Here is a 60,948-nt window from a genome sequence, read left to right as displayed (position 1 = left end):
ACATCACGTCTTTGGCGCCCGGGGTACAGCGGGCTAACTGCCTTGCTCAGAGGCAGAACGACAGATTTTTACCTTGTTAGTTCAGGGATTCGACTCTCTAACCACTAGGCTACCTGCCGCCACGTTTGGTCGACCAATAGAAATGCAGGAAAGAAGCAATAGATGCCCCCAAAAATGTAGGGAGGACCCACAGAAAACACTGCCAGATTATGTCCCCACCACACTTCTAAAACCAAAGTTGACTCAAATGATGTCAATTAGCCTATCAGAAGCTTCTGAAGCCATGACATCATTTTCTGGAATTTTCCAAGCTGTTTAAAGGCACAGTCAACTTAGTGTATGTAAACTTCTGACCCACTGGAATTGTGATGCAGTGAATTATAAGTGAAATAATCTGTCTGTAAACAATTGTTGGAAAAATTACTTGTGTCATGCACAAAGTAGATGTTCTAACCGACATGCCAAAACTATAGTTTGTTAACAAGACATTTGTGGCGTGGTTGAAAAACGAGATTGATTGACTCCAACCTAAGTGTACGTAAACTTCCGACTTCAACTGTATATGTGGAAGATGTGCAGTATCATATCTGCATTGTATAATCAGAAATAAACAGCCCAAAAAAGAAGTACAGCAAAGAGGCTGTATGTGGGGTACAATTGTAAAGTGTTACAAAAGTATCTATATCCACAGTAAAACGAGTTCTATATCGACATAACCTGAAAGGCAGCTCAGCAAGGAAGAAGCCACTGCTCCAAAACCACCATAGAAAAGCCAGACTACGGTTTGAAACTGCACATGTGGACAAAGATCGTAATTTTTGGAGAAATTTCCTCTAGTCTGATGAAACAAAATAGAACTGTATTTTCACTATATATTTCACCTCTTGGAGATGTCATTCGAAAACATAATGTTAACTTTCACTGCTATGCGGATGACACACAGCTGTACATTTCAATGAAACATGGTGAAGCCCCAAAATTGCCCTCGCTAGAAGCCTGTGTTTCAGACATATGGAAGTGGATGGCTGAAAACTTTCTACTTTTAAACAAAACAGAGATGCTTGTTCTAGGTCCCAAGAAACAAAGAGATCTTCTGTTAAATCTGACAATTAATCTTGATGGTTGTGAAGTCGTCTCAAATAAAACTGTGAAGGACCTCGGCGTTACTCTGGACCCTGATCTCTCTTTTTACGAACATATCAAGACTGTTTCAAGGGCAGCTTTTTTCCATCTACGTAACATTGCAAAAATCAGAAACTTTCTGTCCAAAAATGATGCAGAAAAATTAATCCATGCTTTTGTTACTTCTAGGTTAGACTACTGCAATTCTCTACTTTCCGGCTACCCGGATAAAGCACTAAATAAACTTCAGTTAGTGCTAAATACGGCTGCTAGAATCCTGACTAGAACCCAAAAATTTGATCATATTACTCCAGTGCTAGCCTTCCTACACTGGCTTCCTGTTAAGGCAAGGGCTGATTTCAAGGTTTTACTGTTAACCTACAAAGCGTTACATGGGCTTGCTCCTACCTATCTTTCCGAGTTGGTCCTGCCGTACATACCTACACGTACGCTACGGTCACAAGACACAGGCCTCCTAATTGTCCCTCGAATTTCTAAGCAAACAGCTGGAGGCAGGGCTTTCTCCTATAGATCTCCATTTTTATGGAATGGTCTGCCTACCCATGTGAGAGACGCAGACTCGGTCTCAACCTTTAAGTCTTTACTGAAGACTTATCTCTTCAGTAGGTCATATGATTGAGTGTAGTCTGGCCCAGGAGTGTGAAGGTGAACGGAAAGGCTCTGGAGCAACGAACCGCCCTTGATGTCTCTGGCTGGCCAGTTCCCCTCTCTCCACTGGGATTCTCTACCTCTAACCCTATTACAGGGGCTGAGTCACTGGCTTACTGGTGCTCTTTCTTGCCGTCCCTAGGAGGGGTGCGTCACTTGAGTGGGTTGAGTCACTGATGTGATCTTCCTGTCTGGGTTGGCGCCCCCTCTTGGGTTGTGCCGTGGCGGAGATCTTTGTGGGTTATACTCGACCTTGTCTCAGGATGGTAAGTTGGTGGTTGAAGGTATCCCTCGAGTGGTGTGGGGGCTGTGCTTTGGCAAAGTCGGTGGGGTTATATCCTTCCTGTTTGGCCCTGTCCGGGGGTATCATTGGATGGGGCCACAGTGTCTCCTGACCCCTCCTGTCTCAGCCTCCAGTATTTATGCTGCATTAGTTTATGTGTCGGGGGGCTAGGGTCAGTTTGTTATATCTGGAGTACTTCTGTCTATTCCGGTGTCCTGTGTGAATTTAAGTATGCTCTCTCTAATTCTCTCTTTTTCTCTTTCTTTCTCTCTGAGGACCTGAGCCCTAGGACCATGCCTCAGGACGACCTGACATGATGACTCCTTGCTGTCCCCAGTCCACCTGGCCGTGCTGCTGCTCCAGTTTCAACTGTTCTGCCTGCGGCTATGGAACCCTGACCTGTTCACCGGACGTGCTACCTGTCCCAGACCTGCTGTTTTCAACTCTCTAGAGACCGTAGGAGCGGTAGAGATACTCTTACAGTTTTTTTGGATTGCTTACACACTAAAATTAAAAGTAGTACACTATTAGCAAAACCTTACACTCAAGAAGCAAAACATCAGCCCATATTTGCACAACTATAAGCACATTGTCAACCTCACACTTGTTGCAAAACTCTACACACAGTGATTTGCAAAACACTAAACACACTTAACATACATTACACACAAAAATCTATCATGAAGTCACGTCCTTGCAATACCAAAGCACTGACTGTCAAATTACCACACCGTCCAACCAATTGGTTCAACACAGTCATCAGGTGTGCAAACACTCGTTTGCTTAATTGTAGACACACCAATCAGGTGTATAAGCACTATAAAAAGCAGCAGGTGAGTTCATCGGTCTTCAAGCACAATGGAAAGAGTCAGAGAAAGAGTAAGACGAGGAGGAGGAGGAGGACGAGGAGGAGGACGACGAGGAGAACGAGGAGGACGAGGAGAACGAGGAGGACGAGGAGAACGAGGAGGACGAGGAGGAGGACGAGGAGGAGAACGAGGAGGACGAGGAGAACGAGGAGGAGGAAGAGGAAGACAAGAATGTGCTCAAAGAGGACCGAATCTGACAAATGAGATCCGCGCAACACTGGTTGACCATGTTGTCAACCACGGCCTGACGCTGAGGGAGGCTGGACTGCGAGTACAGCCAAATCTAAGCCGATATACAGTGGCAAGTGTGATGAGAACATTTCGACTGGAAAATAGGTATTGTAAAAATATCATATCAAAAACATCTGCACGGTTTCAGTAACTGCTTACAGTACTGTATTCTATGCACTATCAGCACTTCTGTTACCTTTTCCTGTGAAATTACTGTACTATTGTATACTCTTTTTTTTTCTACATAGGATTGAGGGTCAGGGACGACAAGGGGGAAGGCCTCCTATGTTCACAGAACAGCAAGAGAGGGAGATAGTAAACATGGTTTTGGCCAACAATGCTATAACACTCAAGCAGCTCCAAGTTAACATTGTCAATAACCACGTCATTTTCAACGATATCCATCAGGTCTCAACATCAACACTGGCACGCATTCTAAAAAAAAAACATATTCAAATGAAGCAAATTTATTGAGTGCCTTTCGAGCGCAATTCCGAAAGGGTGAAACAACTGCGGCATGATTATGCAGAGGTATGTATTCACTTTAGCAGTGTGATCTTGCATACTGTCTCATAATCTTATACTGCACTGTAATATGTATACTAGATCTACACTGAACTACACAATTTTGCCTGACACTGTTTTTCAGAGAGTTTTACGAATGGATGGAGAGGAGATCCAGCATGAGTTCATTTACGTAGATGAGGCTGGGTTCAACCTGATGAGAACACGAAGGAGGGGAAGAAACATCATTGGCCACAGGGCTATAGTCAATGTCCCAGGGCAACGTGGGGGTAATATAACACTCTGTGCAGCCATTACACAGAATGGGGTCCTCCACCGCCATGCCCATATGGGCCCTTACAACACAGCACTCATACTTACATTCTTGGACCAATTGCACAACATAACAGCAGCAAATCAAATCGATCATATGCAATACATTGTTGTCTGGGACAATGTGTCTTTCCACCGCTCTGCTCTGGTTCAGAACTGGTTTCAGCAACATCCACATTTCACCGTCCTATATCTTCCACCATACTCTCCATTCCTCAACCCCATAGAAGAGTTTTTCTCAGCATGGAGGTGGAATGTATATGATCTCCGTCTCCAGGCTGAGGCACCCCTCATCCAAGCCATGGAGGAGGCCTGTGACCAGATGGAGGTAGCAGCAATGCAAGGATGGATTCGTCATTCAAGACGTTTCTTTCCAAGGTGTCTTGCTAATGACAACATTGCCTGCGTGGTTTGATGAAATTCTCTGGCCAGATCCAACTAGGCGAAGAGACAATGTCTAGTTATTTTTATTTTTATTTTTTTGAACTTACAATACGTAAAGTGACGTTTGGTTACAGTATTATGAATCTCCATGTCAACATTTTGGGCGTGTTGAGAAATAAATGAGTTTCTTCAGTCTGCAACATTGGTCTTGTGTAGTGTTTGGTGAATTGACATTATATTTGTACTTTGTTGATAGTAGCCTATTCTAATCATAGGGAAGTAGAAGTGCTAAAAGTGTTTTAGGTTTATCACAGCAGAGTGTAACTCGTGCAAACAGAGTATAGTAATGTGAAACGTGTGTGTTTCATATGGTAACAAAGTGTGGTTTTTAAAAAGAAGTGTATAGTTTTTACAAGAGTGTTTAATTTTGCAAAGGATCTGTAGTGTTTTGCTAATTGGGTGTGTGGTTGTGCTAATTGTGTGTAGTGTTTTGAAAACACGGGCCCTGTTCTGAAAATCGTGCTTAAGCAATCAAAAAAAACTGTAATGATCGGCTATGAAAAGCCAACTGACATTTACTCCTGAGGTGCTGCACCCTCGACAACTACTGTGATTATTATTATTTGACCATGCTGGTCATTTATGAACATTTGAACATTTTGGCCATGTTCTGTTATAATCTCCACCCGGCACAGCCAGAAGAGGACTGGCCACCCCTCATAGCCTTGTTCCTTTCTAGGTTTCTTCCTAGGTTTTGGCCTTTCTAGGGAGTTTGTCCTAGCCACCGTGCTTCTACACCTGCATTGCTTGCTGTTTGGGGTTTTAGGCTGGGTTTCTGTACAGCACTTTGAGATATCAGCTGATCTACGAAGGGCTATATAAATAAATTAGATTTTATTTTATTTGTATGGCTATAAGGGGAGGCTTGCAAGCCGAAGAACACCATCCCAACCGTGAAACAAGGAGGTGGCAGCATCATGTTGTGGGGGTGATTTGCTGCAGGAGGGACTGGTGCACTTCTCAAAACAGATGGCATCACGAGGGAGGAAAATGATGTAGACATATTGAAGCAATATCTCAAGACATCAGTGAGGAAGTTAAAGCTTGGTCGCAAATGGGTCTTCCAAATGGACAATGACCCCAAGCATACTTCCAAAGTTGTGGTAAAATGGCTTAAGGACAACAACGTCAAGGTATTGGAGTGGACATCACAAAGCACTGACCTCAATCCTATAGAAAATTTGTGGGCAGAACTGAAAAAGCATGTGCGAGCAAGGAGGCCTACAAACCTGACTCAATTACACCAGCTCTGTCAGGAGGAATGGGCCAAAATTCACCCAACTTATTGTGGGAAGCTTGTGGAAGGCTACCCCAAAATGTTTGACCCAAGTTGAACAATTTAAAGGCAATGCTACCAAATACTAATTGAGTGTATGTAAACTTCTGACCTACTTGGAATGTGATGAAAGAAATAAAAGCTGAAATAAATAATTCTCTCTTCCATTATTCTGACATTTCACATTCTTAAAATAAAGTGGTGATCCTAACTGACCTAAGACAGGGAATTTTAGGATTAAATGTCAGGAATTGTGAAAAACTGAGTTTAAATGTATTTGGCTAAGGTGTATGTAAACTTCCGACCTCAACTGTATGTGTGGGGACCCTCTAGCCTGGTAATTTACACTGTAGAAGAAGTATGTGACATCACCAATGTGCTGGGCTGGCAAAGCTATCATATCTATCATTAACTCTTTAGCAGGAGTTTGTGTGCTATGTATTGTGCACCATGTACAAGAAAGAAATGGTTCAGTGAAACCAATCCAAATCCTCTGACAAAGGAACGGTTTCCCAGACCATATAACCTAACCAGGGAAAACAAAGAATAACTCAGGACCCTAAGTCATAGATACAGTGGGGAGAACAAGTATTTGATACACTGCCGATTTTGCAGATTTTCCTACTTAAAAAGCATGTAGAGGTCTGTAATTTTTATCATAGGTACACTTCAACTGTGAGAGACGGAATCTAAAACTAAAATCCCGAAAATCACATTGTATGATTTTTAAGTAATTAATTAGCATTTTATTGCATGACATAAGTATTTGATACATCAGAAAAGCAGAACTTAATATTTGGTACAGAATCGTTTGTTTGCAATTACAGAGATCATACGTTTCCTGTAGTTCTTGACCAGGTTTGCACACACTGCAGCAGGGATTTTGGCCCACTCCTCCATACAGACCTTCTCCAGATCCTTCAGGTTTCGGGGCTGTCGCTGGGCAATACGGACTTTCAGCTCCCTCCAAAGATTTTCTATTGGGTTCAGGTCTGGAGACTGGCTAGGCCACTCCAGGACCTTGAGATACTTCTTACGGAGCCACTCCTTAGTTGCCCTGGCTGTGTGTTTCGGGTCGTTGTCATACTGGAAGACCCAGCCACGACCCATCATCAATGCTCTTACTGAGGGAAGGAGGTTGTTGGCTAAGATCTCGCAATACATGGCCCCATCCATCCTCCCCTCAATACGGTGCAGTCGTCCTGTCCCCTTTGCAGAAAAGCATCCCCAAAGAATGATGTTTCCACCTCCATGCTTCACGGTTGGGATGGTGTTCTTGGGGTTGTACTCATCCTTCTTCTTCCTCCAAACACGGCGAGTGGAGTTTAGACCAAAAAGCTCTATTTTTGAATCATCAGACCACATGACCTTCTCCCATTCCTCCTCTGGATCATCCAGATGGTCATTGGCAAACTTCAGATGGGCCTGGACATGCGCCTGCTTGAGCAGGGGGACCTTGTATGCGCTGCAGGATTTTAATCCATGACGGCGTAGTGTGTTACTAATGGTTTTCTTTGAGACTGTGGTCCCAGCTCTCTTCAGGTCATTGACCAGGTCCTGCCGTGTAGTTCTGGGCTGATCCCTCACCTTCCTCATGATCATTGATGCCCCACGAGGTGAGATCTTGCATGGAGCCCCAGACCGAGGGTGATTGACCATCATCTTGAACTTCTTCTATTTTCTTCTATTTTCTAATAATTGCGCCAACAGTTGTTGCCTTCTCACCAAGCTGCTTGCCTATTGTCCTGTAGCCCATCCCAGCCTTGTGCAGGTCTACAATTTTATCCCTGATGTCCTTACACAGCTCTCTGGTCTTGGCCATTGTGGAGAGGTTGGAGTCTGTTTGATTGAGTGTGTGGACAGGTGTCTTTTATACAGGTAACGAGTTCAAACAGGTGCAGTTAATACAGGTAATGAGTGGAGAACAGGAGGGCTTCTTAAAGAAAAACTAACAGGTCTGTGAGAGCCGGAATTCTTACTGGTTGGTAGGTGATCAAATACTTATGTCATGCAATAAAATGCAAATGAATTACTTAAAAATCATACAATGTGATTTTCTGGATTTTTGTTTTAGATTCCGTCTCTCACAGTTGAAGTGTACCTATGATAAAAATTACAGACCTCTACATGCTTTGTAAGTAGGAAAACCTGCAAAATCGGCAGTGTATCAAATACTTGTTCTCCCCACTGTATATATTAAAACCTAGGCCCAGAGCTATTCCTGCTCAGGTAAAAGTGAAGACCCTTATTGTCACTCTTGGATATCCTAGACCTTCAGTACACTTTCAGGGTCTACACTCCCAGAGACGATGACAGAAGGTGTGTGTCACAAATGGCACTCTATTCCCTATATAGTGCACCACTTTTGACCAGAGGGCTCTGGTCAACATAGGGAATAGGGTACATGTTGGTATGCAATCAAGACAAGCCGTGCCTCTCCTTCAGCCCCTTAGGTCTCTACAGGTAATTAGGTGCATTAATTGGGTCCCAGGGAACGATGTGATAGAGGGGACTAATGACCACGTACCTAATGACTCAAATAAACATGTTTTTTATGCTCTTGTTATTGGCTTATTTTTTCGAGTACATGACCAATATGTGTTATACATACAATACATCATCATTAACCTTACTGTATTATTTTATTCAGTGGGTCAAACATATCTGCACAGTGACCTTAAAAAAACAAGATTGGTGTGTGGTTGTCCCACCTAGCTATTTTAAGATGAATGCACTAACTGTATGTCGCTCTGGATATGAGCGTCTGCTAAATTACTAAAATGTAAATGGGTATCTGGTCCGCCGATTTCTCAATTAAAACCAAATAAAGTATATGCAGTATATTTGTTAGTATCTGGAATTTGTTAGGACAGAATAAGCTATCCATATTTGACAACAGGTTTCTCTTGTGTCCCAGGTAGTTGCCTTTCTGGTATGACTTGACATTTCTGAGGAATACCAAAACTAGTCATCTGTCAGATAGCTGGCACACAGATATCATGTTACATACAGTAGATCAACTGGCCCTCAGAAAATTTCAGACAAAATATTGTTTTTTTTCATGCTACATTATTTCTCTAGATTTCTCTCTCAAAATGTGAAATAATCGCCAAGCTTGTACTGTATATACCATACAGGGCCTATTTTCCATTAGGGATGGACGAAATGGTACCAGGTGGGCTACAAGGTGGGCTTACTTTTTATACATTTACATCCAGTGTATCAATCCAGACAACTTTGCATTTCTAGATTTGTTACTTACTTAGACTGAACTCCTGCCTGTCCTGACCTCGAGCCTGCCTATCGGGACCTCGAGCCTGCCTATCGCCTGGTACTGTTTGGACTCTGACCTGGTTTATGAACTCTCGCCTGTCCCCGACCTGGTTTTTGCTTACCCTTTTGTTATAATAAATATCGGAGCCTCCTGTGTCTGCCTCGGAGCCTCCCATCTGCCTCCTTTGTCTGCAATTGGGTCTCGCCTTGTGCCCTTGTAGTACAAACTGGCCATGACAGACCCAGCAGACTTGGACCAGCTTCGTCACGTTGTCTCCCTGGAGGGAGTCACCATTGGGAGGCATGAGGAGCAACTTCAGGACCTCTTGGAAGGGCTTTGTTCCCTTACGGAACGCCACGACCAAGGGTTCAAGGCCATATCGGAGCAAATCTGTGAATTAGCTAATAGGCAGCATGCCACATTTGAGACCTCCCAACCACCGCGTAACCTTTCTACTACTCGTGGATTTGTTCAACCTTCCCCGGATCCCAAAAAACCCAGCTTACCTCCTCCGGAGCGTTATGCAGGTGATCCTGGTACCTGCCGGCGTTGCTTTCCCTGAGTTCCCTCATTTTCAAACTCCAGCTCTCTTCATTCCCGTCGGCGACACAGCCGTCTTTGAGACATCCCCCTAAGCAAAGCCTCGGATGTCTCTGCCGTTCCCACTGAGTACGATGACCTCCTGGAGGTCTTCAGTAAGGCACGTGCTACTTCTCTTCTCCCGCACCATCCTTATGATTGTGCCATTGATCTCCTCCCAGGCACCACAACACCTCGTGGTCGGCTATATTCTCTATCTGGCCCGGAGACCAAGGCCATGGAGGAGTACATAGAGGAATCTCTGACAACTGGAGGCATCCGTCCGTCTGCATCTCCTGCCGGCGCAGAGTTGTTCTTTGTGGAGAAGATGGACAAGGCCCTGCGTCTGTTCATTGATTACCGGGGTCTGAATGATATAACGATCAAGAATTACCCCTTACCACTCCTCTCCTCGGCTTTCGAACATCTCCAGGGGGCACCATTTTTTCCAAGCTGGACCTTCGGAATGCCTACCACCTGGTTTTGATACGGGAAGGAGATGAGTGGAAGACAGCATTTAACACAGCCAGTGGACATTATGAGTACCAGGTCATGCCATTTGGACTCGCCAACTGTCTTCCAGGCTCTGTTTTTTCCCCGGTTTGCCCAAGAACACGTTCTTCATGTCAGACAAGTCCTTAAGCGCCTCATGAAGAACCAATTGTTTGTGAAAGCTGAGAAGTGTGAAATCCACCGCTCTAGCCAGTGGAGGCACTGGCTGGAAGGAGCAGAGCAGCCATTCTTGGTTTGGACCGACCAAAAAATGTGGAATATCTCCGTACAGCCAAGTGCCTTATCTCCAGGCAGGCCCGGTGGGCTTTATTGTTTACAGGATTCAACTTCACCATTTCCTACTGCCCAGGGTCCAAAAATGAGAAGCCTGACACCCTCTCCGCCTATACAGTTCCTCTGCCACACACTCGGTCTCCAAAACCATTCTCCCTACCTCATGCCTTGCGGCTTCAGTGGGTTGGGGTATTGAAACCTTGGTCCGCATGGCACAACGTTACCAGCCTAAACTTGAAGGGGGCACGGCTAACCGGTTATTTTTCCCTAACTCTGTCTGGTCCCGTGTCCTGGAATGAGCTCATTCCTCCAGGCTGACCTGTCATCCAGGTTCCCGTCGTATGCTAGCCTTCCTCCGACAACGTTTCTGGTGGCCCACAATGGTTCCTGATGTATCTGCCTTCGTCGCCACGTACACTGTGTGTGCTCAGAACAAGACTCCACGGCAAGCTCCTTCTGGCCTCCTTCAGCCGCTACCTGTCCCTCATCACCTCTGGTCCCATATCTCTCTGGACTTTGTCACTGGGCTCCCTCCGTCTGATGGCAACACTGTCATTCTGACGGTAGTGGATCGGTTCTCCAAGGCCGCCCATTTCATCCCTCTCCCCAAACTGCCCTCTGTCAAGGAGACGGCCCAGCTTATGGTGCAGCACATCTTCCGGATCCATGGACTCCCGGTGGCCACGGTCTCCAACCAGGGTCCTCAGTTCTCGTCTCTGTTCTGGAAGGCATTCTGCACCCTTATTGGGTCGTTAGCCAGCCTGTCCTCTGGATTCCATCCCCAATCAACGGCCAGTCGGAGCGAGCTAACCAGGACCTGGAAACCACCCTAAGATGCCTGGTCTCAACCAATCCTAATACCTGGAGCCGACAACTGTTCTGGGTGGAGTATGCCCGGAACACCCTTCCCTATTCAGCCACGGGACTCTCCCCTTTTGAGTGTTCAATGGAGTATCAGCCTCCGCTCTTCCCAGAACAAGAGCAGGAGGTCAACGTACCCTCGGCCCAGATGTTTGTCCTCCGCTGTCGACGTACCTGGAGAAGAGCTCGGGCGGCAAACATCTGCCTCCTGTATCTGCATTTGGGTCTCGACTTGTGCCCTTATAGTACGATAAAGCAGTTTTTGGCAAAACTGTAAATGTAAGTAAGGAATTCAAAGTAATGAACTTCTGTTTTTTATTATATATATTATAATAATCATTTATTACATTTGTAAAGTGCTTTTCATTATAAAATAATAATCTCAAAGTGCATAAAAAGATAAACAAATCATGAAAGCAACAATCAAAGTCTAGAAAGAAGGGACGACTCATAGAGATGAGTCTTAAGGCCTACTTTAAAGGTAGTCAATAGAGATCAGCAAGTGAATAAAAGGTAAATGACAATTTTATACAAATCAGCAAATGTTATACAAGTCTGATTTTTAACATCCTCACCTCCATTCATTATTGCACCTACTGTATAAGTCTCTCTAATTCTCTCCTTCTCTCTTTCTTTCTCTCTCTCGGAGGACCTGAGCCCTAGGACCATACGTCAGGACTACCGGGCATGATGACTCCTTGCTGTCCCCAGTCCACCTGGCCTTGCTGCTATTCCAGTTTCAACTGTTCTGCCTGCGGTTATGGAACCGCCACCTGTCCCAGACCTGCTATTTTCAACTCTTAATGATCGGCTATGAAAAGCCAACTGAAAATTATTCATGATTATTATTTGACCATGCTTGTCACTTATGAACATTTTGAACATCTTGGCATAGTTCTGTTATAATCTCCACCCGGCACAGCCAGAAGAGGACTGGCCACCCCTCATTTTTATTTATTTATTTATTTAACCTTTATTTAACCAGGTAGGCAAATTGAGAACACGTTCTCATTTACAATTGCGACCTGGCCAAGATAAAGCAAAGCAGTTCGACACATACAACAACACATAGTTACACATGGAGTAAAACAAACATATAGTCAATAATACAGTGAAAAAATAAGTCTATATACAATGTGAGCAAGTGAGGTGAGATAAGGGAGGTGAAGGCAAACAAATATATGTATAAATAAATAAAAATATAAAAAGGCCATGGAGGCGAAGTGAATACAACACAGCAAGTAAAATAAAAACTAAAAACACTGGAATGGTTGGTTTGCAGTGGAAGAAAGCGCAAAGTAGAGACAGAAATAATGGGGTGCAAAGGAGCAAAATAAAAAAATAAAAAAATACAGTAGGTAAAGAGGTAGTTGTTTGGGCTAAATTATAGATGGGCTATGTACAGGTGCAGTAATCTATGAGCTGCTCTGACAGCTGGTGCTTAAAGCTAGTGAGGGAGATAAGTGTTTCCAGTTTCAGAGATTTTTGTAGTTCGTTCCAGTCATTGGCAGCAGAGAACTGGAAGGAGAGGCGTCCAAAGGAAGAATTGGTTTTGGGGGTGACTAGAGAGATATACCTGCTGGAGCGCGTGCTACAGGTAGGTGCTGCTATGGTGACCAGCGAGCTGAGATAAGGGGGGACTTTACCTAACAGGGTCTTGTAGATGACCTGGAACCAGTGGGTTTGGCGACGAGTATGAAGCGAGGGCCAGCCAACGAGAGTGTACAGGTCGCAGTGGTGGGTAGTATATGGGGCTTTGGTGACAAAACGGATGCCACTGTGATAGACTGCATCCAATTTATTGAGTAGGGTTTTGGAGGCTATTTTGTAAATGACATCACCGAAGTCGAGGATTGGTAGGATGGTCAGTTTTACAAGGGTATGTTTGGCAGCATGAGTAAAGGATGCTTTGTTGCGGAATAGGAAGCCAATTCTAGATTTGACTTTAGATTGGAGATGTTTGATGTGAGTCTGGAAGGAGAGTTTACAGTCTAACCAGACACCTAGGTATTTGTAGTTGTCCACATATTCTAAGTCAGAGCCGTCCAGAGTAGTGATGTTGGACAGGCGGGCAGGTGCAGGCAGCGATCGGTTGAAGAGCATGCATTTAGTTTTACTTGTATTTAAGAGCAATTGGAGGCCACGGAAGGAGAGTTGTATGGCATTGAAGCTCGCCTGGAGGGTTGTTAACACAGTGTCAAAAGAAGGGCCAGAAGTATACAGAATAGTGTCGTCTGCGTAGAGGTGGATCAGAGAATCACCAGCAGCAAGAGCGACATCATTGATGTATACAGAGAAGAGAGTCGGTCCAAGAATTGAACCCTGTGGCACCCCCATAGAGACTGCCAGAGGCCCGGACAACAGACCCTCTGATTTGACACACTGAACTCGATCAGAGAAGTAGTTGGTGAACCAGGCGAGGCAATCATTAGAGAAACCAAGGCTGTCGAGTCTGCCGATGAGGATGTGGTGATTGACAGAGTCAAAAGCCTTGGCCAGGTCAATGAATACGGCTGCACAGTATTGTTTCCTATCGATGGCGGTTAAGATATCGTTTATGACCTTGAGCGTGGCTGAGGTGCACCCATGACCAGCTCTGAAACCAGATTGCATAGCGGAGAAGGTATGGTGGGATTCGAAATGGTCGGTAATCTGTTTGTTGACTTGGCTTTCGAAGACCTTAGAAAGGCAGGGTAGGATAGATATAGGTCTGTAGCTGTTAGGGTCAAGAGTGTCCCCCCCTTTGAAGAGGGGGATAACCGCAGCTGCTTTCCAATCTTTGGGAATCTCAGACGACACGAAAGAGAGGTTGAAGAGGCTAGTAATAGGGGTGGCCACAATTTCAGCAGATAGTTTTAGAAAGAAAGGGTCCAGATTATCTAGCCCGGCTGATTTGTAAGGGTCCAGATTTTGCAGCTCTTTTAGAACATCAGCTGACTGTATTTGGGAGAAAGAGAAATGGGGAAGGCTTGGGCGAGTAGCAGAGGGGAGGGCAGTGCTGTTGTCCGGGGTAGGGGTAGCCAGGTGGAAAGCATGGCCAGCCGTAGAAAAATGCTTATTGAAATTCTCAATTATAGTGGATTTGTCGGTGGTGACAGTGTTTCCTATCTTCAGAGCGGTTGGAAGCTGGGAGGAGGTGTTCTTATTCTCCATGGACTTTACGGTGTCCCAGAACTTTTTGAATTTGTGTTGCAGGAAGCAAATTTCTGCTTGAAAAAGCTAGCCGTGGCTGTTCTAACTGCCTGTGTATATTGGTTTCTGGCTTCCCTGAAAAGTTGCATATCACGGGGGCTGTTCGATGCTAATGCAGAACGCCATAGGATGTTTTTCTGTTGGTTAAGGGCAGTCAGGTCAGGAGAGAACCAAGGGCTATATCTGTTCCTGGTTCTAAATTTCTTGAATGGGGCATGCTTATTCAAGATGGTGAGGAAGGCATTTTTAAAAAATGTCCAGGCATCCTCTACTGACGGGATGAGATCAATATCCTTCCAGGATACCCCGGCCAGGTCGATTAGAAAGGCCTGCTCGCTGAAGTGTTTCAGGGAGCGTTTGACAGTGATGAGTGGAGGTCGTTTGACCGCTGACCCATTACGGATGCAGGCAATGAGGCAGTGATCGCTGAGATCTTGGTTGAAAACAGCAGAGGTGTATTTGGAGGGCAAGTTTGTTAGGATGATATCTATGAGGGTACCCGTGTTTACGGAATTGGGGTGGTACCTGGTAGGTTCATTGATAATTTGTGTGAGATTGAGGGCATCAAGCTTAGATTGTAGGGTGGCTGGGGTGTTGAGCATGTTCAAATTTAGGTCGCCTAGCAGCACGAGCTCTGAAGATAGATGGGGGGCAATCAGTTCACATATAGTGTCCAGAGCACAGCTGGGGGCAGAGGGTGGTCTATAGCAGGCGGCAACGGTGAGAGACTTGTTTTTAGAGAGGTGGATTTTTAAAAGTAGAAGTTCAAATTGTTTGGGAACAGACCTGGATAGTAAAACAGAACTCTGCAGGCAATCTTTGCAGTAGATTGCAACACCGCCCCCTTTGGCCGTTCTATCTTGTCTGAAAATCTTGTAATTGGGGATGAAAATGTCTGAATTTTTGGTGGTCTTTCTTAGCCAGGATTCAGACACGGCTAAAACATCCGGGTTGGCAGAGTGTGCTAAAGCAGTGAACAAAACAAACTTAGGGAGGAGGCTTCTCATAGCCTGGTTCCTCTCTAGGTTTCTTCCTAGGTTTTGGCCTTTCTAGGGAGTTTTTCCTAGCCACCGTGCTACACCTGCATTGCTTGCTGTTTGGGGTTTTAGGCTGGGTTTCTGTACAGCACTTCGAGATATTAGCTGATGTACGAAGGGCTATATAAAATAAACTTGATTTGATTTGATTTCATTCTTCAAAGTAGCCACCTTTTTCCTTGATGACAGTTTTACACATGTTTGGCATTCTCTCAACCAGCTTCACCTGGAATGCTTTTCCAACAGTCTTGAAGGAGTTCCCATATGCTGAGCACATGTTGGCTGCTTTTCCTTCAATCTGTGGTCCAACTCATCCCAAACCATCTCAACTGGGTTGAGGCCAGGTCATCTGATGCAGCACTCCATCACTCTCCTTCTTGGTCAAATAGCTCTTACACAGCCTGGAGGTGTGTTGGGTCACTGTCCTGTTGAAAAACAAATGATAGGAAAAGGGGGATACCTAGTCAGTTGTCCAACTGAATGTATTCAACTGAAATGTGTCTTCTGCATTTTACCCAACCCCTCTGAATCAAAGAGTTGCGGGGGGCTGCCTTAATCGACATACACGTCTTTGGCGCCCGGGCTACAGTGGGTTAACTGCCTTGCTCAGGGGCAGAACGACAGATTTTTACCTTGTTAGCTCAGGGATTCGACGCTCTAACCACTAGGCTACCTGCCGCCCCACTAAGAGCAAACCAGATGGGATGGCGTAACGCTGCAGAATGCTGTGATAGCCATGCTGGTTAAGTGTGCCTTGAATTCTAAATAAATCACAACAGTGTCACCAGCAAAGCACCCCCGCACCCTCACACTTCCTCCTCCATGCTTTACGGTGGGAACCACACATGCGGAGATCATCCGTTCACCAATTCTGCGTATCACAAAAACACGGCGGTTGGAACCAAAAATCTCACATTTGGACTCATCAGACCAAAGGACATATTTCCACTGGTCTAATGTCCATTGCTTGTGTTTCTTTGCCCAAGCAAGTCTTTTTATTATTGGTGTCCATTAGTAATGGTTACTTTGCAGCAATTTGACCATGAAGATCTGATTCATGCTGTCTCCTCTGAACAGTATATGTTGAGATGTGTCTGTTAAAAATTGTAAAGTTGCCTTTACATTTGATCATTTTCATTTATATTAAGAATGTAGAATGTAGATCAACCACCAACAATGATTTTGAGATTCAAAGACTATTATAAATGAAATGAAACTCTGACCACGAAAATGTGCATATGAATATCATAACTGATTGGTAGAAATTGGTAGAAATGGTTTATAAAAAAAAAAGGTAAATATAAATGGTAAATGGTATATAAATTGGCACATAGGGTGTGTCTATATATGGAAATATACATGTAAAAAAATTGACAAATTGATTTGGTCGACCAATAGAAATGCAGGAAAGTAGCAATAGATGCCCGAAAAAATGTAGGGAAGACCCCCAGAAAACCCTGCCAGATTATGTCTCCACCACACATCTAAAACCAAAGTTGCGCCCCTTGATATAGGTATCAAGAAATGAGGCACCATTTAACCTTGCAACAGTTTTGGCAGATTTTACCTTTGTTTTTGTTGACTTCTGACATCAGGAAATCTCCCTGTTGTGTAAAATCATGTAACTAACGTTTCATATCAATGATTTTATGTGCATTACACTTTCTAAAAACTGCCCTTCGAATTTTCTGGAGGTTAAGTCCATATATGAGAGGGTTTAAGACAGGTGGTATAACAAGGAATTGTACAGCCATTGCATTGCGCATATTTAGTGTAATATTTAAATTACTATTCCATCCTTGCAAAGTGTCAAACAGGGTCACTGTGATGAAAATAAACATTGTTATTAAATGTGGCACACATGTCTGTGTAAACTTAATCCTTCCCTTAGCTGACTTTACACAAGTACTTACAATCTGACAGTAAGAAAATACAATGAATAGTATCTGTAAAACATGAACCACTATTACAAATTTGTTCAACATTTGATTGATTGTAATGGGTAAACATGCATGTTTCAGTATAGATGGAATGTCACAGAAGATCTTATCAATGCGAGATCCACACAAAGGAATTCTGACGGCTAAACTAAGTGCTATGAGTGCTATAAATAAAGGATAACCCCAAGAAAATAAGAGTAACTTTCTAACAGTTAAAGATGTCACAATGGTATGGTATAGTAGTGGTCTGCATATTGCCACATACCTGTCGTAAGACATCACTGTTAGAGTAGAAAGTTCACACATGACAGATGTGTATATTACATAGGCTTGAGTGAAACATCCACCATAAGATATCACCTGAACATCTGACTGAAGGTCCAGTAACAACTTGGGGTAGAAACCAGCAGTTCCATACAATCCATTGACACATAGACTACACAGAAAGATATACATGGGCTCATGGAGGCCTTTCTCCTGAATGATTCTTATGATCAGAGTCAGATTCACAGTGATGATGAGAAGGTATGTGATAAGAGACAAGGTAAAATAGACCAATTTGTTGATAAATGTCTCTTGTAAGCCAAAGAGATAAAAGAGCTTGACTTGGGTTGAGTTCTCCATAGCTTTTGTTAATTTTCTTCCTCTGGTCAATGCAGCAATTCTTAGTCCTTACAAGGATTGAGTGTGTATGGATGGGAATGAATTCAAGTGTGAATCATTTGATTCTGTTCAGGCTCAGAAACTTGTGTCCATGAAATGTCTTCTTGCTTGAGAGAGGGATACTGCTTCAGAGAGAGGGATACTGAGGGATACTGCTTCCTGGTAGCCTTTAAATATATCATAGTGTATGATCACATGGGATTGTAGTTTCAGTGTCAACATGTAACCACTCCATAGAGATGGATCTGTATTGAGTTTATGACGAGCAACTAATTGGATTCTATTTACTCTATTTTTGCATTAACCCAGCAAACAGGGGATGTCCTAAGGACATTGGGCAATGTCCCCAGTAGGTCCATTTCAGGCAATGTTTACCAAACTCTGTCCTGGGGACCCCAAGGGGTGCACAAGCATCTTTTTGCCCTAGCACTACATAGCTGATTCAAATAATCAAAGCTTGATGATTAGTTGATTATTTGAATCAGCTGTGTAGTTCTAGGGCAAAAACCAAAACGTGCACCCCTTGTGGTCCACAGGTCAACGTTTGGGAAATGCTGCTTTAAGGGTTTCAGCGAGACGTCCCACTGATGTTCTGAGAACATTAAAGGAATATTAAAGCATGACATTAACCTCGGGACCATAAGAGGGCGTTCAGTACAGATACCGGGTTGGTCACAGTATAACGTTATGATAAGGTATACCGAACAAAAATGTAAACGTAACATGCATCAATTTAAAATATTTTACCTGGTTACATGAAATACATGAATTAGGCCCTAATCTATGTATTTCACATGACTGGGAATACAGATATGCATCTGTTGGTCACAAATATAGTACCTTAAAAAAAGGTAGGGGTGTGGATCAGAAAATATTCAGTATTTGGTGTGACTTCTATTTGCCTCATACAGCGTGACACATCTCCTTCGCATAGAGTTGGCCAGGCTGTTGATTGTGGAATGTGGAATATTTTCCCACTCTTCTTCAATGACTGTGCAAAGTTGCTGGATATTGGCGGGAAGTGGAACACGCTGTCGTACCTGTCGATCCAGATTATCCCAGACATATCTGGTGAGTATGCAGACCATGGAAGAACTGGGACATTTTCAGCTTCCAGAAACAGTGTACAGATCCTTGCAACATGATCCTTGCAACGTTGCCGAATGTGATCATACACTACGATATATTTATTATGCTCAAACATGAGGTGATGGCAGCAGATGAATGGCACGACAATGGACCTCAGGATCTCGTTACAGCATCTCTGTGCATTCAAATTGCCATCAATAAAATGCAATTGTGTTCATCCATAGCTTATGACTGCCCATACCATAACCCCACCACCACCGTGTTCACAACGTTGACATCAGCAAACTGCTCTTCCACACGATGCCATACACGTGGTCTGCAGATGTGAGGTCGGATAGACCTACACTACCGTTCAAATGTTTGGGGTCACTTAGAAATGTCCTTGTTTTTGAAAGAAAAGCACACTCTGGGATGCTGGCCTTCAAGGCAGAGTTGCAAAGAAAAAGCCATATCTCAGACTGGCCGATAAAAAGAAAAGGTTAAGATGGGCAAAAGTACACAGACACTGGACAGAGGAACTCTGCCTAGAAGGCCAGCATCCTGGAGTCGCCTCTTCACTGTTGACGTTGAGACTGGTGTTTGGCGGGTACTATTTAATGAAGCTGTCAGTTGAGGACTTGTGAGTTGTCTGTTTCTCAAACTAGACACTCTAATGTACTTGTCCTCTTGCTCAGTTGTGCACCGGGGCCTCCCACTCCTCTTTCTATTCTGGTAAGAGCCAGTTTGCACTGTTCTGTAAAGAGAGTAGTACACAGCGTTGTACGAGATCTTCAGTTTCTTGGTAATTTCTCGCACGGAATAGCCTTCATTTCTCAGAGCAAAAATAGACTTACGAGTTTCAGAAGAAAGTTCTTTGTTTCTGGCCATTTTGAGCCTGTAATCGAACCCACAAATGCTGATGCTCCAGATACTCAACTAGTCTAAAGAAGGCCAGTTTTATTGATTCTTTAATCAGAGCAACAGTTTTCAGCTGTGCTAACATAATTGCAAAAGGGTTTTGTAATGAATAATTAGCCTTTTAAAATTATAAACTTGGATTAGCTAACACAGCGTGCCATTGGAACACAGGAATGATAAGGGGCGTCTGTACGGCTATGTAGATATTACATTTAAAAAGTCAACCGTTTCCAGCTACAATAGTCATTTACAACATTAACAATGTCTACACTGTATTCATAATCAATTTTATTTTATTTTAATGGACAAAAAAATTGCTTTTGTTTCAAAAACAAGGACATTTCTAAGTGACCCCAAAGTTTTACATGATAGGATTGAAAAGTGGTGGACATTACTAGAAAATAAATTAATAAAAAGTACAGTTGAAGTCGGAAGTTTACATACACCTTAGCCAAATACATTAAAACTCAGTTTTTCACAATTCCTGACATTTAATCCGAGTTAAAATTCCCTGTTTTAGGTCAGTTAGGATCACCACTTGATTATAAGAATGTGAAATTTCAGAATAATAGTAGAGAGAATGATTTATTTCAGCTTTTATTTCTTTCCACATTCCCAGTGAGTCAGAAGTTGACATACACTCAATTAGTATGTGGTTGCATTGCCTTTAATTTTTTAAAACTTGGGTCAAACGTTTCGGATAGCCTTTCACAAGCTTCCCACAATAAGTTGGGTGAATTTTGGCCCATTTCTCCTTACAGAGCTGGTGTAACTGAATCAGGTTTGTAGGCCTCCGTGCTCGCACACGCTTTTTCAGTTCTGCCCACACATTTTCTGTAGGATTGTGGTCAGGGCTTTGTGATGGCCACTCCAATACCTTCTCTTTGTTGTCCTTAAGCCATTTTGCCACAACTTTGGAAGTATGCTTGGGGTCATTGTTCATTTGGAAGACCCATTTGCGACCAAGCTTTAACTTCCTGACTGATGTCTTGAGATATTGTTCCAATATATCCACATCATTTTCCAAACTAATGATGTCATCTATTTTGTGAAGTTCACTAGTTCCTCCTGCAGCAAAGCACCCCCACAACATGATGCTGCCACACCCGTCCCTCAAAGTTGGGATGGTGATCCTCGGCTTGCAAGCCTCCCCCTTTTTCCTCCAAACATAACGATGGTCATTATGGCCAAACAGTTCTATTTTTGTTAGATTTTTGTTTGATTCTGCTGTGGGGAGACCAATCATAGTCTCTCTGGGTGCTCATTGACTCTGGGGCTGATTAATGTTTTATGGATGCTACCATGGTTTCTGAATTAGGTATTCACACTCAACTTCTCTGTCTGCATGGATGCAAGGGCACTCGACTGCCGCCCTATTGGAAGAGTCACCCATAGCACAGTGCCCATTCATATACGGGCATCAGGAAAACACAGTGAGACCATACAGTTCCTCCTCATCGATTCCCCCGGGCGGAACTGTAGCGGAGAGGAAAACAGCGTCAGACAAGGAAAACAGGCACACCAGGATAACAGGATCTAACAGTACAAACGTCTAGAAGCGTAAACTGACTGAGTAGAGATTACAATCTGGCAGCGTGGAAGTGGCAGGGCTGAGTATTTGTAGAGGTCTTGATTATGGAACAGGTTGTAGCTGGTGGGGATCTGCTCTGACTCCAGCACGCCTGTCTCCACCCACACGAGCACACACAGAGAGAGGGAGAGGGAGAGGGAGAGAGTACTGGGGGAGTGGCGGCAGGTCAAGGAGACACAGGATGAGCAGTAGAGGGCGTTGCAGGAGCAGAAGTGACTTTATTGTCCAGAGACTGAACATTAGCGAGTAATACACTCTGAAGCGGTTGATGGTGTGCCCGCCTCCTGGGTCGGACTAGAAGTCCACTCTGAATACCTCTTATATGGCGGCGGCATCTTGGGGCAGTCTCTGAGATAAGTTCAATTGCCCTGGGAGGTACGAACAAAGAATCTAATTCAGGAAAGTTATTCCTGGTTGTAATGCTGGTGAGTTACCCCCGCTCTGATATCCAAAAGTTATTTACACCATAAATACACCATAATGTAAGAAATAACACACAAAAACATACTGCAAAGTTGCTTAGGCGCTAGAAGCAGAGCTACCATGTCTGTCAGCGCCATCTTTATACTATACTATACTTCACAATAACTTTGTGGTTGAACTTATTTTCTCAAAACCGCACTGCCCCATCAAAATAAAGTTACACTTTCAAACTTGTTGAACTTGCATGGCAGGTGAGCATTTTACATTTAGAATGAAGTCTTTGTTAGAGGGTCTATCCACTCAAGGCTATATCCCCCAAGGGTGGCTGAATACAGGTGAATTACAACAAAATATGTCATTTTAACTAGAAACCCAATGCAGAGAACAGGCAAAATGTTTAATTTTACTTGCACTTGTGTGTGCTACTCTATTGTTGCAAAACAAACATTGTTGCAAAACAAACATAGCTACCCCTGCCACTGAAATAAAATAGTTAAAAACTAGTTTGAGGTGTCTGTTATTGAACTTTGTACTTCCATTGAACCCAATACTGCAATAATGTAGCTCTGCAATAATGTAGGCTAATCCGTAATGTTTATCCTTTTAAGCTGGTAGAAAAAATCATAATACTACCACTACTACAGAGAGGGAAGGGCCAACAAAGCTACAATCAATGGTTGGCTGGTCAATATGTCAATCCAACTCAAGATGCAAGGTTTGTCCAATGACAAGTCTAAATCATTTGATTTACTGCCTGGAGCTATACATAGCCTAATTTGTGCCATTGCTCTAACCATAATTCATACCACCATAAAACGATAAAAATACATAATTTTCAACTGTCAGAATATGAATAAATAATATATGTTAAACTTGGATTTAAAAAAATGTAGTGATTAAATTAAATAGAAATTCACAATGTGGTATTTCTTTTCAGTATTTCTTGTATGTTGTTTATGCGTGTTATATCACTCTAAATGTGTAGCCTACATTAATCCATACTTTCTACATGCATATTATTATTATTGCATCAATGAAATAATGAATTTTATTCAAAGTGGTCGTGAATATCCACTTATTTTGAGATACACTGAGGAGGCCTGGTTAAAAGCACATAGATGTGTTATCACAAGTTATTAACCAACAAAACAACATTTGGGATTCGTGTAAACACAAGCATTATTAACATAATTTATTTGTTGACAGTATTAAGACTATACTCCCAGTGGGAATAATATATATTGAAAGAGTAGCTTTCCATGTTGTTATTCGTTTTTAGAAAGTTCTTAACTGCATAAAGAGTCACATATTTGTTCTATCAATTTCACGCTATAAACTTAATAGTGCACTACTTTGGCTCTGCTCAAAAGTTGTGAACTATATTGGGAATAGGGTGCCATTTGGGATGCCTTCAAGTGTTTTCCTGCTCTGGAAGTCTGCTTCAATTACTCTATTCTTGTAATATTCGCAAATCACAGAAGATGGCGATAGGCAGGGGCACACCATGGGGATGGTAGGGACGTGACCCCCCACATTCTGAGTGCCTTATGGAATATTGTAAGAGGGTCTATATTGAAATCATTCAATTTCTTTTTGTCAAGCAGTCACCAATATATATATATTTTTCATGGTACATGTGACACTGATTCACGCCTGTCTCAATGAGGAGGTCGCAGGGATGCCACTGTCCAAGAACATGGGGATTGTGGCTCAGACGCACAGGGCACGTCTCTCTCCAGAATGAGCTCTCTCCCACCATTTCGTGGGTATTCATTACTTCATAACTTCATTGTGTGCAATGTTTGCTATGTCTATCAATTCCCCATTAGAAATATCACTAGTAGTAGCCTACATTTACTGTCAATTCCCATAATTACTAATCTGTAATGTTTATTTGGTTACGGTAATTTCTGTTAATGCATTGAATATATTATTATTACAGTAATTTACCGTTCTCAATGTCGGAGAGGCCATGTGTTTTGCAGAACTCACAACCTTTGATACACTTGTGAGAAACAAGTTTTGGTTTATTCCATTCCATTTATGAGTTTTGTCAATTTATTCATAGTTTTGTGTTTGAAACTCTCGTGTCAATGTTGAGTAAGGACGCACACCTGTGTCTTTGCTGTCATTAATGTGTTTGACTGTTATTTTATCAAATCAATTTACTGCGTTTCATTATTACGCAATTAAATTAACCATATAACAATTAATTAAGTAGTAATCTTGGGCACCACGGTAAAAGTTTATTTAATGAGTTTTCCAAATGAACTCTTGAAGATATACCGATCTCCTACATCAGTCACAGTCAATTCATTAATTCGTATTTACCTTCAGTCTCATTCTGAACGTCGTTGACTTCAAATCTGCTCGAACACTAGCATCTGCACGAACCCAGGCAGGTAGCCCAGTGGTTAGAGTGTTGGGCCAGTAACTGAAAGGTTGCTAGATCGAATCCCTGAGTTGACAAGGTAAAACTCTGTCATTCTGCCCCTGAACAAGGCAGTTAATCCACTGTTCCTAGGCTGTCATAATTAAAAAATAGTTCTTAACTGACTTGCCTAGTTAAATCAAGAACGAATAAATGATGAAAAAGCAACATACAATTTTGACTTAATTATTTATTAAATACAAACTTCTCCTTAATGCAACCGCGGTGTCAGATTAAAAAAAAAAACTTGACTGAAAAAGCATAATCTGAGCGCTCAGAGACCAATCCAGCCAGAGACATATCCGCCATTTTGGAGTCAACAGAAGTTAGAAATAACACTATATATATTCACTTACCTTTGATGATCTTCATCAGAAGGCACTCCCAGGAATCCCAGACAATAAATGACTGATTTGTTCCATAAAGTCCATCATTTATGTCCAAATAGCCACTTGTTGTTAGCGTGTTCAGCCCAGTAATCCATCTTCATGAGGCGCGAGCACTTCGTCCAGACAAAAACTCGAAAAGTTCCGTTACAGGTCGTAGAAACAAGTCAAACGATGTATGGAATCAATCTGTAGGATGTTTTTAACATAAAACATCAATAAGCTTCCAACCGGAGAATTCCTATGTCTGAGGAAAAGCACTGGAATGAGAGCTAACTCTGTCGGGAGCGCTCATCACAAGCCTGAGACACTCTGCCAGACCACTGACTAAAACAGGTCTCATGAGCCCCTCCTTTATAGTAGAATCCTCAAACCAGTTTCTAAAGACGGTTGACATCTAGTGGAAGCCGTATGTACACCTTGACTCCATAGACACTGTGTATTCGGTAGGCCAAGCTCTTGAAAAACAACAAACCTCAGATATCCCACTTCCTGGTTGGATTTTTCTCAGGTTTTCACCTGCCATATGAGTTCTGTTATACTCACATACATTATTCAAACAGTTTTAGAAACTTCAAAGTGTTTTCTATCCAATAGTAATAATAATATGCATATATTAGCATCTGGGACAGAGTAGGAGGCAGTTCACTCTGGGTACGCTATTCATCCAAAAGTGAAAATGCTGCCCCCTATCCCCAAAAAGTTAATTAAATAATCACACAGAACTACATAAATTGTCAGGACATGCGTGAAGGGCTGTAGAAAGTCAGGCGCAAGAGAGTAGATAGTTGGTAGCAAAACGCAGCCTTTTATTTGGCGACCTAAAAGCACATGGCACAAACTAACACGAAATACAAATAAGGGTTTAACATAACCCAGGTTAACCAGCCTAACGTGCACATACATGAACAGATAGACAATACCACACAAAGACATGGGGAAAACAGAGGGTTAAATACACAACACATAATGAGAGAAATGAGAACCAGGTGTGTGGAAAAACGAGACATAAGAAATGGAAAATGAAAAATGGATCGGTGATGGCTAGAAGACCGGTGACTTCGACCGCCGAACACCGCCCGAACAAGGAGAGGCATCGACTTCGGCAGAAGTCGTGACATAAACACATAAACAGGATAGCTTACACATTGATTACTACACAAGGCAATGAAAAGTCCCTAGTGGATTAACCCGATTTGATGGCTTGTTACAAAAATAAAAATGGCAGGGACATGTAAGAAAGAGCGGGAGAAGAGACAAAGAGACTTCACTATCGTACATACAGCTGATAACTATGCTCATGGAAATGCAAAGACTTTGCACCTGAACAGCCGCTCATTTGAAAATAATTGCAATATACATATTTACGTGTGTATCTCTTGTTGTCTCTCTGTTGAAATCGCCGGTCCGTCTAGGGAGTAATTCGACAGAAAGTCTCTGGTTTGTCCACCAGAGATCAAAATCTTTTGTAGTTGTGGCTTGTTCAGCGGGCTCTGTAAAAATGGATATGTCGTTTGATAGGGAAATGTTCTTTAGAATGGTTCTTTCAGAGTACCACCCGGTGGTTCTCAGTCAAGTTTACTAGACTAAGAGTACTTAAACAGCTGCAACTGAATGTTCCTGTGTAGTCTTCATCTTATTCACTCAAGAGAGTTTCAGAGTGTCTTACCGTTTTCTGGTCTTGTAGTTTTAAAACCATTTGTAATGTATTCAGCTGGAACCACTTCACACACCGGCAGCAACCCAATGTGTTTTGGTCGAATATGTTAATTTTTCAGCGAGTCCTCTTAAAAACGTTGGGGAAAAGTGCGTTCTATTACGCTTGGCATAATGTCTGTGCTCACGTGGGCGTGATAACTGACTGGATAAACTTTACATGAAAAACAATGTTCTCATTTAGAAGGTCAAGATCACATTTCATCTTCTCACAAATAGTTCCATATTTAATCCTATAAGTTTCACAACATTTGGATGTAAACCTGACAACTCGGAAATATACACAGAGATACAGTTATGTTGTTATACCGTCCTTAATGACATCCTAAAACAACAACTGATCTGACATAATTGTTCATTAAGTACCCACAGACCCTTCCAACTGTTTGGATTATAGAAATATTGTTTCATTATTCAACCTTTTGATGTTACCGTACTGCAACTTCTCTCTGTCACGTTCCTGACCTATTTCTGTTAGTTTGTTGTATGTGTTAGTTGGTCAGGACGTGAGTTTGGGTGGGCATTCTATGTTGTCTGTTTCTATGTTGGTTTAAGGGTTGCCTGGTATGGCTCTCAATTAGAGGCAGGTGTTTGGCGTTCCTCTAATTGAGAGTCATATTTAGGTAGGTTGTTTCACAGTGTTCGTTGTGGGTGGTTGTCTCCTGTGTCTGTGTATATGTTTGCACCATACGGGACTGTTTGCGGTTTGTTCGTTTTATGTAGTCTGTTCCTGTTCATTGCGTTCTTCACGTTATATGATGTAAGTTCGTCGTTCAGGTCTGTCTGCATCGTTTATTTGTTTTGTTTGTTTATGCAAGTTTAGTTTGTTTTTCCGTCGTGTTCAATAAATCATGTCATTTCACTACGCTGCGCCTTGGTTCGATCACTACTCCTCCTCTTCGGTTGAAGAGGAGGAGGACTGCCGTTACAGAACCACCCACCAATCCAGAACCAAGCAGCGTAATTTCGAGCAACGGGCAAGTATACAGGACTTGTGGAGTTGGGAGCAAATATTTAACGGAGAAGGACCATGGGCTAAAGTGAATCACCGTCCATGGGAACAGCTGGAGGCAGCTCGGAAAGCGGAGGAAAAGAGAGAGAGGAACCGGCGTTATGAGGGGACCCGTCTTGCACGGAAGCCCGAAAAGCCCGTGAGTAACACCCAGAAATTTCTTGGGGGGAGGCTAAGAGGTGGTGGGCCAAGGGCAGGTAGGAGACCTGCGCCCACTTCCCAGGCTAACCGTGGAGAGCGGGAGTACGGGCAGACACCGTGTTACGCAGTAGAGCGCACGGTGTCTCCTGTACGTGTGCATAGCCCGGTGCGGGTTATTCCACCTCCCCGCACTGGTAGGGCTAGATTGGGCATTGAGCCAGGTGTCATGAGGCCGGCTCAACGCGTCTGGTCTCCAGTGCGTCTCCTCGGGCCGGCATACATGGCACCTGCCTTACGCATGGTTTCCCCGGTTCGCCTACATAGCCCGGTGTGGGTTATTCCACCTCCCCGCACTGGTCGGGCGACCGGGAGCATTCAACCAGGTAAGGTTGGGCAGGCTCAATGCTCAAGAGAGCCAGTACGCTTGCATGGTCCGGTATTTCCGGCGCTACCTCCCCGCCCCAGCCCAGTACCACCAGTGCCTACACTACGCACCAGGTTTCCAGTGCGTCTCCGGAGCCCTGTTCCTCCTCCACGCACTTTTCCTATGGTGCGTGTATCCAGTTCGGTGCCTCCAGTTCCGACAACACGCACTAAGCCTCCTGTGCGTCTCCAGAGCCCTGTACGCACTGTTCCTTCTCCCCGTACTCGTCCTGAGGTGCGTGCACTCAGCCCGGTGCCACCAGTGCCGGTACCACGCACCAGGCCTATAGTGCGCTTTGAGAGGTCAGTGTGCCCTGTCCCTGCTCCCCGCACTAGGCTTGAAGTGCGTGTCTCCAGTCCGGTGCCTCCAGTTCCGGCACCACGTACCAGGCCTACAGTGCGTCTCAGCCGGCCAGAGTCTGCCGTCTGCCCAACGGCGCCTGAACTGTCCGTCTGCCAAGCGCCGCATGAACTGCCCGTCTGTATTGAGCCTGCAAAGCCGCCCGTCTGCCATGAGCCTGCAAAGCCGCCCGTCTGCCATGAGCCTGCAAAGCCGCCCGTCTGCCATGAGCCTGCAAAGCCGCCCGTCTGCCATGAGCCTACAGAGCCTTCCGCCAGACTGGAGCCGCTAGAGCCTTCCGCCAGACAGGAGCCGCTAGAGCCTTCCGCCAGACAGGAGCAGCCAAAGCCTTCCGCTAGACAGGATCAGTCTGAGCCATCCGTCTCCGCAGCGCCATATGAGCCATCCGTCTCCGCAGCGCCGTCTGAGCCATCCGTCTCCCCAGCGCCGTCTGAGCCATCCGTCTCCCCAGCGCCGTCTGAGCCATCCGTCTCCCCAGCGCCGTCTGAGCCATCCGTCTCCCCAGCACCGTCTGAGCCATCCGTCTCCCCAGCGTCGTCTGAGCCATCCGTCTGTCCCGAGCCATTAGAGCCGCCCGTCTGTCCCGAGCCGTCAGAGCCGTTAGTCAGTCAGGAGCCGCTAGAGCCATTCGTCAGTCAGGATCTGCCAGAGCCGCCAACCAGACAGGATCTGCCAGAGCCGCCAACCAGACAGGATCTGCCAGAGCCGCCAACCAGACAGGATCTGCCAGAGCCGCCAACCAGACAGGATCTGCCAGAGCCGCCAACCAGACAGGATCTGCCAGAGCAGGACAGCCAGGACCAGCCAGAGCCGTCCAGCCATGACCGTCCAGAGCCGTCAGCGAGCCATGACCGTCCAGAGCCGTCAGCGAGCCATGACCGTCCAGAGCCGTCAGCGAGCCATGACCGTCCAGAGCCGTCAGCGAGCCATGACCGTCCAGAGCCGTCAGCGAGGCATGACCGTCCAGAGCCGTCAGCGAGCCATGACCGTCCAGAGCCGTCAGCGAGCCATGACCGTCCAGAGCCGTCAGCGAGCCATGACCGTCCAGAGCCGTCAGCGAGCCATGACCGTCCAGAGCCGTCAGCCAGCCATGACCGTCCAGAGCCGTCAGCCAGCCAAGAGCGTACAGAGCCAGCCAGCCAGGATCCGCCAGTCATTCTGGTGTTGCCCCTCATTCTGGTGTTGCCCCTCATTCCGGTGTTGCCCCTCATTCCGGTGCTGCTCCTTATCCTGATGATGCCCCTTAATTTAGGTGGGGTTATTTGGAGGGTGGGCATTGTGAGGGGGATAAAGAAGCGGGGATTGATTATGGTGGGGTGGGGACCTCGCCCTCAGCCTGAGCCACCACCGTGGTCAGATGCCCACCCAGACCCTCCCCTGAACTTTGTGCTGGTGCGCCCGGAGTTCGCACCTTAGGGGGGGGGTTATGTCACGTTCCTGACCTATTTCTGTTAGTTTGTTGTATGTGTTAGTTGGTCAGGACGTGAGTTTGGGTGGGCATTCTATGTTGTCTGTTTCTATGTTGGTTTAAGGGTTGCCTGGTATGGCTCTCAATTAGAGGCAGGTGTTTGGCGTTCCTCTAATTGAGAGTCATATTTAGGTAGGTTGTTTCACAGTGTTCGTTGTGGGTGGTTGTCTCCTGTGTCTGTGTATATGTTTGCACCATACGGGACTGTTTGCGGTTTGTTCGTTTTATGTAGTCTGTTCCTGTTCATTGCGTTCTTCACGTTATATGTAAGTTCGTCGTTCAGGTCTGTCTGCATCGTTTATTTGTTTTGTTTGTTTATGCAAGTTTAGTTTGTTTTTCCGTCGTGTTCAATAAATCATGTCATTTCACTACGCTGCGCCTTGGTTCGATCACTACTCCTCCTCTTCGGTTGAAGAGGAGGAGGACTGCCGTTACACTCTCTCTGTGGATACAAAGGGATTTAATTCCCATTTCTGAAAGAGTGGGAGAGAGAGTTTTCCCGCAGGTATTTCCGACCATCATAAAACTGTGGTGGGAGAGAGAGAGAGGGGGGGGGGGATCTGGCATCTATGATCCTTACTCAAAAGGGCAAGTCATGACACCTGATTACCCATATAGAAGTGGGACTAGTCTACCTGGCCTGCGTGCAAATGTAGGCCTATACATGTGCCCATTTAGGGATGTCTCATAGTATTTCTGAATGTCATAACTCACCACCAGTAATGAGCTGTGGAGCGAATCAATGTATGTTTTCTTCACCTCAAACAGCAAGTAAACAAAGTCCGTTTTTATAATTAATTGAGAATGACAATAGTTCCTCAAAGTATTTGAACAATATTTCCATCGTTCTCCCGTTCGATTACCACTCGGCATGAAAGGGAAAAATGTAATGCTCTTATCCAATGGAAACGTCATAAAATACCTGACCCAGTTGATAGTTGATACAATGTTTAGAGTTCATTGCAGACAGGTCATGCGTAGCCAATGTGATTTATAGGATATTTATATTTATCAGGATATTTTTCTGACTGCTGATTGTTTTTATGTGTTGGCTTTATGTAGGCTTTTTTTACATAGTCGGCAGTGGCAATAACAGTTACTTTTAGATTTGTATCAATTAAATTTATATTTATATTGTAGAATACAGATTAACCACAGACAATGATTTTGAGATACAAAATAAATTAAATGAAACTGTTCCACGAAAATGTGCCTATGAAAAGCATAACTCTCTCGCAGGTTGGTGGAAATGGTAAGATGTGTCTATATATGGAAAAATACATGTTTTAAAATGTAGACAAATTGATTGGTCGAAAGAAAAGACTACGCTTCATCGACCAAGGTTTTTGTTGTTGTTGTCTACAGCACTAGTAGAAATGCAGTAAATTAGCATTAGATGCCCCAGAAATTTAGGGAGGATCCCCAGACCCACTTCCAGGTTAAGTCCCACCCCCCTACACTTCTAAAACCAAAGTTGCGCCTCTTGCTAAAGGTATCAAGAAATAGGGAGCCAATTAACATTGCAACAGTTTAGGAGATTTTACCTTTATTTTTGTTGACTTCTGATATGAGGAAGTCTCCCTGTTGTGTAGGATCATGTAACTAACGTTTCATATCAATGATTTTATGTGCATTACACTTTCTAAAAACTGCTCTTCGAATCTGCTTGAGGTTAAGTCCATATATGACAGGGTTTAAGACAGGTGGTATAACAAGGAATTGTACAGCCATTGCATTACGCATATTTAGCGTAATATTTACACTACTATTCCATCCTTGCAACGTGTCAAACAGGGTCACTGTGATGTAAATAACCATTGTTATTAAATGTGGCACACATGTCTGTGTGAACTTAGTCCTTCCTTTAGCTGACTTTACACAATTCCTTACAATCTGACCATAAGAAAATACAATGAAAAGTAGCTGTAAAACATGAACCACTATTATACATTTGTTCAAAAACTGATTAATGGTAATGGGTAAACATGCATGTTTCAGTATAGACGGATTGTCACAGAAGATCTTATCAATACGAGATCCACACAAAGGTAGTCTGACGGTTAAACTAAGTGCTATGAGTCCTATAAATAAAGGATAACACCAAGAAAATAAGAGTAACTTTCTAACAGTTAAAGATGTCACAATGGTATGGTATAGTAGTGGTCTGCATATTGCCACATACCTGTCGTAAGACATCACTGTTAGAGTAGACATTTCACACATGACAGATGTGTATATTACATAGGCTTGAGTGAAACATCCACCATAAGATATCACCTGAACATCTGACTGAAGGTCCAGTAACAACTTGGGATAGAAACCAGCGGTTCCATACAATCCATTGACACATAAACTACACAGAAAGATATACATGGGCTCATGGAGACCTTTCTCCTGAATGATTGTTATGATCAGAGTTAGATTCACAGTGATGATGAGAAGGTATGTGATAAGAGACAGATCAAATAAACCGATTTGTTGTTAAATGTCTCTTGTAAGCCAAAGAGATAAAAGAACTTGACTTGGGTTGAGTTCTCCATAGCTTTTGCTAATTTTCTTCCTCTGGTCAATGCAGCAATTCTTAGTCCTTACAAATCAAATCAAATCAAATGTATTGATATAGCCCTTCGTACATCAGCTGGTATCTCAAAGTGCTGTACAGAAACCCAGCCTAAAACACCAAAGAGCAAGCAATGCAGGTGTAGAAGCACGGTGGCTAGGAAAAACTCCCTAGTAAGGCCAAAACCCAGGAAGAAACCCTGAGAGGAACCAGGCTATGAGGGGTGGACAGTCCTCTTCTGGCTGTGCCGGGTGGAGATTATAACAGAACATGGCCAAGATGTTCATAAATGACCAGCATGGTCAAATAATAATAATCACAGTAGTTGTCGAGGGTGCAGCAAGTCAGCACCTTAGGAGTAAATGTCAGTTGGCTTTTCATAGCCGATCATTAAGAGTATCTCTACCACTCCTGCGGTCTCTAGAGAGTTGAAAACAGCAGGTCTGGGACAGGTAGCACGTTCGGTGAACAGGTCAGGTTACCATAGTCGCAGGCAGAACAGTTGAAACTGGAGCAGCAGCACGGCCAGGTGAACTGGGGACAGCAAGGAGTCATCATGCCAGGTAGTCCTGAGGCATGGTCTTAGGGCTCAGGTCCTCCTCCGAGAGAAAGAAAGATAGAATTAGAGAGAGCATACTTAAATTCACACATGACACTGGATAAGACAGGAGAAGTACTCCAGATATAACAAACTGACCCTAGCCCCCCGACACATAAACTAATGCAGCATAAATACTGGAGGCTGAGACAGGAGGGGTCAGGAGACACTGTGGCCCCATCCGATGATACCCCCGGACAGGGCCAAACACGAAGGATATAACCCCACCCACTTTGCCAAAGCACAGCCCCCACACCACTAGAGGGATATCTTCAACCACCAACTTACCATCCAGAGACATGGCCGAGTATAGCCCACAAAGATCTCCGCCACGGCACAACCCAAGGGGGGGGGGGGGGGCAACCCAGACAGGAAGATCACGTCAGTGACTCAACCCACTCAAGTGACGCACCCCTCCTAGGGACTGCATGAAAGAGCACCAGTAAGCCAGTGACTCAGCCCCTGTAATAGGGTTAGAGGCAGAGAATCCCAGTGGAGAGAGCGGAACCGGCCAGGCAGAGACAGCAAGGGCGGTTAGTTGCTCCAGAGCCTTTACGTTCACCTTCACACTCCTGGGCCAGACTACACTCTGACCAGACCCACTGAAGAGATGAGTCTTCAGTAAAGACTTAAAAGTTGAGACCGAGTCTGCGTCTCTCACATGGGTAGGCAGACCATTCCATAAAAATGGAGATCTATAGGAGAAAGCCCTTTCTCCAGCTGTTTGCCTAGAAATTCTAGGGACAATTACAAGGCGTATGTTGTAGGGACAATACAAGGTGTGAATCATTTGATTCTGTGTCGGCTCAGACTAAACACAATAGTTTTAACAAAACTAATTCACATCCTCCCTCAAACTCTTATTTCTCAACAAAAAAGTTCCCAATATTACTGGTGCATGATCAGACTTCTGAGGTGTGAAAGAATAAAAAAACGTGTATCCATGAAATGTCTTCTTGCTTGACAGAGGAGACTGCTGCAAAAACTTGTCCAGTTGGCCTCTAAATACACCATAGTGTATGCTCACATGGGACTGGTTGCATCACTGCCTGGTATGGCAACTGCTTGGCCTCTGACCGCAAGGCATTACAGAGGGTAGTGCCTTGAAGTCGATAGTTATGTGTCGGACGTTATCAATGAGGCATTCAATGACCACAAGGAGATGTTGCATGATGGTCAAGGGGATGTCACATGATGGTCGTTTTCAGGATGTTCTCCGGACTTGTCTAGTTCCCTCTAAGTTACTATGATGTCACTGAGGAGCATATCAGGAATTTCTCAGGACTTAAATTTGAGTCATTAGGACATTGTGTGATCAAATCAAATCAAATTGTATGAGTCACATGCGCTGAATACAACAGGTGTAGATCTTACAGTGAAAAGCTTACTTACAAGCCCCTAACCAACAATGCAGTTAAAAAAATATGAATAAGAAATAAAAGGATCAAGTAATTAAAGAGCAGCAGTAAAATAACAATAGTGAGACTATAAACAGGGGGTACCAGTACAGGGTCAATGTGCGGGGGCACCAGTTAGTCGAGGTAATGGAGGTAATATGAGCATGTAGGTAGAGTTATTAAAGTGACTATGCATAGATAATAACAGAGTAGCAGCGGTGTAAAAGGGGGGGGGGGGTGATGCAAATAGTCTGGGTAGCCATTTGATTAGATGTTTAGGAGTCTTTTGGCTGGGGGTAGAAGCCTCTTGGACCTAGACTTGGTGCTCGGTACCGCTTGCCATGCTGGAGTCTTTGTCAATTTTTGGGCCTTCCTCTGACACTGCCTGGTATAGAGGTCCTAGATTACAGGAAGCGTGACCCCAGTGATGTACTGGGCCGTACGTACTACCCTCTGTAGTACCTTGTGGTCGGAGGCCGAGCAGTTGCCATACCAGGCAGTGATGCAACCAGTGAAGATTCTCTCAATGGTGCAGCTGTAGAACCTTTTGAGGATCTGAGGACGCATGCAAAATCTTTTCAGTTTCCTGGGTGGGGAATAGGTTTTGTCGTGCCCTCTTCACGATTGTCTTGGTGTGCTTGGACCATGTTAGTTTGTTGGTGATGTGGACACCAAGGAACTTGAAGATCTCAACCTGCTCACTACAGCCCCGTCAATGAGAATGGGGCAGTGCTCTGTCCTCCTTTTCCTGTTGTCCACAATCATCTCCTTAGTCTTGATCATGTTGAGGGAGAGGTTGATGTCCTGACACCACATGGCCAGGTCTCTGACCTCCTCCCTATAGGCTGTCTCATTGTTGTCTGTGATCAGGCCTACCACTGTTGTGTCATCGGCAAACTTGATGGTGTTGGCGTGAACAGGGAGTACAGGAGGGGACTGAGCACACACCCCTGAGGGGCCTTTGTTGAGGATCAGTGTGGCAGATGTGTTATTTCCTACCTTTACCACCTGGGGCCGGCACGTCAGGAAGTCAAGTTTCAGAGGGAGGTGTTTAGTCCCAGGGTGCTTAGCTTTTTGATGAGTTTTGAGGGCACTACGGCTTTGAACTCTGGGCTGTAGTCAATGAATAGCATTCTTACATAGGTGTTGCTTTTGTCCAGGTGTGAAAGGGCAGTGTGGAGTGCAATAGAGATTGCATCATCTGTCAATCTGTTGGGTCTAGGGGTCTAGGGTTTCTGGGATAATGGTGTTGTGAGCCATGACCAGCCTTTCAAAACACTGCTACGGGTCGGTAGTCATTTAGGCAGGTTACTAGTGTTCTTGGGCACAGGGTCCCAAGGGAACGTCCCTGCAAACTAAAAAGATTAGGACATCCCTGGAATGTCACTAAATGGTCAGCTAAAGTTGTCAGGATGTTGCGTCATGGGCTGCTGGAGGTTATCTAGTTCTCGGTTTGTCCCGGAGACGTTTTTGGGATGTTGTGAAGTGGTACCCTGGAGTTCTAGTTCCCGGATTGTCCCAGGGATGTCCCTGAGTATATTTAAGACGTTCTTGGGAAGTTGTCATGGTCCCCTTGAGGTTTTTGCCACGAGATGCTCCCAGGTGTCCCAAACCATTATAAAATCAATGTTATGGGGGTTCAGGTAAGTGGTACGCTGGTCAGCTAAAAATCGTTTTCAAATTTTTGACAGGATTACTTTTCAGGGACTTTTCATCATGACCCCACCTGGGACTTGAACTTGGGGAGGGCTTGCAAACTATTACAGACTACAAAGGGAAGCACAGCCGAGAGCTGCCTAGTGACATAAGACTACCAGATCAGCGAAATTACTTCTATGCTCGCTTTGAGGCAAGTAACACTGAAACATGCTTGAGAGCATCAGCTGTTCTGGAAGACTGTGTGATCACGCTCTCAGCAGCCGATAAGAATAAGATCTTTAAACATGTCAACATTCACAAGGACGCAGGGCCAGACAGATTACCAGGACGTGTACCAACTGGAAAGTGTCTACATTGACATGTTCAACCTCTCCCTGTCTGAGTTTGTAATACCAACATGTTTCCCTCAGACCACCATAGTCCCTGTGCTCAAGAACACTAAGGTAAGGATTCCATATCTGTTATTTCATAGAATTGATGTCTTCGCTATTATTCTATTTCAGCAAACTTAACATGTGTAAATATTTGTATGAACATAACAAGATTCAACAACTGAGACATAAACTGAACAAGTTCCACAAACATGTGACTAACAGAAATTTAATAATGTGTCCCTAAACAAAGGGGGGGCTCAAAATCCAAATTAACATTTAGTATCTGGTGTGGCCACCAGCTGCATTAAGTACTGCAGTGCATCTCCCTCTCGTGGACTGCACCAGATTTGCCAGTTCCTGCTGTGAGATGTTACCCCACTCTTCCACCAAGGAACCTGCAAGTTCCCGGACATTTCTGGGGGGAATGGCCCTAGCCCTCACCCTCCGATCCAACAGGTCCCAGATGTGCTCAATGGGTTTGAGATCCGGGCTTTTCGCTGGCCATGGCAGAACACTGACATTCCTGTCTTGCAGGAAATCACGCACAGAACGAGCAGTATGGCTGGTGGCATTGTCATGCTGGAGTGTCATGTCAGAATGAGCCTGCAGGAAGGGTACCACATGAGGGAGGAGGATGTCTTCCCTGTAACGCACAGTGTTGAGATTGCCTGCAATGACAACAAGGAACAAGTTCATTCCTTCGACGATAAACGTGAATCCGACCATCACCCCTGGTGAGACAAAACCGCGACTCGTCAGTGAAGAGCACTTTTTGCCAGTCCTGTCTGGTCCAGCGACAGTGGGCTTGTGCCCATAGGTGACGTTGTTGCCGGTGATGTCTGGTGAGGACCTGCCTTACAATATGCCTACAAGCCCTCAGTCCAGCCTCTCTCAGCCTGTTGCGGACAGTCTGAGTACTGATGGAGGGATTGTACGTTCCTGGTGTAACTCGGGCAGTTGTTGTTGCCATCCTGTACCTGTCCCGCAGGTGTGATGTTCGGATGTACCGATCCTGTGCAGGTGTTGTTACACGTGGTCTACTACTGCGATGACGATGAATTGTCCGTCCTGCCTCCCTGTAGCACTTTCTTAGGCGTCTCACAGTACAGACATTGCAATTTATTGCCCTGTCCACATCTGCTGTCGTCATGCCTCCTTGCAGCATGCCTAAGGCACGTTTAAGCAGATGAGCAGGGACCCTGGGAATCTTTCTTTTGGTGTTTTTCAGAGTCAGTAGAAAGGCCTTTATAGTGTCCTAAGTTTTCATAACTGTGACCTTAAATGCCTACCGTCTGTAAGCTGTTAGTGTCTTAACGACCGTTCTACAGGTGCATGTTCATTAATTGTTTATGGTTCATTGGACAATCATGGGAAACAGTGTTGAAACCCTTTACAATGAAGATCTGTGAAGTTATTTGGATTATTACGAATTATCTTTGAAAGACAGGTTCCTGAAAAAGGGACGTTTCTTTTCTTGCTGATTTTATTTACTATATACTGCTATATACAGCTATTTTCACTTAGTTGTCCAATGTAAGCCAAACACCTGAATCTGTCATTAACAACAAATGAGAGGGTCCAAGTTTTCCCACATGATGTCCTTGAAAAATTATTCTGACGAAGGCCATTGACGGCTAAAACATCATGATTTTAATATTTAGATAAAGTACCAAGATTTTAATTGTGAGCGAGTTGCTCCTTTTCCTTCCTAATGTCCTAATTACACATGAAAATTGTTAATATAGCTTTATGTAAAATACAGTGTATTGCAAAATTTAGATCAACAAGAAAAATATGTTGATACACACAAGTGCATCACTACAATACATTTAGCTTAGGGCAGGAACTTTACGGTTGAACATCTATACAACTCTATTCCAAATCTGAGTGAGTTTCATTCCATATATGATAAGCTTCACAAGAGGAGGCACAACAAGGAACTCCACCGCCATGATATTGCTCAGGGTTACCAGGCTGGTGTTGCTGCCGTAGCGAGCGTACATCACATCCAAGGTGATGGATATGGTGAAGTTAGACAGCGTGATTAGATGAGGTCTGCATGAACTTCCTCCTCTCTGCCCAGGAATGCATAGGAAATCAGGACGAGTAATGTTTGAGAGACGTGAGATAACGTGACAATGAAGCAGCAGAGGTTGGTCAGAGTGGTGTCCACGCATGAGAGCTTCACGACCGCCCAGTTTGAGCAGTAGAGTTTATTGACGTAGACGCCACAGAGGGGTAACCCATCCCAATGCTACTTTCTAGCCATGAAAAAAGCCACGTAAGAAGAAGCAGTGTCCATACTTTTCGAGTGGTCATGATAGTGGTATTGTAACAGCTTGTAGATGGCAACATACCTGTCATATGTCATCACTGTCAAGCTGGTGAATTCACAGAAAGCATATGAGTAGATGACACATATCTGGGTCATACAGCCAATGTATGTTATCACATGACAGTCAAATAAAAGGTAATAAAGTATCGTCGGGTAGAAAGCTGAAGAACCATAGATACCATTAATACACAGATTACAGAGGAATAAATACATAGGTTCGTGCAACATTTTCTACAGAAAAATGGTAACGATCAGTGTCAGATTGACAAAAATGGTGAAGAGGTATAGGATGAGAGTCAATCCAAAGTAGATATGTCACGTTCAGTCCATGCAGCACAAACACTATCTCCTGGGAGGAGTTTAACACAATTTTTTTGGCACCTTGCTACATTTTGAACAGAACTTGTTGAGAGCATGGCCATATTTCTAATTTGAAATTTGGACCACATGGGTTAATTTTCCTTGTCTTTAAAGGCTTTCCACAAAATGCTCAGATCTCAGCCAATTTTAGCTCATGTCTGTGCAATTGTTTTTTTTACCACTGCTCAGCTCGAGCAGTCTTAAAAAAGGGCTAGACTTTGGTAGTAGCTAGTTTTTGCATGAGTTAATGATTAAATAAAATGTTATTAAAAACATTTCAATTGCAAAATGCACTGTAAAATATTGTCAGAAAAAAATGGTCTGTCACGCGGGACTAGGTGGGTGCAGGAATCAGACGCAGAGAAAGTTCCACTGGGGGGTATAGTGCTCTTTAATAAGGCACACACAAAAATATAAGCCCAACAAATACAGGGTGCGGACATATAACGTGACAACCCAAAAACCACAGGGTGTCAAGTGAAAGAAAGAAAATACACCTCAGCCTACAATGCACACACGACAATCCCGCACAAAACAAGTGCGGGTCTACCTACTAAATATAGGGAAGCTCATTAACCGAAAATAACAGAAACACAGGTGAAACTAATAAGACAAAACAAACAGACAAACGAAAAAAGGATCGGTGGCGGCTAGTAGGACGGTGACGACGACCGCCGAGCACCGCCCGAACAGGCAGGGGAGCCAACTTCGGCGGAAGTCGTGACATGGTCTTTGTACAAAATACTATCTACCCCCAGCGGACTGTTCACAGGCCTCATGGCAGATGACCTCTTGATTGGCACAACACATCCAGCCAGGGGCATCATGCTCCCCAAAATGTTGAGGGGGCACTGATGAGCAAAATGTATATCTTTGAATATACCCACAAGTGTCACGGAACTCGTCTGAAGTCGATAACTCTGATATGCCAACTTCTTTCTGTACCGTCCGAACCGTTTGAGCTTCAGTGGTTCCTCCTTTAAAAGTTTGAGCTTGCACCATGGGACTTAGAGGTACCCAGCGTCACGGCTTCATTTCTCCAGACCACCACAAGGAGATGTTAGAGCACTCATTAAGCATTTGGGTCCCAAAGGTTTTTATATGACCAATCATATCGAGTGGTTCCAATGACGAATTTTGACGTGAGCAACCCTTGCTTTGCTGCATTCTTCAACAAAGATGGCTGAAAAAACATTATGGTGGAACCAGATGTAAATTGTTATAACGTCATAACGAGTCAAGCAAAACATTTACATTTGAGAGGAATATGCTAGTTAATGTAGAGACAAACGTCTGTGCATATTGAAGTCATGATGTTAATTTACAAAAATTGCTATTTAGCAAGTTATCTGACTAGCTTACATTAGCCAGATAGCAAGTGTTAGGAGAATTAATTTGTAATTTGTGTTGTTTCATGTTTTAGGGACTCCTGAGAAAACCAGCAAAACAAGCTGTCGTCTTGTGAAACAGTGGATGTAAAGAATCTAACTAGCTAAAGCATTTACTGCAAATTGAATGTACAATTATGTAAGCTTGTCTTGCAATGCAGCTGAAGTAACATAGCTAGCTAACTATTTACTTGCTTTTTGTATAGTGGAGGATAAAAATTACTATGCCTATGGATGTGTAGCTAGCTACAGTATGTAGCCGATCTGTGTATGGACCCTAAAACGTTAGGTTCTGAACTAATATTCATACCCATCTATGAACCTCAGCTATCATAGTTGTTGTATCAACTTCAAGTCTGAATGACATTAATGAAGCCTATGTATAGAGTAGAATATAATAACTTTATTGTGCCAAGGATGCAAGTCCTATATACACATGTACTGTAGTTATTACCACGCATGAGATTCCCACATTGTAGCCTGTACATTGAATATACACACTGATCATGTACTCTTCCTTGGTAAATAAAGGTGCGGATCAGGTATGAATCTCTGAGACATTCTTTTTCAGTCATATCAAACTCCATTATTTGAATGATGCTGTGTCTGCATGTAAGTATTACAATTATACACTTCAACAGTGTTTTCCACTCCTGCTCCTGGGACATCAATGATTACACTGTAACGGTCGTTCTCCTCCTCTTCGTCTGAAGAGGAGGAGTAGGGATTGGACCAAAGCGCAGCGTTGAAGGTAGACATAATTTATTAAATGAAAACGACGAAACACGAAGAACACTTGAGAACTTACAAAATGATAAACGAAGTCAACAGACCTGAACAAACGAACTTACAATATACGAAGAACGCACGAACAGGAACAGACTACATACACGAACGAAAACGAAACAGTCCCGTGTGGTGCGACATACACAGACACGGAAGACAACCACCCACAAACAAACAGTGAGAACACCCTACCTTAATATGGTTCTCAATCAGAGGAAACGTCAAACACCTGCCTCTAATTGAGAACCATATCAGGCAACACATTAACCCCAACATAGAAACACAAAACATAGACTACCCACCCAGCTCACGTCCTGACCAACTAAACAAAGTTAAACAAAGGAAAAATAAGGTCAGGAACGTGACATACACATTGTAACTATGCAATAGACTAGAAACATGATTGATTTGTAATTCATATATATGTAACCGATGTGAAATGGCTAGCTAGTTAGCGGTGGTGCGCGCTAATAGCGTTTCAATCGGTGACGTCACTCGCTTTGAGACCTTAAAGTAGTGGTTCCCCTTGCTCTGCAAGAGCCACGTTTTTGACTAAAAACATAGCCACCCTCGAAGCATCGTTACCCATCGCTCCACATACGCTGTGGCCCTTGCAGAGCAAGGGGAAAAACTACTTCAAGGTCTCAGAGCGAGTGAGGTCACCGATTGAAACGCTATTAGCGCGCACTCCGCTAACTAGCTAGCCATTTCACACCGGTTACACCCGACTTGAAAAAAATCTAAATATACACATTGCGAGATATTTGGCGAAATAGACAGACATGCCTATATTTCCACCATAGGAAACAATGGGAAGACCGCAGAGTTCCAAATATGGTCATATTATGAAACTGGGCTCCACGGCGGATGCAATGATGCAATGAACTAGTTTTTATCAGAAAAGAGAGTTGTTAAAAATGTAATGTGTCCAGCCTACTATCTACATGAATTTCAGAGCACTCTCGTCTAAGTGTACCAGAGCGCAGAATAATTACTTTATGAGCGCTCAACAACCGTTGAATATGGCCGGTGTCAGTAAATGATCAGAGTGGTCTCATTTGTGTCTGGAAGTAGCTAGCCAACGTTAGCTAGGGTGCTTGACTTCCGTTGTAAGACCAGAACACTCAAATCAACCCAACTCCTCCGCCCGAATGTCCAGTGTGCGCTCTGAGAGCGCAACGGTCTGAATTTGCACACTGACAATATTTCTCTGAATGGAAACACCATAATATTAATCAAATTAATTAATTTGTTTCTTAAAATGAATCCCATATACTATGTTATTACAAAAAAGGTTTTAAATTCTCTGGTAATGCCAATACAGAACACTATCAAATGCTTCTCAAAAATGCCCTCTGGTGGTCAAACTAGCAATAACTTGCAGGAGCAGAAGAAATGGCTGAGAATTAAATGACGTGCCACAGAATGCTGCAGCAGCAGGCAGGGTGTGCCGCAGTATGACACACCTTTTAAAGGAGGAATCACTGTACATACTATGACCCCACTATAGAAAAGGGGAGACTCTCACGAACTCGATGGTGTTCTCTGTTTTGCTCAGTGTCACAGGACTCATCTGAAGGTAACCCATACAAACAAATGGAAGTATGGAGGTAGTTTTGTGCCAACAAAAATAAGGGGTTAAATATGTGTCCAAAAAAACACAAATATTTCCTTAGCAATTTTATATCTACTAGATATATGCCTGACACTTCAAAACCTTATTTGTTGTGATTTATTTTTGGATAATCTTTTTGGACATTAATGAATGTGTTATTAATTGCATTTCGATGGGCTGTAGTAATAAAGGCCAAATTCAACATTTTATCAAATAATTTGTCAATATTTATTTTTCATATACCTAAAGATCCTACACCTGTAGTACACAGGCCTGACTAATATTAGGCGTAGCGATGACTGAAACACAATTCCCTTATGCCTGCAACTTGACAGATGGTCACTTGTTTTAGTCTTGCTGGAAATTGCAATCATTACAAAGACAACTCATTTGGGATTTCAGTGTTTTGAAATGCACTCTATTGATATGGGAATTTCTTCAAGGGAAGGTAAACATTATATGTAATATTGTATGTTTGAGATATAACAAAGTGTATAACACATAGAAACGCAGAGACATTGGGATGTTAAGTAACGACTTCGATGCCTGTCCATTATCCTCATGACTTAGAAGCTGGTCAATTGAGCAGCAAAACATGTTTACTGTATTTGTTTGGCCGTCAGTCTTCAGAAACAGGTCATTAGTCCACTGTATCTCTCAATTCCCTTGAAAACCTTATAGCAACAGCTACCTGTGTGATCAGAGAGACTGAAACAACAACAAAGGTAGGCCTTGGTTACCGTCTCTTGTCTCTTGTTAGGCCAATTGAAGGGTTAGTCCCAGGGAGGTTTAGAGTGGCATTAGGCTTAATAGCCTCCCTTCAGACTGGTCTGATGTGAATGATGCAACAATATTGAACTGGGCCTAACAAGAAGTTGGCTGCACCGGAAAAATACTACAAACACATATTGTTTATCATACTATGTTGACCTGTGACCTGAGAGTGAAAATTATGATAAGGTCAAGAATATGTAAAATGGTGTTAGCTTCTCAAGCTTGATCTATCTGCTAGGAGAATAGAAAATAGAGACAATTTCAACCAATGTGTTAAAATTTGGCTTGAACTGTGCGTCCTTAAAAATCTTTGTCACAACTACTCAGTAGGGAAATTGGCATGTTCAGATATTTGTACGTTAACATATACACCTCAACTATAAAGATTATTAGAATCTATTCTTACACAATCATTGCAGTTTGCCTAAATGTAACCAAATCTAGACAAACTAAGTGATAACAACACGCGTTCCACATGTGTAACTTTTAAAAATGTAATACTTGCTTGTTAATTTGAGCTGTTCCACAGCAGATTTGATATTGAGTCATATATCACGCCAAATTAGTTTGAAACTCTATCTGCATTTTTGATTATTTCACCTGCTGTAAAATCAATCAACTATGGAGATAGAACACAAAAGATTGTCATTGCAATACAGAACAAGATATTTGTAGATTTTTGGAGGATACATTTCTTTATTTTACAAATTTTACAGTGGGAGAAAAACAATTGATTAAATATAGTATATATTTTGTTATTAAACGTGTATTTTGATACATCTGTAGGTGATATAAAGTTCTACACTTAATCTTGAGAAAACTGAAGTGCATCAACCATTCAGGACAACTGAAAGCTAGGAAAAGGTTCAGCAATCTTCTCAGTGTAGTGTTCTCAAGATTAAACATTGATGGATCAATTCAATTTAACCTATACTGTAATATTTACATTTTTATTTTACCTTTATTTACCTAGGCAAGTCAGTTAATAATAAATTCTTATTTTCAATGACGGCCTAGGAACAGTGGGTGAACTGCCTTGTTCAGGGGTAGAACAACAGATTTTTACCTTGTCAGCTCTGGGATTTGATCTTGCAACCTCTCGGTTGCTAGTCCAATGCGCTAACCACTAGGCTACCTGATGAGATTCCCTGCCGCAGGAGCTATTTTTCACATGGTCAAATAAAATCACAGAATTGTTTACCTTGTCAATCACCTCCCCAGACATGTCAGTAATCTCCATCAACCAATCATTTGCCTAAGCACTTACCTAACCCCCCACGGTAGGCTGAGAGTCACACCATGACAATTTAATTATTTGTGTCATTGGAGTTCAAGTGAACACACTGCTGTATACTAGGTTTTTTCTGCCTTTAAACGGTATAAAAGGTCAGTGATGTGATAGTAGTTTAGTGTAGAATAGTCCACTGACACAGAACATACAGTAGATCTATGTCCACATCACGGCAGTCTGGAGAAAGATACTGTACTAGGTGATCTAGACTTACATCCTCTTTTAGACTTAAATCCTGTATTTATTTTTATATACTTTTATCGGTACTATTAGGAAAATGGAGAACTCAACACAATTCGCATAATTTATACTAGCTGGATATAGTGACAGTGGACACTTAAAGTACTTGTATATCATTATAATAACTGTGTTATACGTCTACATTTTGTAAGTCGCTCTGGATAAGAGCGTCTGCTAAATGACTTAAATGTAAATGTAAATGTACATAGTTTTTGCGAACACAGTGCTTATTGTGGTTATATGTATGGAGAGAAGCCTTCATGAACCAATGTATCTGTTTCTGTGCAGTTTGTTTGTAAATGTCACGCCCTGACCATAGTTTGCTGTATATGTTTCTATGTTTTGTTTGGTCAGGGTGTGATCTGAGTGGGCATTCTATGTTGTTTGTCTAGTTTGTCTATTTCTATGTGTTTGGCCTGATATGGTTCTCAATCAGAGGCAGGTGTTTGTTGTTGTCTCTGATTGGGAGCCATATTTAGGTAGCCTGTTTTGTATTGTGGTTTGTGGGTGATTGTTCCTGTTGGTGTGTTTTAGTGTTCACTATTTCGGGACTGTTGCGTCTTCGTTTATTTCGTCTGTTTATTGTTTTGTTCTTTATTTAAAGTATTTGTATAAATATGAATACTCACCACGCTGCGTATTGGTCCGACATTTCTTACTCCTCAGACGAGGAGGACGAAGACTACCGTTACAGTAAATGACTTGTATGGTAGTATTGGTTTGTTTCCTGCTCTCATGACTAATTTGGTTTCAGATGACCATACAGTTTCCACTGTGTACTGTCAACTACAGATATTTTGCATGTACACATATGGAACTATTGAATTCAGCAATTTAGCAGCTATGTCCTATGACAGGTACCTTGCTATATGTTATCCACTACAGTATAACGTCATCATGACACCCAACAGGGTGTGTATTTTAATTTGTGTAATATGGTTGTACTCTTTTGCTAAAAGCATAAAAACACTGTCTTTAACCATTCGTTTGCAATTGTGTGTCAACATTATAGACAAAGTGTATTGTGACAACTGCCTGGTAGTAAAACTTGCCTGTTCAAGTTCAGACACGACAGTTAATAAGATCTATGGACTTTGTGGTATTGTTTTGACTGTCGCTATCCCTTTAATTACTATGTGTTCATCGAGACCTGATAGAAAGCTTTCAGCACCTGAATTCCTCATCTGGCCTTGCTGCTCAACTTCACTTTCCGTTGTTTCTTAAATCTGCTCCAGAGTAGATTTGATAGCTCTATGAAAAATGTTTGAACTCTACACACTATTTTATCAGTGTACTATCTCATGTGCCAGCCACTTTTAAATCCTATTGTGTTTGGAGTTAGGATGGCTAAAATCAGACAGGCTTGTAAAAACATACTACCTGTAGGTCTGTACCTAAAACATAAGCTAAACATTAGTGTGACCTGTCCTGATTGTTCAATATTTGTGATGTTGACTGGTGTGTTTTGTTACTTATAGGTGCAATAATAAATGGGGGTGAGGAAAATCAGACTTCGCTGATTTGTATAATATTGTCATTGACCTTTTATTCACTTTCTGATCTCCATTGACTATCTGTCCCTCAAAGAATTTACTTTAAAATGCACTTCCTTGTCTACAACGCCCTGACTGGAATCGGACCCGCCTACCTGTAAGACCTACTCTTCCCCTATGAACCTCCATGCACCCTAAATTTCAGCCACGCCAAGCTGCTCCATGCCAGCAGGACCTGTATTAACACAAAGGTGGAACGTTTTTTTTGCTCCCACGCAACATGCCTTTGGAATTCCCTTCCTGATAATCTCAGGGCTGCTCAGACTGTTGGGGCCTTTAAAGCAGGCCTCAAGACTCATCTCTATAAACCTTCCCTTCCTCCTAGACTTTGATTGTTGCTTTCATGATTTGGTTATATATGTTTTATACTCTTTTTTTAGTAAATGTTTTATTTTATGCACTTTGAGTTTACAATTTTATAATGAAAAGCACTTTACAAATGTAATAAATTATTATTTAAATTCAAAAAAACAATACGTTTGAATTCCTTAATAAATTGACAGTTTTGCCAGAGGCTGCTGTATCTAAGTATGTAACAAATCTAGAAATGCTAAACTGTCTGGATCCATACACTAGATGTAAATGTGTAAAAGGTAAGCCTACCTTATAGCACAACTGGCACTCTTACATAGTTCACTAATGGAAAATAAGTCCTGTACGGTACGTACAAGCTTGGGGATTTTTCGACATTTTGAGAGAGAAATCCAAGGAAATACAGATCTCAAACTATATTCTGCCTGAGATCTGGATGCATGTCATGTTTTCTGAGACAACTTTTCTATGTAACATGATATCTGTGTGACAGCTATTTGACAGATTAACAACTTTGGTATTCCTAAGAAATGTTGAGTCATACCAGAAAGGCAACTACCTGGGACACAAGAGGGACCTGTTGCCTGAATTGGATATCTTACTCTGTTATTATTGAGAAATCGGACCAGATAGGACCAGATATACATTTAGATTTGAGTAATTTTGCATACACTCGTATCCAGAGCGACTTACAGTTAGTGTATTCATCTTAAAATAGCTAGATGGGACAACCACATACCCATCTTGTTTTTCCAGGGTCACTGTGAGATATGTTTGACCCACAGAATAAATAATACAGTAAGGGTAATGATTATGTATTGAATGTTTAACACACATTGGTCATGTACTCCATCCACCCTGTAAAAAGCTGTAAAAAGTTTTGTAGTTCTGTCAAAAGAAAATGATGTGCCACCAGTATTTTTTTTTACTCCTTGTATACCTTACCATTGGGAAAGCAGAAGCCAATAACAAGAGCATAAAAAACATGTTTATTGAGTCTGTAGGTACCAGGTCATTAGTCCACTCTATCACCTCGTTCCCTGGGAACCAATTAATGCAGCTATTAACCGGTCTTGAATGCATACCAAATGGTACCTTATTCCCTATATGGTGGAGGTGGTGCACTATATGGTGCACTATATAGGGAATAGTGCCATTTGGGACGCAGTCCTTCTGTCATCGCCTCTGGGAGTGTAGGACCTGAAAGCATACTGTAGGCCTAGGATAGCCTAGAGTGACAATAAGGGTCATAAATGTTGTATTTATTTAACCTTTATTTAACTACGCAAGTCAGTTAAGAAAAATGTCCTATTTACCATGTCGGCCTAGCTGTAAACCCCCCCCTCCCCGGTTTTACATGTAATTAATTTACTACTTTTCCTTTGAATGTAGGAAGTAATATTTTAATCAACTCAGTCAGGCTTTCAACTTGCTCTTGGAAGTTATAATAGTCGAATGCACAAGGTGCAATTTCGATATTGGGTAGTGCAGTTTAGCTCTTGTCATGTCAGTTATTGCAGACCTTAGAGAGCTATTTATACTGTAACTTGTCAGAAATGTCCAGATCAACTAGCTCATGTCAGCTAAAGCTTTTTGGCTAGATGTTTTAGCCCATAGATTTTGTTGTAATGTTTGAGTCACTCAGATATCACATGAACACAAATAAGGCATGTTCCCAAGTGGGGCCCAAGTGAAGATGTTCGGGAACCACCGCTCTACTGTATAACAATTATTATGAAACCTAAAAGAATTAGTGGCTTAATTCTGCTGTCCTGGTGTTGTAAATAACCCACCGAAATCAACTCATGAGACACAGGTGTAAACAATACAGACAGACACAAACGAAAAGGAAAAATGGATTGATGGCAGCTAGTAGGCCGGCGACGACGACCGCCGAGCACCGCCCGAACAGGGAGAGAAGCCACCTTTGGTGGAAGTCGTGACGCAGGGCGATCCGGATGGAGGCGGTGAAACTCACTCAGTAGAGATGGGTCCAAGACGTCCTCCACCGGCACCCAGCATCTCTCCTCCGGACCGTATCCCTCCCAATCCACGAGGTACTGCAGGCCCCTCACCCAACGCCTGGAATCCAGTATGGTGTACGCCGGGGCCCCATCGATGTCCCGGGGGTCAGAGGGACCTCCCGCACCTCAGCTCCTTGAAGAGGACCAGCAACCACCGGCCTGAGGAGAGACACATGAAACGAGGGGTTAATACGGTAATAAGGGGGAGCTGTAACCTATAACACACCTCGTTTATTCTCCTCAGGACTTTAAATGGCCCCACAAACCGCGGACCCAGCTTCTGGCAGGGCAGGTTTCGGGTCGAGAGCCAGACCCGGCCTCACTGCATTGGCGGTCAGCGCTCGCTTTCTGCCGCCCTTCGGCCCGTCTCAGGTGCCCGTAGACGGCCTCCCAGGTTTCCTTCGAGTGCTTGACCCAGACCTCCACCACAGGAGCCTCGGTCTGGCTCGGATGCCACGGTACCAGGACCAGCTGATACCCCAACACACACTGAAAGGGCGAAAGGTTAGTTGAGGAGTGACGGAGTGAGTTCTGGGCCATCTCTGCCCATGGAACGTACCTCGCCCACTCCCCTGGCCGGTGCTGGCAATAGGACCGCAGAAACCTACCCACATCCTGGTTTACTCTCTCCACCTGCCCATTACTCTCGGGGTGAAAAACAGAGGTCAGGCTGACCGAGACCCCAAGACGCTCCATGAACGCCCTCCAAACCCGGGACGTGAACTGGGAACCCCAATCAGAAACTATGTCCTCAGGCACCCCGTAGTGCCGGAAGACGTGAGTAAACAGGGCCTCCGCAGTCTGTAGGGCCGTAGGGAGATCGGGTAAAGGGAGGAGACGACAGCACTTAGAGAACCGATCCACAACGACCAGGATCGTGGTGTTACCCTGGGACGGAGGAAGATCGGTCAGGAAGTCTACCGACAGGTGTGACCAAGGCCGCTGTGGAACGGGGAGGGGTTGTAACTTCCCTCTGGGCAGGTGTCTAGGAGCCTTGGCCTGAGCGCACACTGAACAGGAGGAGACATAAAACCTCACGTCCTTAGCTAAAGTGGGCCACCAGTATTTCCCCCTAAGGCTTTGCACCGTCCTATCGATACCCGGATGACCAGAGAAGGGTAACATGTGCTCCCACCGAATTAACCTATCACGTACCTCCGTCCAGCTGGACACTGAGGTGGAGTAGGCTCTGACCGAGATGCCCGCTCGGCCACCTCCCACACCACCGGCGCCACCAGACAAGAGGCTGGAAGTTTGGGGGTGGGATCGATGGACCGCTCCTCTGTATCGTACAGACGGGACAGTGCGTCTACCTTATCGTTCTGGGAACTTGGTCTATACGATAGCGTAAATCTGAATCTGGTGAAAAACATGGCCCACCTTGCCTGGCGAGGGTTCAGTTTCCTCGCCGCCCGGATGTACTCCAGATTACGGTGGTCGGTCCAGATGAGGAAAGGGTGTTGAGCGCCCTCAAGCCAATGTCTCCACATCTTCAAGGCTTTTACGACAGCCAGCAACTCCCGGTCCCCCACGTCATAGTTTCGCTCTGCCGGGCTGAGCTTCCTCGAAAAGAAAGCGCAGGGGTGGAGCTTCAGTGGCGCGCTCGAGCGCTGTGAGAGCATGGCTCCAATCCCAGCCTCGGATGCGTCCACCTCCACTATGAATGCCAAAGAGGGATCCGAAACAGAGTCCTCAAGCGACAAAACGCTCTGTCCACCTCAGCCAACCACCGCAGACGCACCGGTCCCCCCTTCAGCAGTGAGGTAATGGGAGCAGCCACCTGCCCAAAACCCCGGATAAACCTCCGGTAGTAATTGGCAAACCCTAAAAACCGCTGCACCTCCTTTAACGTGGTGGGAGTCGGCCAATTACGCACGGCTGCAATGTGGTCACACTCCATAATCAACCCTGATGTGGAAATGCGATAACCCAGGAAGGAGACGGCCTGTTGGGAGAACACGCATTTCTCAGTCTTGACGTACAGGTCATGCTCCAACAGTCGCCCACGTACTCTGCGTACCAGAGACACATGCGCGGCGCTTGTGGCGGAATATAATAGAATGTCATCGATATACGCTACCATACCCTGCCCGTGCAGGTCCCTGAGAATCTCGTCTAGGTTTGGAAGACTGCTGGGGCATTCTTCAACCCATACGGCATGACGAGGTACTCATAATGGCCGGATGTGGTACTAAACGCTGTCTTCCACTCATCTCTCTCCTGGATACGCACCAAGTTATACGCGCTCCTGAGATCCAGTTTTGTGAAAAAACGTGCTCCGTGAAATGACTCCGTCGCCATAGCGATGACAGGTAGCGGGTAACTGTACCCCACCGTGATAGAATTTAGACCTCTTTAGTCAATGCACGGACGCAGACCTCCCTCCTTCTTCTTCACAAAAAAGAAACTCGAGGAGGCGGGTGATGTGGAGGACCGAATGTACCCCTGCCTCAAAGATTCAGAGACATACACTGCTCAAAAAAATAAAGGGAACACTTAAACAACACAATGTAACTCCAAGTCAATCACACTTCTGTGAAATCAAACTGTCCACTTAGGAAGCAACACTGATTGACAATATATTTCACATGCTCTTGTGCAAATGGAATAGACAAAAGGTGGAAATTATAGGCAATTAGCAAGACACCCCCAATAAAGGAGTGATTCTGCAGGTGGTGACCACAGACCACTTCTCAGTTCCTATGCTTCCTGGCTGATGTTTTGGTCACTTTTGAATGCTGGTGGTGCTCTCACTCTAGTGGTAGCATGAGACGGAGTCTACAACCCACACAAGTGGCTCAGGTAGTGCAGCTCATCCAGGATGGCACATCAATGCGAGCTGTGGCAAGAAGGTTTGCTGTGTCTGTCAGCGTAGTGTCCAGAGCATGGAGGCGCTACCAGGAGACAGGCCAGTACATCAGGAGACGTGGAGGAGGCCGTAGGAGGGCAACAACCCAGCAGCAGGACCGCTACCTCCGCCTTTGAGCAGGAGGAGCACTGCCAGAGCCCTGCAAAATGACCTCCAGCAGGCCAAATACTGACTGGTTTTCTGATCCACACCCCTACCTTTTTTTAACGTCTTATGGTTGCAATCCCGTTAACGGGATCGATATGACAACAGCCGGTGAAAGTGCAGGGCGCCAAATTCAAACAACAGAAATCTCATAATTAAAATTCCTCAAACATACATGTGTTTTATACAATTTTAAAGGTAATCTTGTTGTTAATCCCACCAAAGTGTCCGATTTCAAATAGGATTTTCAGCGAAAGCACCACAAACGATTATGTTAGGTCACCGCCAAATCACAGACAAACACAGTCATTTTCCCAGCCAAAGATAGGAGTCACAAAAGCACAAATAGAGATAAAATGAATCACTAACCTTTGATGATCTTCATCAGATGACACTCAAAGGACTTCATGTTACACAATACATGTATGTTTTGTTTGATAAAGTTCATATTTATATAAAAAAATCTGAGTTTACATTGGCGTGTTACGTTCACTAGTTCCAAAAACATCCAGTGATTTTTGCATAGCCACATCGATTCAACAGAAATACTCATCATAAATGTAGATGATAATACAAGTTATACACATGGAATTATAGATATACCTCTCCTTAATGCAACCGCTGTGTCAGATCTCAAAAAAACTTTACGGAAAAAGCAAACCATGCAATAATCTGAGACGGCGCTCAGAACAATAGTCAAATTAGCCGCCATGTTGGAGTCAACAGAAACTAGAAATTACATGATAAATATTCCCTTACATTTGATGATCTTCATCAGAATGCACTCCCAGGAATCCCAGGTCCACAATAAATGCTTGATTTGTTCGATAATGTCCGTTATTTATGTCCAATTAGCTACGTTTGTTCGCGCGTTTGGTAAACAATTCCAAAGTCACGAAGCGTGTTCCCTAAAAGCTGAAGAAAATGTCCAAAAGTTCCGTAACAGTCAGTAGAAACATGTCAAACGATGTATTTAATCAATCTTTAGAATGTTGTTAACATAAATCTTGAATAACGTTCCAACCGGAGAATTACATTGACTTCAGATGAGCGATGGAACAGAGATCCCTCTCATGTGAACGCGCATGGTCAAAGCATGGTCACCTCATGGCAGACCTGACTAATTCTCCTCTCATTAGGCCCCCCTTCATAGTAGAGTCATCAGACAAAGTTCTACAGACTGTTGACATCTAGTGGAAGCCGTAGGAAGTGCAAACTCATTCATATCTCGCTGTGATTTCAATGGGATTTTGGTAGAAAATCAACCAGCCTCAGAATTTCCACTTCTTGTTTGGATTTTTTCTCAGGTTTTTGCCTGCCATATGAGTTCTGTCATACTCACAGACATAATTAAAACAGTTTTGGAAATTTCAGAGTGTTTTCTATCCAATATGCATATATAAGCAACTATGACTGTGGAGCAGGCCGTTTACTCTGGGCACCTCTGTGCACCTTTCATCCAAGCTACTCAATACTGCCCCTGCAGCCACAATAAGTTTTTAAGGTACAGTATCTGTGACCAACAGATGCATATCTGTATTTCCAGTCATGTGAAATCCATAGATTAGGACCTAATTTATTTATTTCAATTGACTGATTTCCTCATATGAACTGTAACTTGGTCAAATCTTTTAAATTGTTGCATGTTACGTTTACATTTTTGTTCAGTATACTTTAAATCAAATCAAATCAAATTGTATTAGTCACATGCGCCGAATACAACAGGTGTAGGTAGACCCTACAGTGAAATGCTTACTTACAAGCACCTAACCATCAGTGCAGTTTCAAAAAAATATGGACAAGAATAAGAGATAAAAGTAACAAGTAATTAAAGAGCAGCAGTAAAAAATAACAATATATACAGATGGATGACGGTACAGAATCACTGTGCGGGGGCACTGGTTAGTTGAGGTAGTATGTACATGTAGGTAGAGTTATTAAAGTGACTATGCATAGATGACAGGGGGTAGAAGCTGGGGGTAGAAGCTATTTAGAAGCCTCTTGGACCTAGACTTGGCGCTCCGGTACCACTTGCCGTGCGGTAGCAGAGAGAACAGTCTATGACTAGGGTGGCTGGACTCTTGGACAATCTTTAGGGCCTTCCTCTGACACCGCCTGATATAGAGGTCCTGGATGGCAGGAAGCTTGGCCCCAGTGATGTACTGGGCCGTTCGCACTACCCTCTGTAGTGCCTTGTGGTCGGAGGCCGAGCAGTTGCCATTCCATGCAGTGATGCAACCAGTCAGGATGCTCTCGACGGTGCAGCTGAGGATCTGAGGACCCATGCCAAATCTTTTCAGTCTCCTGAGGGGGAATAGTTTTTGTCATGCCCACTTCACTACTGTCTTGGTGTGCTTGGACCATGTTAGTTAGTTAGTTTGTTGGTGATGTGGACACCAAGGAACTTGAAGCTCTCAACCTGCTCCACTGCAGCCCCGTCGATGAGAATGGGGGTGTGCTCAGTTCTCTTTTTCCTGTAGTCCACAATCCTCTCTTTTGTTTTGATCACGTTGAGGGAGAGGTTATTGTCCTAGCACCACACTGCCAGGTCTCTGACCTCCTCCCTATAGGCTGTCTCGTTGTTGTCTGTGATCAGGCCTACCACTGTTGTGTCATCTGCAAATTTAATGATGGCGTTGGAGTCGTGCCTGGCCGTGCAGTCATGAGTGAACAGGGAGTACAGGAGGGGGCTGATCACGCACCCCTGAGGGGCCCCTGTGTTGAGGATCAGCGTGGCGGATGTATTGTTACCTACCCTTACCACCTGGGGGCGCCCCGTCAGGAAGTCCAGGATCCAGTTGCAGAGGGAGGTGTTTATTCCCAGGGTCCTGAGCTTATTGATGAGCTTTGAGGGCACTATGGTGTTGAACGCTTAGCTGTAGTCAATGAATAGCATTCTCACATAGGTGTTCCTTTTATCCAGGTGGGAAAGGGCAGTGTGGAGTGCAATAGAGATTGCATCATCTGTGGATCTGTTGGGGCGGTATGCAAATTGGAGTGGTTCTAGGGTTTCTGGGATGATGGTGTTGATGTGAGCCATGACCAGCCTTTCAAAGCACTTCATGGCTACAGATGTGAGTGCTACAGGTCAGTAGTCATTTAGCAGGTTACCTTAGTGTTCTTGGGCACAGGCACTATGGTGGTCTGCTTAAAACATGTTGGTATTACAGACTCGGATAGGGAGAGGTTGAAAATGTCAGTGAAGACACTTGCTAGTTGGTCAGCGCATGCTCGCAGTACACATACTGGTAATCCGTCTGGACCTGCGGCCTTGTAAATGTTGACCTGTCTAAAGGTCTTACTCACATCGGCTGCAAAGAGCGTGATGACATGGTCTTCCGGTACAGCTGGTGCTCTCATGCATGTTTCAGTCTTATTTGCCTCGAAGCGAGCACAGAAGTAGTTTAGCTCATCTGGTAGACTCGTGTCACTGGGCTGCTCTCGGTTGTGCTTCCCTTTGTAGTCTGTAATGATATGCAAGCCCTGCCACATAAGACGAGCGTCAGCCGGTGTAGTATGACTCGATCTTAGTCCTGCATTGAGGCTTTGCCTGTTTGATGGTTCGTCGGAGGGCATAGCGGTATTTCTTATAAGCTTTTGGGTTAGAGTCCCTCTCCTTGAAAGTGGCAGCTCTAGCCTTTAGCTCAGTGCGGATGCTGCCTGTAATCCATGGCTTCTGGTGGGGACAATGTTTAAAAAAAGAAAAAAATATTTCACCTATATTTATTATTTATTTATTTCACCTTCAATGTCATCGATGCACTTTGATGAAGCCAATGACAGATGAGGTGTACTCCTCAATGCCATTGGAGGAGTCCCGGAACATATTCCAGTCTGTGCTAGCAAAACAGTCCTGTAGCTTAGCATCTGCTTCATCTGACCACTTTTTTATTGATCTAGTCACTGGTGCTAGCAGGAATCAGGAGAATGGAATTATGGTCAGATTTGCCAAATGGGGGGGCGAGGGAGAGCTTTGTATGCATCTCTGTGGATGGAGTATAGGTGGTCCAGAGTTATTTTCCCTCTGGATACACATTTAACATGCTGATAGAAATTTGGTAAAACTGATTTAAGTTTCCATGCATTAAAGTCCCAGGCTACTAGGAGCGCCTTCTCTGGGTGAGCGTTTTCTTGTTTGCTTATGGTGGAATACAGCTCATTCAATGCTATCTTAGTGCCAGTCTCTGACTGTGGTGGTATGTAAAACAGCTACAAAGAATACAGATGAAAACTCTCTCGGTGGATAGTGTGGTCTGTAGCTTATCATGAGACACTCTACCTCAGGCGAGCAATAGCTCGAGACTTCCTTAGATATCATGCACCAGCTGTTGTTTACAAAAATACATAGACCGCCGCCCCCTGTCTTATCAGACGTCGCTGTTCTATCCTGCCGGGACATCGTATAACCAGCCAGCTCTATGTTGATGTTGTTGTTGTTCAGCCACGACTCCGTGAAGCATAAGATGTTACAGTTTTTTATGTCCCGTTGGCAGTTTAATCTTCCGCGTAACTCGTCAATTTTATTGTCCAAAGATTGCACATTTGCTAGCAGATTTGAGGGAAGTGGGGGATTATTTGATAGCCTTCGACTTCTCAGAAGGCAGCCCGCTCTCTGGGCCTCTCTTTCTCCGCCTCCTCTTCACACAGATCATGGGGCTCGGGCCTGTTCCCGAGGGAGCCATATATCCTCCGCCTCGGGCTCGTCAGAGTCGTGAAAGATTAAAAAGGATTCTGCTAGTCCGTGGTGAGTAATCGCAGTCCTGATGTCTAGAAGTTATTTTTGGTCATAAGAGACGGTAGCGGCAACCTTATGTACAAAATTAGTAAAAAAATAAGTTACAAACAATGCAGCTAAACCAACAAAAAACACAATCGGTTGGGGGCACGTAAAACATCTGCCTTCTGCTCCAGCGCCATCTTACCTAACGTTATACTAATGTTATACTGAGACCAAATGCCCTCTTATGGTCCCGAGGTTAACGTCATGTTTTAATGTTCCTACAATGTTCTCAGAACATCAGTGGGATAATGTCTCACTGAAACCCTTAAAGCAGCATTTCCCAAACTTTAAACTGGGGACACCATGGGGTGCACGTTTTGTTTTTTGCCCTAGCACTACACAGCTGATTCAAATAATCAAATAATCATCGAGCTTTGATTATTTGAATCAGCTATGTAGTGCTAGGACAAAAAAATGCTTGTGCACCTCTTGGTGTCCCCAGTACAGAGTTTGGTAAAAGCTGCCTGAAATGGACCTAATGGGAACATTGCCTAATGTCCTCAGGACATCCCCTGTTTGCTGGGTTAATACATAAATATAATGAATCAAATGAGTTGCTTGTCATGAACTCAATATAGTTCCATCTCTATGGAGTGGTTACATGTTGACACTGAAACTACAATCCCATGTGATCATACACTATGATATATTTAGAGGTTACCAGGACAAGTTATTGGAGCAGTATCCCTCTCTCAAGCAAGAAGACATTTCATGGACACAGCTTTCTGAGCCTACAGAGAATCAAATCATTCACTCTTGAATTTATTCACATCCATACACGCTCAAGCCTTGCAAGGACTAAGAATTGCTGCATTGGCCAGAGGAAGAAAATTAACAAAAGCTATGGAGAACTCAACCCAAGTCAAGTTATTTTATCTCTTTGGCTTACAAGAGACATTTAACAACAAATCAGTATATTTTATCTTGTCTCTTATCACATACCTTCTCATCATCACTGTGAATTTGACTCTGATCATAACAATCATTCAGGGGAAAGGCCTCCATGAGCCCATGTATATCTTTCTGTGTAGTCTATGTGTCAATGGATTGTATGGAACTGCTGGTTTCTATCCCAAGTTGTTACTGGACCTTCAGTCAGATGTTCAGGTGATATCTTATGGTGGATGTCTGACTCAAGCCTATGTAATATACACATCTGTCCTGTGTGAAATTTCTACTCTTACAGTGATGTCTTACGACAGGTATGTGGCAATATGCAGACCACTACTATACCATACCGTTGTGACATCTTTAACTGTTAGAAAGTTACTCTTATTTTCTTGGTGTTATCCTTTATTTATAGGACTCATTGTAGTTAGTTTAACCGTCAGACTTCCTTTGTGTGGATCTCGCATTGATAAACTCTTCTGTGACAATCCATCCATACTGAAACATGCATGTTTACCCATTACCATCAATCAGATTTTACACAAATGTATGATATTGGTTCATGTTTTACAGATACTTTTCATTGTATTTTCTTACTGTCAGATTGTAAGGACTTGTGTAAAGTCGTCTAAGGGAAGGATTAAGTTCACACAGACATGTGTGCCACATTTAATAACAATATTTATATTAATCACAGTGACCATGTTTGACAATTTGCAAGGGTGGACTAATGTAAATATTACACTAAATATGCGTAATGCAATGGGCGTACAATTCCTTGTTATACCACCTGTCTTAAACCCTATTATATATGGACTTAACCTCAAGCAGATTCGAAGAGCAGTTTTTAGAAAGTGTAATGCACATAAAATCATTGATATGAAACGTTAGTTACATGATCTTACACAACAGGGAGACTTCCTGATCTCAGAAGCAAGGATAAATGGTGCCTTGGTCGACCAAGAGTAGTCTTTTCTTTCGACCAATCAATTAGTCCAAAATTTTAAACATGTATTTCTCCATATATACACACATCCTATGTGGCTATTTATCTTACCATTTCTACCAACCTGCGTGCCAGTTATGATTTTCATCGGCACATATTCGTGGAACAGTTTTTTAAAATGTATAATAGTCTTTGTATCTCAAAATCATTGTTTGTGGTTAATCTACATTCTACAATCATGGATATGAAATGATAATTACATGATCTTACACAACAGGGAGACTTCCTCATATCAGATATCAACAAAAATAACGGTAAAATCTGCCAAAACACAAGCAGCACAACTTTGGTTTTAGAAGTGTGTGTGTGGGGGTGGGACATAACCTTGCAAGGGGTATGGGGGTCCTCCCTACATTTTCTGTGGCATCTAATGCTAATTTCCTGCATTTCTACTAGTGCTGTACACAACAACAAAAAAATCTTGGTCAACCAAGAGTAGTCTTTTCTTTCGACCAATCAATTTCATAGGCACATATTCGTGGAACAGTTTCATTTAATTTATAATAGTCTTTGTATCTCAAAATCATTGTCTGTGGTTAATCTAAATTCTACAAAATGAATCTAAATGAAAATTATACAAATCTGAAAGAAAATTTTAGTGCCACTGCCAACTATGTAAAAAAAGCCTACATAAAGCCAACACATAAAAACAATGCATCCTGTAGGCAGGAAATATACTGATACAAATAAAAATCCTATAAATTACATTGGCTATGCATGGCTTGTCTGCAACAAACTCGAAACACTGTATCAACTATCAACTGGGTCAGTTATTTTATGACGTTTCCACTGGATCAGAGCATTACATTTTTCCCTTTCATGCCGAGTGGTTATCAAAGGGGAGAAATTGAAATATTGTTCAAATACTTTGTGGAACTATTGTCTTTCTTAACGGATTCTAATAACAGACTTTGTTTACTTGCTGTTTGAGGTGTAGAAAAATTCCTTTGAGAAGCTCCACAGCTCATTAGTGGTGGTGAGATAAGACATTCAGAAATAGTATGGATATACTTTATATAATGGGCACATTTATGGGCCTACATTTGCACGCAGGCCAGGTAGACTAGTCATACTTCTATATGCATAATCAGGTGCGAGTCCTTACTTAATAAACAAATTGATAGGAGAGTTTCAAACAAAAAACTATGAACAAAATGATAAAACTCATAAATGGAATTAAATAAACAAAAACTTGTTTCTCACAATATAGCATAGGTTGTGAGTTCTGCAAAACAAATATCCACTCCGACATTGAGACGGTAAATTGCCGTAACCAAATAAACATTGCAGATTAGAAATATTGTGAATTAACGGTAAGTGTAGGCTCCTACTGGTGATATTTGTAATGGGGTATTGATAGAGGTGGCAAACAATGCACACAATGAAGTTATGCAATAATGAATATGGAGGAAGAGAGCCACAATCCCCATATTCTTGAATGGTGGCCTCCCCGCAGCCTCTTCAATGGATTAATCCACGGAGACAGGCGCAAATCAGATAGGTGTCTCGTGTGCCATAAAAACATCTATATTTTGCGACTGACAAAAACATATTTTTTTTTCATTACAGACCCCATTTGTCATACAGTATTCCATAAGGTACCCAGACCTTATCAACATTGTACAGTATACTCTTAATCTTGTAATAAATCAAATCTAGTGATACATAATTTGGCATTTCTGCCATCTATTGTGACATTGTGGGAGGATGACCAACCTTCCAATTATTGGCAATGCATTTCTTAGTTGCTATACATGCTATGGTTACACAGTTTCTTCTTTTAACAGCCTCCAGTATCAACATTTACAAGCAAACAAAAACAGGGAAAGTGAGAATCTGTAGACATGCTGAGACAAAAGAACATAGTCTTTGCCAGAATGTAGCCAGCTCAGATGAGGCATGACAAAGAATTGCCTTGAAGTACATTTATACATTATATTATCCAAGAATAGAATCAATGGTTCAGTAATTGAAAGGACCATTATTCCCAGATC

At 43.4% G+C, this 60,948-nt stretch overlaps 3 protein-coding genes and 2 pseudogenes across 3 annotated transcripts; 2 read left to right on the top strand and 3 right to left on the bottom strand.

Moving 5' to 3' along the window:
• Positions 1 to 16,266: 16,266 nt before the first annotated feature.
• LOC139547522 (olfactory receptor 4K5-like) lies at positions 16,267 to 18,024 on the bottom strand. Its single transcript, XM_071356385.1, has 2 exons — positions 17,444 to 18,024; positions 16,267 to 16,285 (listed from the first exon to the last, which is right to left on the bottom strand). The coding sequence occupies exons 1-2, from the start codon at positions 18,022 to 18,024 to the stop codon at positions 16,267 to 16,269; spliced, it is 600 nt and encodes a 199-aa protein (XP_071212486.1).
• A 13,579-nt stretch (positions 18,025 to 31,603) lies between these two features.
• On the bottom strand, positions 31,604 to 32,470 carry LOC139547521 (olfactory receptor 2G6-like; the record flags this gene model as incomplete). Its single annotated transcript, XM_071356384.1, has 1 exon — positions 31,604 to 32,470. A coding segment is annotated over one exon (867 nt), but the record flags the coding sequence as incomplete, so codon positions are not given.
• Positions 32,471 to 38,451: 5,981 nt separating this feature from the next.
• LOC139547520 (olfactory receptor 2B6-like) lies at positions 38,452 to 39,194 on the bottom strand (annotated as a pseudogene).
• Positions 39,195 to 45,415: 6,221 nt separating this feature from the next.
• LOC139547519 (olfactory receptor 11A1-like) lies at positions 45,416 to 50,074 on the top strand (annotated as a pseudogene).
• A 7,829-nt stretch (positions 50,075 to 57,903) lies between these two features.
• On the top strand, positions 57,904 to 58,839 carry LOC139547518 (olfactory receptor 6N1-like). The gene has a single exon (XM_071356382.1). It carries the CDS (start codon positions 57,904 to 57,906, stop codon positions 58,837 to 58,839), a length of 936 nt encoding a protein of 311 aa, XP_071212483.1.
• The last annotated feature ends 2,109 nt before the right edge of the window (positions 58,840 to 60,948 follow it).

This window comes from Salvelinus alpinus, chromosome 21 (genome assembly GCF_045679555.1).
Source record: "Salvelinus alpinus chromosome 21, SLU_Salpinus.1, whole genome shotgun sequence".
NCBI classification, from domain to species: domain Eukaryota; kingdom Metazoa; phylum Chordata; class Actinopteri; order Salmoniformes; family Salmonidae; genus Salvelinus; species Salvelinus alpinus.
This window is presented reverse-complemented; position numbering and strand designations above follow the sequence as displayed.

What these genes read in the sequence shown, in the direction of transcription:
- LOC139547518 (XM_071356382.1), top strand. Translation starts at nt 57,904, where the DNA reads ATGGAGAACTCAACCCAAGTCAAGTTATTTTATCTCTTTGGCTTACAA.
- LOC139547522 (XM_071356385.1), bottom strand. Translation starts at nt 18,024, where the DNA reads ATGGAGAACTCAACCCAAGTCAAGCTCTTTTATCTCTTTGGCTTACAA.